At 46.0% G+C, this 72089-nt stretch overlaps 1 protein-coding gene across 1 annotated transcript; it reads left to right on the plus strand.

The window, feature by feature from the left end:
• The first annotated feature begins 3493 nt into the window (after positions 1 to 3493).
• aar2 (AAR2 splicing factor) lies at positions 3494 to 9684 on the plus strand. The gene is made up of 4 exons (XM_055652697.1): positions 3494 to 3582; positions 4620 to 5392; positions 6896 to 7125; positions 9312 to 9684. Exons 2-4 carry the CDS (start codon positions 4636 to 4638, stop codon positions 9477 to 9479), a joined length of 1155 nt encoding a protein of 384 aa, XP_055508672.1. The 5' UTR covers positions 3494 to 3582; positions 4620 to 4635; the 3' UTR covers positions 9480 to 9684.
• Positions 9685 to 72089: the final 62405 nt, after the last annotated feature.

Genomic DNA, 72089 nt, shown 5'->3' on the forward strand with positions numbered 1-72089 from the left:
CATGCTGCGAGTTTGAGTCGAGGGCAAACTCTTCTAAACTCGCAGATTAAGTCGCCGCTGTGGGACTGGCCCTTTAAGAACAACAAGCCCCTTCACAATGTGCTCGGCCAGCCCAGAATGTTCCCACAGTATTTCTAAGAGTATTAACTGAAAATGATTAATTGTTGGATTCTAATCATGTGTTGTCTTCCCACTGACTGGTTTGCACAACAAAGGTTTATCACTGTTACTCAGTACAATAAACAAAACTAAATAGACGCAAAAAGCTGGAGTAACTCAGCGGGACAGGCAGCATCTCTAGAGGACATGAAACGCCACCCATCCCTTCTCTCCAGAGATGCTGCCTGTCCCACTGTGTTACTCCAGTACTTTGTGTCTATCTTTGGTTTAAACCAGCACCTGCAGTTCCTTCCTGCATAACTAGACTAAATGCAGTGACTAATGAGGTTGCAACTGCACAGAATGAACCGATTGTCGGTCGGAGAGTGGCCGTGACATTCTTTGTTTCCTCTCATCCGCCTGGGTATTAAATCAGCTTCTGTGTGAAGCAGTCAGCTGCAAATGAGCTCAAAGTCCAATCCCATTGCATGGTCTAAACTGGTACTAACGAGCATTGGCAAGAACCTGGAAAGTTAATCTGCACTTTTAGTAACTTAAAGACTTTATGGTTACAAAATATGGGAACTGTGCAGTAAATGCCCCGTCTGGTCGATGGTGCCTCCTGGTGGTGACAGACTTGTGACTCTCGATCCATTTCTCCAACATAGAATGTCAAGAGTCGATAGTCGAGAGTGTTTTATCGTTGGGTGTCCCCGATAGAACAATGACATTGTTACTTGTTGCAGCACAACAAGAAGTGTAAACATAGTTCACTGTAAACTACGTGTATAATTACGAGAGAGGAATAAAGTTCAATGTGTGTACACACACATATATAGACCATAAATACATATAAATATAGATGTTATTCCCTTTATCCTGTGGACCGGACCGTTTGATTGTAATCATGTCTTGTTTTTCCACTTACTGAATAGCACGCTCTTTGGAGTGTGGGAGGAAACCCACGCATTCACGGGGAGAACGTGCAAACCCCACGCAGACAGCACCCGTAGTCAGGATGGAACCCGGGTCTCTGGCGCTGTGAGGCAGCAACTCTACTGCAGCGCCACCATGCCGCTGAAATATCAGCGTGTCCTTGAACTTGGAATCAGGGGAAATGCCTTTAGGGAAGAACTGCAGATGCCGGTTTAAATCGAAGGTAGACACAAAACGCTGGAGGCAGCCTCATTTCACTTGCACCTTCTCCAACCTCATCTACTGTATCCACTGTTCCAGGTGTCAACTTCTCTACATCAGCGAGACCAAGCGCAGGCTTGGCGATCACTTCGCTGAACACCTCCGCTCAGTCAGCCTTAACCAACCTGATCTCCTGGTGGCTCAGCACTTTAACTCCCCCTCCCATTCCCACACTGACCTTTCTGTCCTGGGCCTCCTCCATTGTCAGAGTGAGGCCCAGCACAAATTGGTGGAACAGCATCTCATATTTTGCTTGGGCAGCTCACAATAGACAATAGACAACAGGTGCAGGAGTAGGCCATTCGGCCCTTCAAGCCAGCACCGCCATTTAATATGATCATGGCTGATCATCCACAATCAGTACCCCGTTCCAGCCTTCTCCCCATATCCCCTGACTCCGCTATCTTTAAGAGCCCTATCTAGCTCTCTCTTGAAAGTATCCAGAGAACCGGCCTCCACCGCCCTCTGAGGCAGAGAATCCCACAGACTCACCACTCTCTGTGAGAAAAAGTGTTTCCTTGTCTCCGTTCTATCTGGTACGTAGACAATAAAACACTTGGTATTGTGTGTCTGCGGGACTGTGCGCTGGCGGTCCTCAGGGCTTGGCGCGCACGTTGCCTCCCCGTTCTCTCAGCATCACGGCATCAGCTACAAAGTGTTGGGTAACATCTCTGGAGAGAAGGAATGGGCGATGTTTTGGGTCAGAAACCTTCTTCAGATATGCAGATGCTGGTTTACAACATAAGACAGAGTGATGTAGTAATTCAGTGGGTCAGACAGTAGATGAAACGTTCTCCACAGATGCTGCCTGACCCGCTGAGTTACTCCAACACATTTTGTCTTCTTCATTGTCACGTGTACTAAGGGTCAGTGTAAAACTTTGTTTTGCAAAGGGGTAGATACAGAATGCCGAATAGAATCTTCATTCAGAAGAAGTGTCGCGACCTTTACACCCCATCAGTTATGAACATTGACTTCTCTAACTTCAGTTAGCCCTTGCTTTCCCTCTGTCTCCATCCCCTCCCCCCCTTCACCCACCAGTCATTGTCTACGACTACATTCTATCCCAGTCCCACCCGCTCCCCTGGAGAAGGGTCTCCACCCCAAACATCACACATTCCTTCTCTCCACAGAAGCTGCCCGACCCGACCCGACCCGTCCCGTCCCGACCCGACCCGTCCCGACCCGACCCGTCCCGACCCCGACCCGACCCGTCCCCACCCGTCCCGACCCGTCCCGACCCGACCCGTCCCGACCCGTCCCGACCCGTCCCGTCCCGTCCCGTCCCGACCCGACCCGTCCCCACCCGTCCCGACCCGTCCCGACCCGACCCGTCCCGACCCGACCCCGACCCGTCCCGACCCGTCCCGTCCCGTCCCGACCCGTCCCGACCCGACCCGACCCGTCCCGTCCCGACCCGACCCGACCCGTCCCGACCCGACCCGTCCCGACCCGAACCGACCCGTCCCGTCCCGACCCGACCCGTCCCGTCCCGACCCGACCCGACCCGACCCGACCCGTCCCGTCCCGACCCGTCCCGACCCGACCCGTCCCGACCCGACCCGACCCGTCCCGTCCCGACCCGTCCCGTCCCGACCCGTCCCGACCCGACCCGACCCGTCCCGACCCGACCCGACCCGACCCGACCCGTCCCGACCCGACCCCGACCCGACCCGACCCGTCCCGACCCGACCCGACCCGACCCGTCCCGTCCCGTCCCGACCCGACCCGACCCGACCCGTCCCGACCCGACCCGACCCGACCCGTCCCGACCCGACCCGACCCGACCCGACCCGACCCGTCCCGACCCGACCCGACCCGACCCGTCCCGTCCCGACCCGACCCGACCCGACCCGACCCGACCCGACCCGACCCGACCCGTCCCGTACCCCACCCCCCGTCCCGTCCCGACCCGACCCGACCCGTCCCACTGAGTGACTCCAGCTCTGTGTGTGTGTATGAATGGGGCGGATAGAACATTGAGGTGAAGGGGGGGGAGACAATGTTAGGAACAGCACAGGAACTGGCCCTTCGGCCCACAATGTGTGTGTGTGGGGGGGGGCTGGAGAGAGAGAGAGAGGAGACGGTGGACGGTGCCCGGTCAGTGCGGTCAGTCTGTGGTCAGTCTGTGGCCGGACTGCAGGCGCGGGCAAAGATGCTGTAGGATCTTTGGGCGCGGGGACCGCTTTCACCGGCGGACCGGGCGGGGCCGGATGTAGATGCGAGCGCGACGGAAGTGGGCGGTGAGAGGTCAGAGTCCCCCCGCGCGGGTCCGTGTGGAGCGGGGTGAGTGTGAGCGCGACCGGGGGGGTGGTGTAGACACACTCACACACGCGTGAGCAGGTGGGCGGGGCACGCTGGCCTGTGTCCGCGCTGTATGTAGGTGCAGGAGTAGGCCATTCGGCCCTTCGAGCCTGCACCGCCATTCAATATGATCACGGCTGATCATCCAACTCAGTATCCCGTACCTGCCTTCTCTCCATACCCTCTGATCCCCTTAGCCACAAGGGCCACATCTAACTCCCTCTTAAATATAGCCAATGAACTGGCCTCGACTACCCTCTGTGGCAGAGAGTTCCAGAGATTCACCACTCTCTGTGTGAAAAAAGTTCTTCTCATCTCGGTTTTAAAGGATTTCCCCCTTATCCTTAAGCTGTGACCCTTGTCCTGGACTTCCCCAACATCGGGAACAATCTTCCTGCATCTAGCCTGTCCAACCCCTTAAGAATTTTGTAAGTTTCTATAAGATCCCCTCTCAATCTTCTAAATTCTAGAGAGTATAAAGCAAGTCTATCCAGTCTTTCTTCATAAGAAAGTCCTGACATCCCAGGAATCAGTCTGGTGAACCTTCTCTGTACTCCCTCTATGGCAACAATGTCTTGACGCTTTTGGATAGGCACATGGATATGCAGGGAAGGGAGGGGTATCGAATACGTGCGGGCATCTAGTTGGACACGGACATTGTGGGCCAAAGGGCCTGGTCCTGTGCTGTACTGTTCTATGTTCTATGATAGAGATGGTTTTAGCATTCATCATTCATTGTGGATGTTCCATTGCAAACAACGTTTAGATACAGAATGACAAGGTCTGTGGTTGGTTCAGAGGAGGCAGGTAAATCTGACCCACATTGAATGGTGCACGAGGGGCTGAATGGCCTCCATCTGTTTCTGTTCCTGTGCCCAGCGCAGGCTGACTGGAGACTGGGGGGAGTGTGTGATGGGCACAGCGGTGGTGGGAGAGAGAGAAAGGCTGGGGTTGGTTTTACTGAGAAGCCCAGAGGTGAGGAGGTTATAAACTGAATGGTTCTCACTTTCTCTTTGTAGAAGGCAGGTCACAAACATGGCCACCGTGGAAATGGATCAAGATCTTGCCAAGAAGCTGTTCTTTGAAGGAGGAACCCTGATCATATTGGCAGTGCCTGAAGGAACTGAGTTTGGCATAGATTACAACTGCTGGCAAGTGGGCCCTAAGTTTAAAGGGGTGAAGATGATTCCGCCTGGCATCCACTTCCTGCACTGCAGCGCGGTGAATGACAGAGGGGGACATGTGACCGGTCCACGTACTGGCTGCTTCTTCCACATCAGACCCAAGGAGATCCTGGTCAAGCGATGGGACAAGAGAGAGGAGGAGATCATTCACGTTGAGGTGTCTGAGGAAGAGTTGGATCGTATCCGAGATAACCTGAGAGAGCTGGACAGTTGGCTGGGACCGTACCCGTATGAAACGCTGAAGCGCTGGGTGTCTCTCACCAACCTGGTCACCGACCCCCTGGTTCAGAGACTGCAACCTGAGAGCGGGAAGATCAGTGCCTTTAGTGAGGTGGAGCCAGAGCTCATCATGCCGCACACTAAAGACCGTGCAGAGCAGAATCTGCTGCCTTACGACACCTTATGCAAGAGCTATGAGGAAGGGTTAGCTCGGCTGCCCAAGATGAAGATCAAGCCGGGCACGGAGATCAGATTCTCAAAGATCCCCATTCGCAAATATCCAGAGGGAGCATCTCCAGCTGAAATCACCAAGTGTAACATGGACTTCAGCTACGCTCTGGACTCAGTGATAAACCAGCGCTACCCCGCAAACCCAAAGGATATACTGGGTTAGTATCTGTGTTAAAGGAACTGCAGGTGCTGGGTTAAACCCAAGATAGACACAAAAAGCTGGAGTAACTCAGCAGGTCAGGCAGCATCTCTGAATAGAAGGAATAGGTGACGTTTCGAGTCTGAAGAAGGGTCTTGACCTGAAACGTCACCCATTCCTTCTCTCCAGAGATGCTGCCTGGGTTAGTACCTGATAGAATGTATGAGCAGTTTTAAATGATGTGAAGTTGAAGAATGTTTTACTATTGCAGCTGAGTTTACAGGTACAGGATTGATGAACTGAGTAGCGTATTCTGTATTGGAGAGATATGCAAGTACAGAATTAGCTGAGTGGGGCAGAATGGCAGCATAATGTAACTATGACCTTTGATATGGTTTCTAATTCAAGGCAGTTTGCAAGGCAGAATGAATGAATAGAGGATCTTTCGATCGTTTTAGTTCCATTCATTACATGAACATAATGTTATTACATCTTGTTTACTGTGGCAATCTTGGTTTGCCTGGCAACATGTCAGTGGCCAGATTGGCCAGCACTAATACTGCACAATCTACTGGTGTTCGCTGAAGACAGACACAGAGTGCTGGAGTAACTCAGCGGGTCAGGCAGCATCTGTGGAGAACATGGATAGGTGACGTTTTGGGTCAAGACCCTTCATCAGACGCTGGTGTAGCCACTATTCACCCATGGAAGGGCAGTTGTCTTTGGAGTTAGTGCGCGTGTACGGTATGGCACATAATATCGCCACCGGTGCCACTGATTCAAAGCCTCTCCACAGCTCCGCCCGCTGCACGATTGGAAAACATTTGAATGTGGAGATTTTAAGCAATTTTCAAACCTGTTGAGCTTTAAAAATATAAATTTGATCCCAAAACTAACAAATACAGATTCTGCAACAAAACACAGTTCAAGTAACGGTTTCTGCAGACTCTGCCCTTCCTGTGGCTGTCAGTAATGATGAAAGATCTCCCTGTCTTGGGCCTCTCTCGCTGTTCTAACAAACTCCATCAATCTGGGGACAAAACGCTGAACCCTGCAATTTCTGACAACCAGCTTATCTGATCCGATTGGACAGTTTGCAGAGCAAAGCTTTTCACTGTACCTCGATAATAATTCTCAATAATAATCCTCAACCTAAACCTGGAGAAGAACCGCTGATCTGAAATGTGAAGATATTTAATTGAAGAGCTGGCAAACTCATCCCAGAGAGTTGTGAATCTGTGGAAATCTCTGCCACAGAAGGCAGTGGAGGCCAATCAACTGGATGTTTTTAAGAGAGAGTTAGATTTAGCTCTTGGGGCTAACGGAATCAAGGGATATGGGGAGAAGGCAGGAATGGGGTACTGATTGTGGATGATCAGCCATGATCATATTGAATGGCGGTGCTGGCTCGAAGGGCCGAATGGCCTCCTCCTGCACCTATTTTGTTTGTTTGTAACCTGTGTGAGTGCTAGTTGCTAACCGCGTGTGGATGTAATGACGACTGCTGTGGTTTCACCCACAGGGGAGCTGCAGTTCTCCTTTGTGTGCTTCCTGATCGGCTCGGTGTACGATGCCTTTGAGCATTGGAAGGATTTGCTTCGCCTGCTGTGCCACGCTGAGGAGGCTGTGAGAAAACGCACCGACCTCTACACTGCCCTCATCTCCGTCCTGTATCACCAACTCAACCAAATCCCTGCCGACTTCTTCGTGGATATTGTCTCCAAGGATAACTTCCTCACCACAACCTTACAGGTAGCTTTTTCACCTCGTATTTACTGAGGTCGCTAATGATTGAATCAAGCAGTGGATCACTGCAGCACCTGACGGCTTGTACAAGACGGTGCCCAGAATGTGGCAACTCCTGGCTACAGACTCAGTGTGTTCGCTCAGTCTGCCTAATGTGTAGAAGGATTGGCACTCACCTGTGTAAACAAATGTTCACTGTGGTTAGTACACGTGACGATGGAAAACTGACATGTGACTGGGCGCAGTGCGAGTCTTTGCTGCCTGCCCCATGTGTACATGTAGTGGCCACGTACAGCCCTGACAGAGTTACAATGCACCGTCTCCTCCATTAGTTCCCCCCCCCTCCACCCCACAGCCCAGCGGTTCCCCACACTGGGACCCCCACACTGGGACCCCCACACTGGGACCCCCACACTGGGACCCCCACACTGGGACCCCCACACTGGGTCCCCCACACTGCGCCCCCCACCCTGGCACCCCCCCACCCCACACTGCGACCCCCACACTGCGACCCCCACACTGGGACCCCTCCACCCCACACTGGGACCCACCCCACAGCCCAGCGGTTCCCCACACTGGGACCCCCACACTGGGTCCCCCACACTGGGACCTCCACACTGGGACTCCACACACACTGGGACCCCCACACTGGGACCCCCCCCCACACTGGGGACCCCCCACACTGGGACCCCCACACTAGGACCTCCACACTGGGACCCCACCCCACTGGACCCCACACTGGGACTGGGACCCCCCCCTCCACCCCACAGCCCAGCGGTCCCCCACACTGGGACCCCCACACTGGGACCCCCACACTGGGACCCCCTCCCCCCACACTGGGACCCCCACACTGGGACCCTCCACACTGGGACCCCCCCCTCCACCCCACCCCCCAGCGGTCCCCCACACTGGGACCCCCACACTGGGACCCCCACACTGGGGACCCCCACACTGGGACCCCCCCCCTCCACCTCCCCACAGCCCACCCCCACACTGGGACCCACACTGGGACCCTCCACACCCACAGCCCAGCCCCCCCCCCCCCCCACACTGGGACCCCCAGCACTGGGACCCCCACACACCGGGACCCCCATCGATATGATAATATTATGGAGGAATTAGCAGATCCACTGTTTTGATGGTTGAGAAAGATTCTGCAGTCTGTTGAGCAAAGTTGGTTTCACAGATAAATTCCAGTCTATTGATTTATTAGCTGCTCAAGAAATAGCGTTGATTTATCCAGAACAAATCTGACATCACAGGAATTGGTCACGGTCTTATCCATCGACTCAGCATCGATGTTTAACTGTGTGAGAAGCAACTGCAGATGCTGGTTTAAACCGAAGATAGACACAAAATGCTGGAGTAATTCAGCGGGACAGGCAGCATCTCTGGAGAGAAGGAATGGGTGACATTTGGGGTCAAGAAGGGTCTCAACCCGAAACGTCACCTATTCCTTCTCTCCAGAGACGCTTCCTGTCCCACTGAGTTACTCCAGCATTTTGTGTCAATCATTGATTTTTAACTGTCTGGCAACAGGACTGAAAAACATGGGAATCAGATGTCAGATCATCTCTACAGATCTCTAAAGCACGTGTGAGATACTTTGGTTATTTTGTATAATTCATAAACCAGACACGAAAAGGTGAGGGTGTGGAACTTGCTGGATTCAGTGCTGGAAGCAGATGTGCCCTGCACCAGATGTGGCCCGCACCAGATGTGGCCCCGCACCAGATGTGGCCCCGCACCAGATGTGCCCTGCACCAGATGTGGCCCCGCACCAGATGTGGCCCGCACCAGATGTGGCCCGCACCAGATGTGGCCCCGCACCAGATGTGCCCTGCACCAGATGTGGTCCTGCACCAGATGTGGCCCGCACCAGATGTGCGTAGTTGGGGCAGCCACTGGCTGTGGTTCTATCTCTGATAGTCTACCATGTGTACAGACAATCACAATGAGTTACATTTCGGATATTTGAGGTTGGGATAAACACATAACTCCATGAGTCAACATTATTCCTCAAATGTATGACTTGTGTAAATTAATAATTTAGGCAAAGTTAAACCATTACCATTTTCAGCAAACTAATGAGAGACTTGGAGACAATGTTAGATTGACCTTGTGGCTTTTTAAGCAGCAACAGATGGATTGTAAATGTCCTGCGACCTTCAACGTCTTGATTCTGGTTTCAGGAATTCTTCTCGTACACGTGTGGCCCCGACGTCGACAAAACTCTGCAGAAGCGCGTGGAGAAATTTAAAGATCACCTCACCAAAAAGTTCAAGTGGGATTTTGACATGGAGCCTGATGACTGTGCCCCAGTGATGGTGGAGATGCCAGACGGTGTGGTCCTGGACTGACCACTGGCTCAAGTCTGTAAACTCTTTGAATCTCACAACTTTTATATGTAACAATAGAAAAAAACACAAAAAATCCCAATGTTTTAATGATAATTGTCAAATACACTTCTGGTGAGTTTACAGATTTTGTGTATTAAGTTGTTTGTTATGTTTATTCCAACAATAGTGTCTGAACTGAAGAGATTAAACAATATCCAGAACTGTAACAAGCAAATGTTTTTCTTCAGCATCTGCCGGTTTGATTGCAGCTTTTCATTCGTGCAGAATATACATGAGAATAGAGTTACACAGGAGGAGCCAGCTCTGATTTGGAATTAGATTAGAGTGGAGTGTAGTTGGCACAGTGGTGCAGCAATGATGTCTTTGACATAGAGCTCTGTGTGCAGACCATGATCTGACTGGATGGCCAACCAATGTAGCTCCAGAGACAGACATAAAATGCTGGAGAAACTCAGTGGGACAGGCAGCATCTCTGGAGAGAGGGACTGGTTAACGTTTCTGGTTGAGACCGTTCTTCAGACTAAGAGTCGGGGGGGGGGGGGGGGGGGGGGGAGATGGGGATATATAGACAGTGATGTCGAGTGATATAGAACAAATGAATGAAAGATATGCCAAAAAGTAACGTTGAAACAGGGAACAGCCCATTGTTTGATGTGGGCGAGGTGAAAACGAGTTACAGACAATGAAACTCAACAAGACGGCTTTGAAGGTGGTGCGATGACTATGGGCGGGGGAGGGACGGAGAGAGAGGGGATGCAAGGGTTAGAGAAGTCAATGTTCTTATCACTGGGTTGCAATCTCACACCAGGTTCACTTGGGATCTTCGAAGGAAGGAACTGCAGATGCAGATAGACAAAAGCTGGAGTAACTCAGCAGGACAGGCAGCATCTCTGGAGAGAAAGAGGGGGTGACGTTTCGGGCACATTTCACTTGGAACCTGGTTAAACAAATACAAGACAGAACGCATGTAACGGACTTTGGAAACGGCGAGTGGACAAAGCATTTCACCGTTTGTCACAAGACACAATAAAGTCCAAGTTGGACCGTTACAACGAATGATCACTCACCTGTCAGTTTTGGGGAATAGATGTCACACGAGGGCAAGGCAGGAGTTCACTGTGATTGATACAGATGTCCACTGGGTACAATAGGCCACAACATTAGACCCATGTCCTTCAGATCGTGTGAAAACCCTTCCCTCTGTCCACCTTGTGCCAATGTAGAAACTGTTGCTATTTAGTTTAGAGATACAGCGCGGAAACAGGCCCTTCGGCCCACCCAGTCCGCCCCGACCAGCGATCCCCGCACACTAACGTTACCCTACACACACTAGGGATAATTTACATTTATACCAAGTCAATTAACCTACAAACCTGAATGTGGGATTTGGAGTGTGGGAGGAAACCGAAGATCTCAGAGAAAACCCACGCAGGTCACGGGGAGAGCGTGCAAACTCCGTACAGACAGCACCCGTAGTTGGGATCGAACCTGGGTCTCCGGCGCTGTGAGGCAGCAACTCTACCGCAGCGCCACCATGTGGCCGCCCTGTTAATTTATTATCTGATTTTAGGATCATTCTGCATTTGGCACAAAATACCTTTGATCATCTTTCATCCTGACAGCACAGATACAGGCCCTTCGGCCCAACTCACCCATGCCGTCTATCCAACATTGCCCCATTTGCCCAGGTTTGGCCCATATCCCTCTAAACCTTTCTCATTCACGTACCTGTCCAAGGTGAGTGGGGAAACATTATCCCTCGGATTCCTCGTCAATCTTTCCCTCTCACCTTAAACCTATATCCTCTGGTCCCCGATTCCCCTAGTCTGGGTGAAAGACTCATTCATAGTGCATGATTCAGCCTATCTATTCCCCTCATGATGTTATACACAAGGCACATTGTGGCTAGTGAATAGATAAACAGGGAACCAATGTACAGTATTTGTTCATTAATCCAGGAGTTGGCTACAGGTGATTGCAGGATGGATTTCCAATTAATTAATCATATTTATGGTAATCTTGTGGATTTTTGAATGATTCCTTGTGGACAAACAACCTTTTATTTTGCAATATATTGCACCTGCATTTCTGAGCCTTGTGTGCTGTGATTCAGTAAACTGTTTCACAAAAGGCACAAACTCCACCTGGAGGTGCAAGTGAATAATGTGTGGTCATCAAATGTGTGGTCATCAAATGTGTGGCCATCGTTACTATAAGGTCATGTGATAGTAGCAGAATTAGGCCATTCAGCCCATCAAGTCTACTCCGCCATTTAATCATGGCTGATCTATCTCTCCCTCCTAACCCCATTCTCCTGCCTTCTCCCCATAACCCCAGAATAAGGGGTAAGCCATTTAGAACGGAGACGAGGAAACACTTTTCTAACAGAGAGTTGTGAGTCTGTGGAATTCTCTGCCTCAGAGAGCGGTGGAGGCCGGTTCTCTGGATACTTTCAAGAGAGAGCTAGATAGGGCTATCAAAGATACAGCGGAGTCAGGGGATGTGGGGAGAAGGCAGGAACAGGGTACTGATTGGGGATGATCAGCCATCATCACATTGAATGGTGGTGCTGGCTCGAAGGGCCGAATGGCCTACTCCTGCACCTATTGCCTATAACCCTTGACACCCGTACTAATCAGGAATTGATGATGAAACTTCTAGTCCCAAGGGGGAAGGTAGTTTCTGGCTGTGAGTTTCTCCACTGTGCCAGTATGAGCCTGGATATGCACATCCTCTTGCAAAGCGAGATACACTGACTAAAGATAATAAATCTCCCAATCTTGCTTTTCCACTACATGCTGAGTGACATTTCTATAGGAATCTAGATTTATTTGGCTTTTTTCTGATTTCTATGAAAACCATTCAGGAATTATTTCAGCAAAAGCTTGACAGCAATTAAATTAATCTGAACATTGGATACAAGGCTGTAATGATGCTTTTGCCCAGGAGGTGGTGCCATTGTGCTTCAGATTTGTCTCCACTCTGTACTGAGATCCCGCACACACACATAGAGTGCTGGAGTAACTCAGCGGGTCAGGCAGCATCTGTGGAGAACATGGATAGGTGACGTTTCACAGAGTGCTGGAGTAACTCAGCGGGTCAGGCAGCATCTGTGGAGAACATGGATAGGTGATGTTCCAGTTTGGGACCCTTCTTCAGACTGATTGAAGTAAATTATGTGCAGGAGTAGGCCATTCAGCCCTTCGAGCCTGCACCGCCATTCAATATGATCATGGCTGATCATCCAACTCAGTATCCCGTACCTGCCTTCTCTCCATACCCTCTGATCCCCTTAACCACAAGGGCCACATCTAACTCCCTCTTAAATATAGCCAATGAACTGGCCTCGACTACCCTCTACGGCAGAGAGTTCCAGAGATTCACCACTCTTTGTGTGAAAAATTTGCCTGGTGATGTTTTTCTACCAGGGACCCAAGGATGTGTAGATATTACTGGGGCAGTCGGGGTGGATGTGGTCCACAGAGGTCAGCGTTGTATCACCTCTGAGTTTTCTATGTGTATGATTCACCCAGCCCTGTTATTGTGAGCCCAGAAGATGCTTGGTCCCTGCCAGCAGAGTCACCTTGCCCTGGTGATAGTGCTCAACTTCACATCCACACAACTCCGAGACTCCCAGCAGCTGCGAGACTCCATCAACTTCCTTCAGCAAGGTCACGACAAATATTATTTCTTGGTAAAATTGGCAAGTCTGTAGTAATAACTTTAATGAGTTCTAATGTAATATTGTCCAAACACATTAACTAAGATTAGAAAGTTGTTATTCATAGCGTTCATTACTATGAGAATATCTGCTTGATTCGTTGAAGTGGCCAAAAGAGTCTTATTTCCAAACCTAGAGTTTCCTTATTTATACTTTTATTTCCATTGATTTTTTTAAATATATCACTTCACATAAACAAGTGCACCATCAGGTAAGGCAGCTTTACCAGGATGTACAAGAAAAGAATACATATTATAATGATAATCTCTCTTAAATATAATTCCCATCCACAGTTTGAATGATGAATGAAGCCAGGACTCGGCTGAGATACTCTAGCGAGTCGGCAACACTAACGCTTGACCTACAGTTACCAAACTGACGCAGTCTGTCTGAAGATGGGTCTTGACCCGAAACATCACCCAAGGTTTTTTTTCCTTCGCTCCATAGATGCTGCTGCACCCGCTGAGTTACTCCAGCAATTTTGTGTACCATCACCCATTCCTTCTCTCCAGAGATGCTGCCTGTCCCGCTGAGTTACTCCAGCACTTTGTATCTTTCTTCAGTTTAAACCGGCATCTGCAGTTCCTTCCGACACAGACGCAGTTTGTTTATTCTCTTGAGATGATCTTCCGCAATCTGTAAGTTAACTAAAGATAGACACAACGTGTTGGAGTAACTCAGCGGGAGAATGAATGGGCGTTGTTTCGGGTCGAGACCTGTCTCAACACACTCAAAGCTGCAAAGATTACCTCCAGGATTGTGGAATAAATGCATGAATATTGGATGCACGTCCTCCTGCCTCCAGGAGGGGCTAGAGCTCATGACCAACATAGGAGCAGAATTAGGCCATTCGGCCCATCGGGTCGGTGCCGCATTTGATCCTGACTTTGGGAATTAATGTGTGTTTTTTTTTATTTTGTAGTTTCCAATCTTGTGTTGTGAGCGTGTTAGTTTCTGATCTGTAGCTGGGGTTTATACACTTGTTATAATTGAAAAAATAAAATATCCCGGAGTGAATTTTCCCCACACGTCTAAATGGACTGAAAATGTCCACTTTGGAGGGACACGCCACGTGGATTTATTTACAGCTCAGTTACTACAGTGGACAGATGATATAATTTACCCAAACTCATGTCATTTGTGAGCAGGTGATCTTTATCTATCTAGTGTCTGGTTTGGACGAGCACTGAATGACATCATTGCAGAGATGTGAGATATTGAAAGCAAGGCCGCATATTACAGGGTGAATCCCGGACAAGGAGAGGGGAATGATGGGCGGTGATTGAATAACATCGTCGTGTCTACATGCCCTTTTCACACCGATAATCTGAAAGCTACACACGCATACAATTGGCAAAGACATGAAGTGACCTCATTCATTTTTTTTCTCAAATGAGAATACTCAATGGGTTTAAATGTTTCGTCACAAAGTCTTATTCATTCCATCTGTACACAGACCCAACATTGGACTATTGCCCCCCTGGGTTGTCCTGAACTAACAGAGACTGACATCCGTCTGATTACACCGCAGCAAATGCAATGTTGACTTTTGAAAACAGTTTTCTCCCGCCTTGGTTGTCAATGTCACCAACACATTCACTCAGCTCATGAACTACAATGTAATACACTGTAACTACAATGTAACTACAATGTGATACACTGTAACTACAATGTGATACACTGTAACTACAATGTAACTACAATGTAATGCAATGTAATACACTGTAACTACAATGTAACACAATATAGCTGCAATGTGATACACTGTAACTACAATGTAATACACTAACTACAATGTAATGCAATGTAATACACTGTAACTACAATGTAACACAATATAGCTGCAATGTGATACATGATCCTCAATGTGACACAATGTGACTACATGTTCTACAACACTCTAACCTGGACAAGTTCACTCTGATGCCATGAACCACTTCACTCTAAAGAGAGTTGGGAATGTTTACACCCATTGAACCACAAGTAACTCAATATCCATTTGAATAATAGCGATGATGATTAATAATTTACAAGGTAGACAAAAATGCTGGAGAAACTCAGCGGATGAGGCAGCATCAATGAAGCGAATGACTAGGTGATGTTTTGGGTCGAGACTCTTCTTCAGACCTGAAACGTCGCCTATTCCATCGCTCCATAGATGCTGCCTCACCCGCTGAGTTTCTCCAGCATTTTTGTCTACCTTCGCTTTTTTCCAGCTTCTGCAGTTCCTTCTTAAACATTAATAATTTACAGAAGTACCTTTCGAAGTAGCAGTTTTTATAAAGGAACACATAGATATAAAATCATCCCATAACTTCGCTGGACTGGAAAATTCATGTTATAAATGCAGCAGTAATATTACACGAGCAGTAAGGTGCAGGGACAGTAAAGACATTACAATTATTTATTTTTAGGTTTTCTATTTTCTTTTTCTGCCTTTGTTAAACCAAGTGTCCCAGCGGTAGAGTTTGTTGCCAGAGGCCCGGGTTCGATCCTGACCTCGGGTGCTATCTGTGGAGTTTGTACGTTCTCCCCATGACCACGTGGCTTTTCACCGGATGCTCCGGTTTCCTCCCACGCTCCAAAGACGTGAAGGTTTATAGGTCAATGGAAGCACAGCTCATGGGTGTGTGGGTCATACTGTCTCTGTGGCCTCAGGAACCAGACATGGACTCACTGACTCCTTCCTGTTTCATCTGGAGACCTTGTTCAATCGTGTAACCTCTGTGCACTGTGTGTAACATCTGTACACTGTGTGTAACATCTGTACACTGTGTGTGACTACTGTATAGTGTGTGTGTGTAACATCTGTATACTGTAACATCTGTACACTGTGTGACTACTGTATAGTGTGTGTGTAACATCTGTATACTGTAACATCTGTACACTGTATAACCTCTGTGCACTGTGTGTAACATCTGTATACTGTGTGTAACATCTGTACACTGTGTAACATCTGTACACTGTGTGTGACTACTGTATAATGTGTGTGTGTAACATCTGTACACTAACATTTGTACACTATGGGTAACATCTGTACACTGTGTAACATCTGTACACTGGGTGTAACATCTGTACACTGTGTGTAACATTTGTACACTGTGGGTAACATCTGTACACTGTAACATCTGTACACTGTGTGTGACATCTGTGTACTCTGTGACTATTCAAGGTGTGACCTCTGTACAGTGTGTGACTACTGTATAGTGTGTGTAACATCTGTATATTGTAACATCTGTACACTGGATAACATCTGTGTACTCTGTGACTATTCAAGGTGTGACCTCTGTACAGTGTGTAGCTTCACTGGTTCTCTGAGAGGCTTGAGTGAAAATACACCACAGTTCCTGGTGAATCTTTACTTTGTATGGCTATTTAAAATTTAATATTGAAATCCCAATTGCCTGAAATTCTGCCAAATTGAATGACATTTGCTAAAATCAAAGTGCATTGCAACACTTTTAAGATTTCACTCTGCTGTGGGACTTGGTCTGGTGGGTCTTCATTTCAAAGCAGAGTTGGTGCAGGGGAACAGCAGAGAAATAAGGACGTGTGCCAGGGGAAACTGGACTGCCTGCTACTGCTCAGTGGGCAGAGGTTGGAGAACACAGACTCTACCGAGAGTGCCACCAACTCCCCTATCAATGCCCTACCTACACCCTGTAAACGTCCTATACATGCCCTATGCGTGCCCTATACATGCCCTATGCGTGCCCTACCCACACCCTATCCACGCCCACTCTATGTCCTATAAATGCCCCTCATCATCTGGTAAACCTCCATGCGGTGGCCCTTCAGCCTCCAGTGAAAACTGGAATTAGTTGGCACGCAACAAAAGTCACCCGTTAATCCCAACTCTTTGTTTCCTGTCTGCCAACCACTTCTCTATCCATGTCAGCACTCTACCCCCAATACCATGTGCCCTAATTTTGCCCACTAATCTCCTATGTGGGACCTTATCAAATGCTTTCTGAAAGTCCAGGTACACTACATCCACTGGCTCTCCCTTGTCCTTTTTCTTAGTTACATCCTCAAAGAATTCCAGAAGATTAGTCAAGCATGATTTCCCCTTCGTAAATCCATGCTGACTCGGACCGATCCTGTTACTGCTATCCAAATGTGTGGCTATTTCATCTTTTATAATTGACTCCAGCATCTTCCCCACCACCGATGTCAGGCTAACTGGTCTATAATTCAGTTTTCTCTCTCCCGCCTTTCTTAAAAAGTGGGATAACATTAGGTACCCTCCAATCCACAGGAACTGATCCTGAGTCTATAGAACATTGGAAAATTATCACCAATGCATCCACAATTTCTCGAGCCACCTCCTTAAGTACCCTGGGATGCAGAACATCAGGCCCTGGGAAATTATCAGCCTTCAGTCCCATCAGTTCACCCAACACCATTTCCTGCCTCATGTGGATTTCCTTCAGTTCCTCCGTCACCCCAGATCCTCTGGCCACTAGTATATCAGGAAGATTGTTTGTATCCTCCTTAGTGAAGACGGATCCAAAGTACCTGTTCAACTCATCTGCCATTTCCTTCCCCATAATTTCCCTTTCAGCACAGTTAAACATAGTTTAATAGGATACAAGGAATAATGTGAATAAGGTTTAAGGCAAGATAAAGTCCAGTAGAGTCTGATCAAAGATAGTGCATTGGAAACGTAGATGTCTCTAGTTCCCAGACCTCTGCCAACGTCACCTTTGGTCAAGATGCTATCCATGTTCTCCAGCGATTTTTACATTTCCAACACTCGATTCCATTTGCCACATCTCTGCCCACTGACTGTAACCCTTTGTGGACCGCGTGTATCCTCTTCACAGCTTTTATCCACGTGTATCCTCTTCACAGCTTGCCTTTCCTCTCTCTGTATCATCATCACATTTGTCAGCCACATCTTCAGGTCCTACATCCGTGTATCGACTGTAAGAAGTTGTGGCCTTGGCATCAACCCCTCTGGCCCCACGCTGGCCAATCTGAACGGACTTGTTCCTGCCTACTCTCTGTTTCCTGTTCACCAGCTCATCTCCCAACGCATCAATCTGCTCATTCCTTACATGCATTCATCTTAGATGTGGCTTCTTATCAAATACCACTGGGAATGTGAGTAATGTTATTCCAGCAGCTCCCCCTTCACACATCTTACTCCATCAATTGGCTAAATAAATACTATTCCCTTCACAAAACCATGTTGACTTTACTGATTAGTTGAACTTTCCCCAGAGCTCAGTTCTAATGTTCTTTATAATTGCTGCCAACTCTTTCCCTGTGACAGATGTTAAGCAAACAAGCTGGTAGGTTTTTCTCTCTCTCTCTCTCTCCCTCTCTCTCTCTCTCTCTCTCTCCCTCTCTCTCCCCCTCTTCCTCTTCCTCTCCCCCCCACCCTCCCCCTCTCTCCATCTGTGGTGAACATGGATAGGTGACGTTTCACAGAGTGCTGGAGTAACTCAGCGGGTCAGGCAGCATCTATGGAGAACATGGATAGGTGACGTTTCAGAGTGCTGGAGTAACTCAGCGGGTCAGGCAGCATCTGTGGAGAACATGGATAGGTGACGTTTCACAGAGTGCTGGAGTAACTCAGCGGGTCAGGCAGCATCTGTGGAGAACATGGATATTATTTGTTTGGATTATCAGATGGACTGAGGAAACCCTCATGGACAACCCAGCTTTGTGTCATCTACAAACTTAGAGATGTCACAAGGTCCCACACACCTAATTTGCAAAATTAGAGCACATGGTATTGAGGGTAGGGTATTGATATGGATAGAGAAGTGGTTGGCAGACAGGAAGCAAAGAGTAGGAGTTAACAGGTCAGAATGGCAGGCAGTGACTAGTGGGGTGCCACAAGGCTCGGTGCTGGGATCCCAGTTATTTACAATATATATTAATCATTTAGACGAGGGAATTAAATGTGACATCTCCAAGTTTGTGGATCTCACAAAGCTGGGTGGCAGTGTGAGCTGTGATGAGAATGTTATGAGGCTGCAGGGTGACTTGGATAGATTAGGTGAGTGGGCAGATGCATGGCAGATGCAGTATAATGTGGATAAATGTGAGGTTATCCACTTTAGTGGCAAGACCAGGAAGGCAGATTATTATGTGAATGGAGTCAGATTAGGAGAAGGGGAAGTGCAACGAGACCTGGGTGTGCTTGTACATCAGTCACTGAAAGTAAACATGCAGGTACAGCAGGCAGTGAACTCCCCCAGTATTGGGGGAGTCCAGAACCAGGGTCACAGGTTAAGAAATAGGAGTCGGCCATTTATGACTGAGATGAGGAAACATTTCTTCATCCAGTGAGTTGTGAATCCGTGGAATTCTCTGCCGCAGAAGGCAGTGGAGGCCGATTCACTGGATGTTTTCAAGAGAGAGTTAGATTTAGCTCTTAGGACTAAAGGAATCAAGGGATATGGGGAGAAGGCAGGTACAGGATACTGATTTTAGATGATCAGCCATGATCATATTGAATGGCGGTGCGGGCTCGAAGGGCCGAATGGCCTACTCCTGCACCTATTTTTCTATGTTTCTATGACACAGGGAGAACATGCAAACTCCACACAGACAGACCAGTGGCACAACTGGTAAAGCTGCTGCCTCACGGTGCCAGAAACCTGGGTTCGATCCTGACCTCGGGTGCTGTCTGTGTGGGGTTTGCACGTTCTCCCTGTGACCGTGTGTTTTATACCGGGTGTTGATTGTGTGTGTGAGGGGTTAGAATGGGGTGGGGGGGGGGGGGGAGGGGGGATATGGGGGGGGGGGGGGGGGGATATGGGGGGGGGAGGGGGGGGGAATATGGGGGGGGGAGGGGGAGGGGGGGATATGGGGGGGGGGGGATGGGGGGGGGGGGGGGGGGGGATATGGGGGGGGGGGGGGGAGAGTGCAACGTTGGATCCAGATGGGAACAAACTTGTTTCTCAATTCATGAGTCACAGATTATGGGAAAGATTCACAATAGGGTGAAGATTGTCCGTGGCACTGTGTGATTTATGGGTGTACAGTTCACAGCTTGACTACAATACATGCATTTCCTCACTGGAACTGTCAGATGACAGATATTTACACTTGTTTGTATTTTTCTATTGCGAAAGAAATGATTTATGATTCTCTGAATGTCATTGGGCACAAAAACTAAATTATTGTGTAAGCTGCATATTTTGTGTAGACATGGCAACACGTTTATCTCTTTTATTTGCTATCCTTAGATTATTGTATTAAATTGAAAGGATGATATTTTAAATCATAGATTTCAGTTTGTTAACTAATAAAACAGTTGTGCTCAGAGATGTCACGATTAACATTCCGGATATTCTACATTCAGGGACCTATCACTCCTCATATTCATCACATTTATCTTTACATTTTCTTTCTACTTTTTAAAAGAGAAAAATAATGGATTTACTTTTCATGAAATTTCTTCTCTCCTCCACTATATTTTTGTTCTGGGAGCAGTTGGTCACTCTGTCATCCAGGGCCATTCCCGGTAGTTCAGTTCAGTGTAGTTTATTGTCACGTGTACCGAGGTAAAGTGAAAGGCTTTTGCTGCGTGCTATCCAGTCAGCAGAAAGACAATGCATGATTACAATCGAGCCATTTACGGTGTACAGATACATGTTAAGGGGATAATGTTTAGTGCGAGGTAAAGCCAGCAATGTCCGATCAAAGATAGTCCATCAAAGAGCTCCCAGCTCCCAGCTCCCAGCTCCCAGCTCCCAGCTCCCAGCTCCACATGTGTACAAAGGAACTGCAGATGTTGGTTTAAATCAATGGTAGACACAAAATACTGGAGTAACTCAGCGGGTCAGGCAGCATCTGTGGAGAACATGGATAGGTGACGTTTCACAGAGTGCTGGAGTAACTCAGCGGGTCAGGCAGCATCTGTGGAGAACATGGATGGGTGATATTTTGGGTTTGACCATTCTTGAGACCCCTCATTCTCCGCCTGACCCACATCAGCAGCACTTTGTTGCTAAACTCCATGCAGGGTTTGAAACATTTTGTGTGTGTGAGTTTTTACAGATAGTTATTACTCTCCTCTCTCAACGGATACTGATTTAATGAAGTGCTGGCACCTTTCCAGTTGCAGCTGAATAGATTGGAATAAACTAATCTTTTTGAATGGACTTTTTTTTATTCCTGATTGATTTTTGTGATTATTTTTGTTAAAAATCACAAATGAGTTTTTGTTGGAATGTGGTGATGAGAATTGTGTGGGACAGAATAAGGTGAGAGGCAGGTACATTTAGGACATGTCAAAGACACCTGGACAGGTACATGGAAAGGAAAGGTTTGGAGGTATATGGGCCAAACGCGGGCGGGCGGGTGGGACTAGCTCAGTTAAGCAACTTGGTCGGCATGAACGAGTTGGGCCGAAGGGCCTGTTTCCGTGCCGTATGAATCCATGTGTTGGTTAAAGAATTCCACAAGCTGAACCAAATAGAAGGGTATTGTGAGAGGTGAGGGGTGAAGGGTGAGGGGTGAATGGGACTAGGGGTGGGGAGTGGGGGTGAGGGATGAAGGGTGAGGGGTGAGGGGTGAAGGGTGAGGGGTGAGGGGTGAGGGGTGAGGGGTGAAGGGTGAGGGGTGAAGGGTGAGAGGTGAAGGGTGAGGGGTGAAGGGTGAGGGGTGAGGGGTGAAGGGTGAGGGTTGAAGGGTGAAGGGTGAAGGGTGAGGGGTGAGGGGTAAGGGGGTGTGAGGGGGGGTGAGGGGTAAGGAATGAGAATTGGGGGTGAGGAGGAGTGAAGGGTCAGAGATGAGGGGTGAGGGATGGGGTGAAGGGTCAGGGGTGAGAGGTGAGTAAGTTCACTACAAGAGTTTTGTGCGGGCACTAATTTGTAAATATCATAAGATTATTTATTTTATAAAGGGCTGTGTCATGTGAATCGCATGTAGCAGTGAGCTTGCTGAGTTGTGTTAGACTCACAGCAGCAGCAGCTCTGGATTGGTGTTGAATGTGGCCTCACTGTGCCTGATGTCCAGAGGGAACAAGATGGACACGAAGTGACCAGACTGTTGGTCAGTGCCTCACTATCTCTACATCACCATCTATATCTCTCGTTTCCCTTGTCCCTAACCAGACTGAAGAAGGGTCTCGACTCGAAACATCACCCATTCCTTCTCTCCAGAGATGCTGCCCGTCCCGCTGAGTTACTCCATCTTTTTGTGTCTATCTTTGCTTGAAGACAGAGGCAGCTTTTCATATTTTTACGAGGGAATTCTATGAGGAATGCAGATCTCTTCGCCTGGGTTTGCTTGGAAGTAATTAGAGGAACACTTTGCGATATGTGTGTTCTGATCTGGGGAATAAATCTGATTTACAAGGCGGTCTGGCCAATAGTGTTAAAAATCATGTAAAGATAAAACATCTTCTTGCGGGAATGAGTTTATTCTGTGACCTTGTGAAGTGTTGAAAGTCACGATTTTCATCTAATGTTTTCAGTGAATTTGTTTCCAATCTCAGACACATTATTTGTGAAATTATATTTCTATTTCATTCATCACAATGTGAAGAATATTTCAGCTTTGTAAAAATAGGATGTATTTTGCAAGATTCTTGTTATTTGAGCTGCAGAAATGACAGGAAGAGAGGAGATGGTTTGAATATCAACCGGACATGAATTTTCTCTGGGAATTATTTGTAAAAAGCTTCACTGGCAAAATATTCTGCCTTCAGCATCCATTAGTAAACCAATCACACCTCTCTCTGTCTCTATGATTTAAAGGTACCCGCGTTACACGAGCTGTCCTCCTTCAAGAATCACTGATCATTCTATGAAGCAACAAGATTCCTGTGGCTCTGTTACCCACATGTTCAGCAACAGAGTTACCCATTCAATACTGAGCGCCATCGCATGTCCAAAGTCATTTGTAACAAACGATATTGCAACTGTACGGAGCGGTTAGTAATTTGTCATTGAAGCAGCCGCCAGAATACAAAAAGGATTTCCAGAGAATATATTCCTAACACGCTTAATGTTTCTGGTGAATATAAATGAAGATGTAAGCATATTACTCAAGTGTCTAATACATTTCATCTTGATACAAACAGCAACATAAAATGTTGGACTTCACGTTTATCAACGTATTGAAATTAAAATGCAAACCAGGTGCCTGGGTTAGCTAACCAGCAGAGAGACTAAATATGATTACAATTGAGGAAGGACATTCTTGCTATTGAGGGAGTGCAGCGTAGGTTTACAAGGTTAATTCCCGGGATGGCGGGACTGTCATATGCTGAGAGAATGGAGCAGCTGGGCTTGTACACTCTGGAGTTTAGAAGGATGAAAGGGAATCTTATCGTACCGTGTCGTACCGTGTCATGCCGTATCGTACCGTACCGTGCCGTACCGTGTCGTGCCGTACCGTACCGTGCCGTACCGTACCGTACCGTGTCGTGCCGTATCGTGCCGTGTCGTGCCGTATCGTATCGTGCCGTATCGTACCATAACCGTGTCGTGCCGTATCGTGCCGTATCGTGCCGTGCCGTGCCGTGCCGTATCGTGCCGTGCCGTACCGTGCCGTACCGTACCGTGTCGTGCCGTATCGTGCCGTGTCGTGCCGTGTCGTGCCGTATCGTATCGTGCCGTGTCGTACCGTGTCGTGCCGTACCGTGTCGTGCCGTGTCATGCTGTGTCGTGCCGTGCCGTGCCATGTCGCATCGTATCGTAGGTGGTGGAACAAGGGCAATGTAAAGAGGCAGACGTTAGCTTGTCAGTGGAAGTTTGAAATGAACAAGCAGTGACCAATAATGACCAAGCCCTAGCCCTCGCTTGTTCGTTGATCTGTTAGCCATAATATCCACTGCTCGTTGGAGCTCAACACCTCTACTCACATAAAAGTCAAAGCTCCATGTCGGAGGCAACGCTCCATGGTCCATGGGAGATACAATGTGGGGCAGCACCAAAGATCTGGCTAGATCTTCTTTAGATGACAAAGTAACAATGGCTTAAGTCTGGGTTGAGTGACAGTTTCTTCCCAGCAGTTATCAGACAGCTGAACCATCTTCTCACCAGCAAGAGAGCTGTCCTGACCTCCCATCTACCCCATTGGAGACCTTTGACCTATCTTTAATGTGGCTTTATCGGGCCTGGCCTTGCAATAAATAATATTCCCTTTATCCTGTATCTGTACAATGTGAACAGCCTGCATACAATCACATGTAGTCTTTAGTTGGGCTGGATAACACGCAACAGAAGCTTCTCACTATACCTCAGTACATGTGGCAGTAGACTAAACTAAACTGACGATATCACACACGTATGTGAATGCAATCCCTGTTGTAACCCTGTGTCACGCTGAGTTTAACCTGATTTACACTGAATTTACACTGATTCCAATCATAGATATTACTCCAGCTTTAACGCTATTGTCCACTTGATATATGTTTACAATGAGGTAACAGCTGATGCTGCATTCTCAAGGTATCAAGAACACATTCATGGTGATGGCGACATGTCATTCATCACCTTCATTGTCATTAAAGTCTGGTGTATATAGGGGATGTAATTATGATAAGTTTAATGGATTTAACAATCAATTTCCTTCCTTTCAGAAGCAACAAGACATTGTGTTTTCCAGCCAGCATTGCCAGGCCTGCCACAAGCAACAATGTTGGGACCAATGCCAGGATCCTGCCACATTGCTCTCATTTATAAACCAACCTTACAATAGAGAATCTCACCTCAGATCATTGGCGTCGATCTCTGTGAATGGTCAGAGGGTTAAAACAGGACTGGGTAGTTCTGTGCGAGACCAGAACAGGATCAAGTAAAAGATATTTCTATCTTTGTTCTGTGCAAGCACAGTTTACAGTTTGTGATTTGCTGCATTGACCCTGGCAATCGGTGACTGATGGAGCAAGAAATATTGCAATCTTTCAGTCAATCAGAACAGAATACTGTCCCTTCCCTTGGTAATATAATGTCCAGTGGATCAGCTGGAGGCGTTAGAGAGCTCGCAATCAAGTGATGGAGGATGTTCCGCAGCTCAATCACAGGCTATAAGCTTCCACATTTATCTTCACAAAGGCAGGCCATGGCAAAACACAAGGAACTAAAGAGTCACTGAGTCACAGAGACACAGAGTCACACAGTCACAGAGACACAGAGACACAGAGTCACAGAGACACAGAGACACAGAGACACAGAGACACAGTCACACAGAGACACAGAGACACAGAGACACACAGACAGTCACACAGAGACACAGAGACACAGTCACAGAGACACAGACACAGAGACACAGAGACACAGAGATACAGACACAGAGACACAGAGACACAGAGTCACTGAGACACAGAGACACAGAGACACACAGACACAGATACACAGAGACACAGAGACACAGAGACACACAGACACAGAGACACAGAGACACAGTCACAGAGACACACAGACACAGATACACAGAGACACAGAGACACAGAGACACACAGACACAGAGACACAGAGACACAGACACACAGAGACACAGACACACAGATACACAGACACACAGAGAAACACAGAGTCACCAAACAGGCCCTTCGACCCAACTTGCCCACACCGGCCAAAATGTCCCAGCTGTACAAACCTGCCTGCGTTTGGTCCATACCCCTCTAAATCTATCATAACCATGTACCTGCCTAAATGTATCTTGAACGTTGTAATCATCACAGCCTCAACTACCTCCTCCAGGAGTTTGTTCCATGCACCCACCACCCTTTGTATGAAAGAGTTGCCCCTGATGTTCCTATTAAATCTTTCCCTCCTCACCTTAAACCCATGTCCTCTGGTCCTCAATTCCCCTACTCTGGGCTTGGACTCTGTGCATCTACCCGATCTATTCCTCTGGTAATTTTGTACACTATAAGATCACCCCTCATCCTCCTGCGCTCCATGGAATAGAGACCCAGCCTGCTCAACCCTCCCCTGTAGCCCAAGCCCTCGAGACCTATCTTTAATTGGAATTTATCGGACTTTGATAATAAATCTGTGCAGTAAAGGTTGAACCTTTTATCCGCGCTCTGTGTATTCATGATTGTATTCATATATAGTTTAATCTTTGAATATTTTCACTGCACCTCTGCACGTGTCAATAATAAACGGGACTGATGTACAACGGCTGTAATGTAACACTGAAGCTAGGAAGTGTTTGTGGGATTTATACCGGGAGCAACAGAGAACAACTGGCAACCTTCCAATACCTCACCGTTAATGCTCCAAATGTACTCGCTGGTTTGAAGGTCGATGGTGGAATGTAGCGTAGACATGTGGGGATTTGCGTAGAAGCGTGCGGGCGTTCCCAGGGGGCCGCGGAGTTGGCGAGGCCGGGCCCCCGTGGGTCGGAGCCAAGGTCAATGGTGTCGACGGAGCCCGTGGTCGGGGCCCGAGTCGGTGGGGCCCACATGGGACGGAGCCCGTGGTCGGGGCCCGGGTCGGTGGGGCCCACATGGGACGGAGCCCGTGGTCGGGGCACCAGTGGGGAGAGACTCTTCACATGGGAGGCGGAATGATGCGCTCTGCCACAGAAATATCTGGATATCTGAGTAGGAAAGTTCAGCAGATGCTGTTTCAATCCAGCAATGGTCACTCCAGCACTGGTCACTCCACCACTGGTCACTCCACCACTGGTCACTCCAGCACTGGTCACTCCAGCACTGGTTCACTCCAGCACTGGTCACTCCAGCACTCCAGTCTACCCAAATGGGTGTTGGGTAGACTGATGGGACTGAAGGCTGATAAATCCCCAGGGCCTGATGGTCTGCATCCCAGGGTACTTAAGGAAGTGGCTCTAGAAATTGTGGACGCATTGGTGGTAATTTTCCAATGTTCTATAGACTCAGGATCAGTTCCTGAGGATTGGAGGGTAGCTAATGTTATCCCACTTTTTAAGAAAGGCGGGGAGAGAGAAAACAGGGAATTATAGACCAGTTAGCCTGACATCGGTGGTGGGGAAGATGCTGGAGTCAATTATAAAAGATGAAATAGCCACACATTTGGATAGCAGTAACAGGATCGGTCCGAGTCAGCATGGATTTACGAAGGGGAAATCATGCTTGACTAATCTTCTGGAATTTTTGGGGGATGTAACTAGGAAAATGGACAAGGGAGAGCCAGTGGATGTAGTGTACCTGGACTTTCAGAAAGCATTTGATAAGGTCCCACATAGGAGATTAGTGGGCAACATTAGGGCACATGGTATTGGGGGTAGAGTGCTGACATGGATAGAGAAGTGGTTGGCAGACAGGAAACAAAGAGTAGGGATTAACGGGTCCCTTTCAGAATGGCAGGCAGTGACTAGTGGGGTACCGCAAGGCTTGGTGCTGGGACCGCAGCTATTTACAATATACATTAATGATTTGGATGAAGGGATTCAAAGTAACATTAACAAATTTGCAGATGACACAAAGCTGGGTGGCAGTGTGAACTGTGAGGAGGATGCTATGAGAATGCAGGGTGACTTGGACAGGTTGGGGGAGTGGGCAGATGCATGGCGGATGAAGTTTAATGTGGATAAATGTGAGGTTATCCACTTTGGTAGCAAAAACAGGAAGACAGATTACTATCTAAATGGCGTCAAGTTGGGAAAAGGGGAAGTACAACGGGATCTGGGGGGTCCTTGTTCATCAATCTATGAAAGTAAGCATGCAGGTACAGCAGGCAGTGAAGAAAGCCATGTTGGCCTTCATAACCAGAGGAGTTGAGTACAGGAGCAAAGAGGTCCTTCTACAGTTGTACAGTGCCCTAGTGAGACCACACCTGGAGTATTGTGTGCAGTTTTGGTCCACTAATTTGAGGAAGGACATTCTTGCTATTGAGGGTGTGCAGCGTAGGTTTACAAGGTTAAATCCCGGGATGGCGGGACTGTCATATGCTGAGAGAATGGAGCAGCTGGGTTTGTACACTCTGGAATTTAGAAGGATGAGAGGATATCTTAACGATAGCGGAGTCAGGGGATATGGGGAGAAGGCAGGAACAGGGTGCTGATTGTGGATGATCAGCCATGATCACATTGAATGGCGGTGCAGGCTCGAAGGGCCGAATGGCCTCTACTCCTGCTCTATTGTCTATTGCCTATGCTTCATCGTATGTATTGATGTATTTACTGTGATCACTGCTTACAAAATCATGAGAGGAATAGATCGGGTAGATGCACAGAGTCTTTACCCAGAGTAGGGGAATCGAGGACCAGAGGACATAGGTTCAAGGTGAAGGCGAAAAGACTTAGTAGGAATTCGAGGAGTCACTTTTCCACACAGAGGGTGGTGGGTGTATGGAACAAGCTGCTAGAGGAGGTAGTTGAGGCTGGGACTATCCCATTGTTTAAGAAACAGTTGGACAGGTGCATGGATGGATAGGACAGGTTTGGAGGGATATGGACCAAGCGCAGGCAAGTGGGACTAGTGTAGGTGGGACATTGTTGGCCAGTATTGCAAACTGTATCACTCTATGAGTCTACTCTGAGCTTCATGCAAACCAGGAACGTCATTGCTCCCTGGTATCTGTGACTATAAACTACACTGAGCCTGAATCTGTACGTGACTTTGCCAGGCTTTCAGAACTTAATCGGGCCTGTTAATGTGACAGACCACATCAAGAATTGATAGCGGGACGATCAACGTTTCTTCTGTAAAACGTGTTCATTTCTCAGCGTGATTTATCTTGCTGATTGCTACAGGTTGTAAAATGGTTTATTGTGTTCCCCAAAGGCAATCAGCAGCTTCTAAAATGTGAAATTAGTGCTGGCCAATTAACCCAATGTGAATGCACGCCTGCTCTCGTCTACAATGTACAAGGTTCTGTTTCAGCTACCAACCAACCAACACTATGTCACTTGCAGTGGTCTTCAATAGAGTGGAGCTGTTAGAGTAGGTGTTGCAAGCTGAGCAGGTTCATAACATAGACACATAGACACACAGACACACAGACACAGACACACAGACACACAGACACACAGACACACAGACACAGACACAGACACACAGACACAGACACAGACACACAGACACACAGACACACAGACACAGACACACAGACACATAGACACAGACACACAGACACATAGACACAGACACACAGACACATAGACACACAGACACACACACACAGACACAGACACACAGACACAAACACAGACACACACACACACACACACAGACACACAGACACAGACACAGACACACACACACACACACAGACACAGACACAGACACAGACACACACACACACACAGACACAGACACACAGACACACAGACACAGACACACACACACACAGACACACACACACAGACACACAGACACAGACACACAGACACACAGACACAGACACATGGACACATGGACATCCAGCCAACCCCAGATGAACACTTTGATATCAATCTCCAATTACAGAACACCGAAAGTGGCAACATCTAATTTGAGACACTAACTTGCTGTGCTGGAAATGTAATTGATTAGAATCTTGCGTTTGGACATTTAATTAGAATGTTAAATTCTGGTGCAAATTGGGTCTTTCTAGCCCATCACAGAGTCAGAGTTTGGTCTGTATTATGGCCAGCCACACAATGGATCAGCCAGGCTGGGGCACGCATTGTACTAAAGTGCGCAGCGCCTTGAATGTTTGAAACCTACATCGTAATAAATGTGCTTCAAGTTTACAAAGATGCATTTGTGCTAGCCTTGGTTATTGAATGAATGAATGAATGACTGAATGAATGAATACGATTATTGGCATATTCACATACAAGGATTTTTTCTCCAAAGAAAATGATTAATTCCAGAGAAAATTATTATTTTTTAATCTGCACATGTAGTTAGAATAAAGAGCCTTTGCTCTGCTTTAAATATAAAAACACCTCCTGGTTACTATTTTGGGGAAGGTTTATTCTGTGAAGTGTTATTAAATGTGCTGCAAGATGATGAAATCACATTTTTATACGTAGCAAAAGCAATTTTCACTGTTCAGATGTGTTGTTTGAGCCCAACTATAATATTTTGCAAATTGTAAAGATTCCTGAAGAGGCAATATGTGGTTGACAAAGGCCATCCTCTAGTTAATCACAGCAATGAGTTCATTCTGATCATGTCAAAGGAATCCAACTTTTGCATAGTTAACTTTAATCATTTCATTATCATTCCACTCCGTACAATTTAAAATCGACTTTCTTCTGATTTTATCATCGCAAATGATATTTCAGGGATGTGCCAAACGTTGAAACACCTTTTGCCATTTTGTACGCGAGCTGAACTAATTCCACCCAAAACGGCAACTTACGCATTAAAATATTGTGATTTCAAAATCTTTATCAATTGTTTTAAATTCATCCTTGGCCATGTTTCCGTCACAGAGCAGGTTGAGAACCGGCCTCAGAACTGGCACAGTGGGGCTGCCTAGAGATGTGTGTGTGTGTGTGTGTGTGTGTGTGTGTGTGTGTGTGTGTGTGTGTGTGTGTGTGTGTGTGTGTGTGTGTGTGTGTGTGTGTGTGTGTGTGTGTGTGTGTGTGTGTGTGTGTGTGTGTGTGTGTGTGTGTGTGTGTGTGTGTGTGTGTGTGTGTGTGTGTGTGTGTGTGTGTGTGTGTGTGTGTGTGTGTGTGTGTGTGTCTGTGTGTGTGTGTGTGTGTGTGTGTGTGTGTGTGTGTGTGTGTGTGAGTGTGTGTGTGTGTGTGTGTGTGTGTGTCTGTGTATGTGGGTGTGTGTGTTTGTGTGTGTGTCTGTGTGTGTGTGAGTGTGTGTGTGTGTGTCTGTGTGTCTGTGTCTGTCTTATGTAGAAGACCACCCTCCCATTTATGTAGCGAACAGGCACACTAAAGGTCATTATTCCCCGATCAGTTTTATTGCCCTCGGTTTAATGACCTATGCTGTGGGACCATAATATATCTATTTATTGTGTCTCCTAACATCCTTGACATCCCTTCACCATGTTGGCAGATTTTCCCATCATGTTTCCCTTGTCTGTTTGCTCCTGGGTTTAACGTATGACAAAGCGCTCATCGTCCTTATAATTCTCACAATCTCCCACAGAGTGGTATCTGCCTCACCTGATCCTGTTTCCTGAGCTCCCTTTATACACACACACCTAGTTTCAGGCTGAACGGGGGTTAACAAGTTCCCACCATCTCACCACTAACCTGCTGGACTGATCATTAAGAGGCTTTTAATAATGGATAAACTTGTGAATACATTTCAGAATTGGTTACTATGGAGATCACGAGAAGTTGAATGTGACAAATTGCCAGAAGTCTACCAAAACTATTAATTAATAGCCTAATTTCTCCTCGATTCAGAAGAGATTGATCAGATAAAGTACCATGTCAGATTTGCAGCCACCCATAATCGGGGTGTACTACTGGGCTCAGTACTAGAAGTCTTTGTCCGCATTAATAATGGGACAAATATTCATCCCTCTTGCACCATATCTACACAGAGTCACAGACCTCCACAACACAGAAACAGGCCCTTCGCCCAACTCGTCCATACTGACCACCAAGCTCCCAGACCGAGGTAGTCCCATTTGCCCACTACTGACCAATGTCTCTCGCAGCCTTTCCTATCCACCTATCTGTCCAAGTGTCCATTAATAGTCATCAGTGTACCTGCATCAGTCACCAGCTCCGGCAGCTTATTCCACAAAGCCACCACCTTCTGGGTGGAAAGGTTGCCCCTTGGGTTCCATCAAATCTTTGTGTAGATGATGGGGTGTAGATGATGTAGATGGGCTGCAGAACCTGAGGTGTAGGGTTATCCATGTTCCTCTATATTTTACACCTCAGCTTCCCAAGCTCCAGAGGAAAGCACCCTGCCTATCCAAAACACTCCAAGACCAGTCTGAAGAAGGGTCTCGACCCGAAATGTCACCCGTTCATTCTCTCCAGAGAAGCTGCCTCACCCTCTGAGCTACTCCAGCATTTTGTGCCTATCCAAGACTCTCCTTGTAACTCAAACCCACCAGACTCAGTAACATTCTCATCAATCTTTTTCATTTTAATGACATCCCTCCTATAGAATGTTGACCAGAAACCATTCACTGTAGTCCAGATGTTGACAGTGGTCCACTGTAGTCCAGATGTTGACAGTGGTCCAGATGTTGACAGTGGTCCAGATGTTGACCAGAACCATCCACTCCAGTCCAGATGTGGCCTGATCCCTGTCTCCACTGCCAGAGGAGGCCAAATGCTAATTGGAGGGACAGCACCTCATATTTCGCTTAGGCAGCTTACAACCCAGTGGTATGAACATTGACCTCTCTAACTCAAGAAACCCTTGCACCCCCACCCCTCCCCCCGCCCTGTCTCCATCCCTCCACCACCCAAGTTGTATTAGTTTCAAAGTCGTCTTGTTGAGTCTCATTGTCAGTAACTAATTTTCACCTCGCCCACAGCTAACAATGGGCTGTTTCCTTTGTCAACGTTATTTTTTTGCATCTTTCATTCATTTGTTCCATATCTCTCCACATCACCGTCTATATTTCTCGTTTCTCTTTCCCCTGACTCTCAGTCTGAAGAAGGGTCTCCACCCGAAACGTCACCTATTCCTTTTCTCCAGAGATGTGGCCTGTCCCACTGAGTTACTCCAGCTTGTTGTGTCTATCCTCCAAATGTCTTACACAGCTGGAACACGACGTCCCAATCGAAGACTCGAAGATGGCATTGTAAAACTAATCTCTGTTCAATATATTACAACATCCCTGCTTCTATGTCTCCCATGTAACCATCTGAACATCTTAGGTAGATAAAAATGCTGGAGAAACTCAGCAGGTGAGGCAGGCAGCATCTATGGAGCGAAGGAAATAGGTGATGTTATTTTTCTGCTTCTATTTGTCCGCCCATCGAGCTTGGAGAAAAACCAAGATTCCCTGACGATGAGGTTATGTCCTTGTCACGGATGAAAGAAAGACCTTGAGAACAAACCCCATCTTGTTGCTAACAATAATCTGTTTTAATGTTTGTGCTCAGCGTGATTGTCCAATTAAAGGCGTCTATGAATAGGTCACAAATCCTGCCAGGCTCACCAGGATCTTTAACCAATCAAAAAGCAATGTAGAAGCATCTATTTGATGACTGTACAGTTGCCATGACAACTGTCTATTTCCATGCTGCATTTGCTGAGAGAAAACATTTAAAAATATAAATAAATCGCAAAATAACTGCAGGCGTTTGGAACCGTGGAAGAAACGCAAGCTCCAGCTCCGGGGTTGTGGAGAGGAAGGTTCCACTCTGGGACACCCCGTAAACTAGTGGTGGAGACTTGATATACACTCCATCACATTGCATTCATAAAGTTATATGGTTGGGCTTGAGTTTGTGATATATACAGCAGATTCACTTTGCAAAACAATCTAACTTGCCTGTAAATAGTCACAGAATGCTGGAGTAACTCAGCGGGTCAGGCAGCATCTGTGGAGAACATGGATAGGTGACGTTTCACAGAGTGCTGGAGTAACTCAGCGGGTCAGGCAGCATCTGTGGAGAACATGGATAGGTGACGTTTCACAGAGTGCTGGAGTAACTCAGTGGGTCAGGCAGCATCTGTGGAGAAGGAATGATGATGTTTTGGGTCAGACTTGTCTGATACTGGCATCATCTCTTGTTGATGGTGAAATGGGGGGGAACCATTGCCGTCGTATTTGAGCTGTGAAAATTACTTTGTTTAAATGTATTTGATATAAATGTTTGCTCTTTGAAATGTTTTTTTACGTGGCTGGGTTGTTGTTGAACGATCGCTGTGTGATGTTGAACAGTAAGAAGAACTGTTTCATCAGGCCAGCTCTGCGTATTGGCGTTAACACAAGGCGATTCTAGGAGTCTTTGGACAAAGATCTGCTGATTTTTTCAGTTGCTCCTTCATATATTTTTTAAGTTTTAGAACAAAAACTAAAATGTTAAAAGTACCTCCGAGTCTGGAGGGAGGATCATTTTGATGTCCACATGGACTTTAGTAAGACATTTGAAAGCTAGGCTGATCCAGAAGATCCCGATGCACGGGATTCACAGTGACTTGGTCGTACAGATTTACTGATAGAAGACAGAGGGTTGTAGTCAAGGACAATATTAGGACTGGACGTCTGTGACCAGTGGAGGTCCGCAGGGATCTGTGCTGGGACCTCTGCTGCTTGTGAGGATGTAACTGTAGACGGGTTGCAGATTACACCAACATTGCTGGGATCAAAGTATACAACGGGATATAGATCAGCTCCAGAAATGGGCAGAGAAATGGCAGATGGAGTTTAATCTGGGCAAATGTGAGGTGTTGCACTTAGGGAGATCAAATATAATAGGGAAACTGTGCTATTAATGGTGTTACCCTCAACAACATTGGTGTACAAAGGGATGTTGGGGTCTAAGTCCATAACTCCCTGAAAGTGGCAACATAAGTAGATAGAATGCTAAAGGCAGCGAACCGCATGCTTGCCTTCATAGGTCGATGGATGTGTATAAAAGTCAGGAAGTCATAATGCAGCTTTATAGGACTTTGGTCGGGCTGCCTGTGGAACATTGGGCCCCCACTACAGGACATGGAGACTTTGCAAAGGGTGGCCCATATCGTTCTAAACCTTTCCTATCCATGTACCTGTCCAAATGTCTTTTAAACATTGTTCTAGTCCCTGCCTCAATTACCTCAGCTCCTTCTATACACCCACCACCCTCTGCATGGTAAAGTTGCCCCTCAGGGTCTCATGAAATCTTTTCTATCTGATTTTAAACCTATTCTCTCCAGTTGTTGATTTCTCTAACCCTATTCTCCCCCCCACCATTTTGTACATCTCTATAAGACCCCCGCCCCCCCCAGCCTCCCCCCCCCCTGCCCCCACACCCAGCCCCCCCACCCCCCCCCCCCCCCCCCCCCCCCCCCCCCCCCACCCCCCCACCCCCCCCCCCCCCCACCCCACGCGCTGCCTCCCCCCCCCCCCCCCCCCCCCCCCCCCCCCCCCCCCCCAGTCACCCCCCCCCCCCCCCCCCCCCCCCTCCCCACCACCCCACTCCCAGCCCCACCCCCCCAACCCCCCCCCCCCCCCCCCCCCCCCCCCCCCTCCTCCGCTCCCAGCCCCATGAGTTCCAAGGAATAAAGCTCAAGCCTTCTCAAACTCTCCCTGTACTTCAGACCTTCCGGTCCTGGCAACGTCCTCAACCCTCCCCTGGTGTATGTTCTAGTACATGGGCTTGATGTATGTTATAGTACATGGGCTTGTTGTATGTTATAGTACATGGGCTTGGTGTATGTTATAGTACATGGGCTTGGTGTATGTTATAGTACATGGGCTTGGTGTATGTTATAGTACATGGGCTTGTTGTATGTTATAGTACATGGGCTTGTTGTATGTTATAGTACATGGGCTTGTGTATGTTATAGTACATGGGCTTGGTGTATGTTATAGTACATGGGCTTGGTGTATGTTATAGTACATGGGCTAGTTGTATGTTATAGTACATGGGCTAGTTGTATGTTATAGTACATGGGCTAGTTGTATGTTATAGTACATGGGCAGTTGTTAGTTGTATGTTATAGTACATGGGCTAGTTGTATGTTATAGTACATGGGCTTGGTGTATGTTATAGTACATGGGCTTGGTGTATGTTATAGTACATGGGCTAGTTGTATGTTATAGTACATGGGCTTGGTGTATGTTATAGTACATGGGCTTGGTGTATGTTTTGTTTGAACACTGACCTAAATACGCTGAGGAAACGTGACATTACAACTGACAATTTTGGCAATTTTCTCGTCTATGGTATCTATAAAAAAGGTTTGAGATCTCAGCAGGTGGGTTCAATCTGTGAGAGTGACTTCAGACATCTCTAACAGGGTCAGGACAATTTTGAGAAAGCATGTAATTTAGTATATTTTCCAGCATAGACTACAATAATTTCCAGTTTGCAAATCCAATAGCAATTAAACTTTGTCCTGCATTTACTTAAATAAATTGCAAGTTGAAAGATTGTGTAGTTAGATTGGTGATAAGTGCTTCTGTTTGAACAATGTCTTTATGGGAGTTCAAGGGGGGGATTATTCCAGGAGCTATTGAATGGCTAACAAGTTTTCTTTTGAAATTACGCAGGATTAACAGAACATAAACAGATCATTTGGATTGTACACCCAGCCCCCAGGTTAACAGTTTTTGTACATTTGATTATTAAATCTAGGGCATAGAAAAGGTCAGGAAATTAGTATCACAAAGGAAATTCAGTATTCACCAGGACATTGATGAGGCCCTAGAACTGTACAGCACGGAACGTCCCTTTGGCCCATCTAGTCCATTCCGAGCAAGTTGGTGTTCAGGGCCGGTCCCATTTGCCTGTACATCATTGCCCTATAAATCATTCCTGTGCTGCCTACACCTGTCCAAATGTCTTTTAATAACCGACAGGTGGGCAAGACAAACCGAATTATGCACAGCCTTCCTTCATTGTGGTACATCTTAAATATAGTGGGGTCAGGGGATATTTGGAGAAGGCAGGAACGGGGTACTGATTGAGGATGATCAGCCATGATCACATTGAATGGCGGTGCTGGCCCAAAGGGCTGAATGGCCTACTCTGCACCTATTGTCTATTGTCTATTTTAAGCCTTTCCTTTGTTTCTCATCTATATTTAACTTCTGTTCACCTGTCCTGGAGCCACGGTTTATCATTGAGCCAAATAGCTTTTCTTCTTCTTGCGTATGGCGTGCACAGCCTAAAGTTGTAGGACTACTTGTTCTATTTGATCTTATTTGATTGTGCACGCCGGGTTGATTGCATTCGTTGAAACAGGGCGGACCACGTGAAGGTTGCAATCTGCAACCCCAAAGTAGCTTTAGATCTTTCCCAAAGTCGCCATCCTATCTGGAACAGATCCACTGTGTTTCTGCTGTGTGTAACAACCTCTTTGCCTTGTTTCACTACATATAACATTTACACACTCGTGGCACTTGCAATCTGAAACACTTCTCCACCTAGATACACCCAGTGGATCACATCACAAATCTGGGCAAGAAACAAAGAATGTTTCCGATGAAGAGCTTCCAGTTGCATGGAGGTAGAAGTAAATGATTTGTTGCAATGAGAGGGGCAGATGCAGAGAAGTTCAAAGGAAGATCTGGGATGGGGAGGAGATCAGGAGAATGATATGAACAGAGGAATATTGAGATGGTCTTTGAAAGAACAGCAAAAGGCCGATGGGCCAAATGGCAGCCTTGGTACCATCTGATTATCTCCTGTTGTGGTATCATGGAAGAAATACTCTTCAATGAGTTCTACCATCTATTCACACACGTAGTCAGGGAAATGCCACAGCTTTCTCAATTATCCAGGAGTGTCAATTGTAGAGTTGGTTTTGTTGACTGGATTAGGGTTAGGGTTCGGTATGGACAGCATCACATGTATGTACAGCATCACATGTATGTACAGCATCACATGTATGTACAGCATCACATGTATGTACAGCATCACATGTATGTTCAGCATCATATGTATGTACAACATCACATGTATGTACATCATCTCATGTATGTACATCATCACATGTATGTACATCACGTGTATGTACATCATCACATGTATATGTACAGAATCACATGTATGTACAGCATCACATGTATGTTCAGCATCATATGTATGTACAACATCACATGTATGTACATCATCATATGTATGTACAGCATCATATGTATGTACAACATTACATGTATGTACAACATCACATGTATGTACAGCACCATATGTATGTACAACATTACATGTATGTACAGCATCACATGTATGTACAGCATCACATATATGTACAACATCACATGTATGTACATCATCGCATGTATATGTACAGAATCACATGTATGTACAACATCACATGTATGTACAGCATCACATGTATGTACAGCATCACCAGCCACCAGAGTTTATTATGTTCTCTGATGACACTGTGCCTGACAAGATTCTGTGTTCTATAAATTATACAAAATGATATGCACAATATTACACAGCAATTGACATAGATTAGTCTGATTTACAGTGTAGTTATATCTCTTAATTCATTGCAATTGGAGTATTTTTGTGTGATTCGGAATATGCAGCAGGTATATGACATTACTTAGCTAATCAATGTTATGCTAATCCAAAGCTCTCCACATCTGCAGAGCTCCAGCTGTGGATCACACAGTTCATCATTGTGTGGGAGAATGTAATGTCGATCGCAGTGTGCAGTTACTCCCAGAAACACCGTGTTACACGAGGTATTGCCGCGTGTCGTGTGGACCTTGTGGAATTGATTGCATTTTGTGCAGCATTTGTTTGTGTTTAGATATCACTTAGAGAGACCTCAGTGTTTATTCCAGTGAGTTGTTGGGAGGTTAGGTGTAGTAGAAGTGATTTGGGATGCTGCCTCCAACATGCCAGCTTCTACATACTTGCTGGCTGGATGGGCCGAATGGCCTACTCCTGCACCTATTGTCTATCTCACTGTACAATCCCCATCAGTGAGATCAGTGCCACTCATACACATTGTGCATGCTCTAATCATAATATTGGTTGGTTTATCTATTTATTCTCATTATCATTGTAACATGTCATCCAGGCAGAACAAGAGAAAATCAAAGTGTGCAGAATATGATGTTACAGCTACAAAGAAAGGTCATAAGTTCATAAGAGATAGGAGCAGAATTTGGCCATTCGGCCCATCAAGTCTACTCCACCATTCAATTGTGGTTGATCTTTCTCTCCCTCCTAACCCCATTCTCTGGAGTGCTGGAGTAACTCAGCGGGACAGGCAGCATCTCTGGAGAGAAGGAATGGGTGACGTTTTGGGTCGAGACCCTTCTTCAGACAAAGGTATAAGGAACGAGTTGCCAGATGAGGTAGTTGAGGCTGGGACTATCACAATGTTTAAGAAACAATTAGACAGGTACATGGATAGGACAGGTTTAGAGGGGTATGGACCAAAAGCAGGCAGGTGGGACTAATGTAGATGGAACATGTTGGATGGACGGTGTGGGCAAGTTGGGCTGAAGGGCCTGTTTCCATGCTGTATGACTCTATAACTGATCTATAGGGCATATGGATATGACTTTGAACTTTAATACTGCTCCAGCTTGTGTTGGGTATTGGTTGGGGGCAGTCAGGTTAATGTTAAATCATGTTTCCCCTACACAGTTATCACCAGAACAGTGAAATAACAATTGTGAAGGAAGTCATTTGATAGAAATATCAATCACACAGAACTACTTTCAGAAGCAAACACACAATGACAGGGACCTCTGCTGCCCTGAATCAATGTTATTTGTGCCGCCAATATTCATATGTGAGGTAAGACCACGTAACTGATGGATATATTACAGCGACAAAGTCCATTTTGAAGGTAGACAAATGTGCTGCATAAATTCAGCGGGTGCAGCATCTACAGCAAAGGAAATAGGCAACGTTTCTGGCCGAAACCCTTCTGCACCCGCTGAGTTTCTCCAGCGCTTTTGTCTACCTTCAATTTTCCAGCATCTGCAGTTCCTTCTTAAACAACGAGTCCATTCTGAAGATCAGTTTTCCGTTTGGATTTATGTGCTTCAGGTTTGACCCAGAAGAATATTACTGATTGTATAAAAGTGAATTGTTCATCCAAAATTGGTCGCATGAACCATTTCACTAATGGAAAGAAAGAATTATTTTCTTTAAGACTTGGGGGAAATTAGAAATTAGTGAATGACATTCCATCAAAGTGAAACGTTCTTGCCCTGGAAGTATTTCGACACGAGGAGGAACCATCTTGGGGAACGGCTGCTAACCAGCAGCTGTCCGTTTAACTAGCTTTTTTAAATGTTTTTAGTTGTGTCTCGTCCGTTTGGCGAAATGGACTTTTAAATGTGGGTGGTAGGGGGCAATTTTGTTTCTAGGTCCCTACCTGGTCGGTGAGGCAGCTTTTTCTCCGGGCTGTCCCGTCGACCCCCGTCCTCGTGGCCTACCAGCGGGCTTGGAGCGCCGTTTCCTGGCGGGGATCGCCCAGCACCTCGGCCTCGGTGGCGGCACAGCGCTGGAGCGCTATCGTGGAGCGGAGCGGGCGATGCCTTGCTTGGGTCGCCGCGCTGGATCGACGCGCTGGAGCTCCGGTGAGCTGTGACCGCCGAGATCAACACCTCTGGGCTGCGGGTCTGTGGAGCGTAGCGGGCAGCGCCGACTCTAACATCGGGAGCCTGGGTGCTCCAAACCGGCGCGACCTTGTCGGCTTCTGAAGCGGCGGTCCCCAGTTAGGAAGCGGCCGTTCCAGGTGGCCCAGCCGCTGAGAGGACTCTCCCGACGCCGGGGCAACAGCACCCGGTGAGAACGGCCAGGAACACCAGGCCTCCGTAGAGGCAACTGCAGTGGCCTCAATAGGCCTGACGTTGGGTGAACTTGGGGTTGGGGACTGGACATTGTGCCTTCACCCACAGTGGTGTCCATTGTGGGGGGATGATTTTTTGTCTGCACGTAATCCTGTTAGTCTGTGTCCAAGATGGCTGCCGTGAAGGGAGAGTGGACGCTGGCGCGCTTTAGCTGCCGTTGCTCTCTCTTCACATTGTGTTTTTGATTTTTTGTTTTTGGACTGAATTCTGTTTTTAATTTGTGTTTCTGTGATGTTTTTATTATTTATTTTATTCTGATTATATGTTTTTTATTCCTGTTAATCTTTGTAAGGTGTCCTTGAGATGTCTGAAAGGCGCCCAAAAATAAATGTGTTATTATTATTATTATTGATGCTGGGATGTTGAATCCAGGACAAGGTACATTTTCCTTGATCTCCATTCCCTTTGCCCTATTTTCACACCTTATATTTCCCCATTAGCCAGCAATGGCTGCCTCGCCAACAGCCTTACTTCTTTGTTGGTTTTTTTAGTATGTGTTAAATGTATGTTGTAGTGTTATTTAGTGTTTTATGCGCGGGATGCTAGAGGCTGGGGAATTTTATTTTGGATCTCTTACCTCGACGGAGATGTAATATTTTGTCCGTATCGTATCTCTGTCCGTACTGTGGCCTAACATTGAGGAGTTGGCGGCCTCTTGCTGGAGACCGACTGTGGGAGCTCCAACCGCAGGAAACTGCAGGACTTAACATCCTGGAGCTCGCGGTCCCTGGATAGAGACCAACTTCGGGAGCTCCACACTGCGGGAACTTCGATCCCCCCGATGGATGGTTCGACTCCCCCGACCACAGAAGAATAAAGAGAGAAGAAGATGAGACTTTATTGCCTTCCATCACAGTGGGGAATGTGGGGAATCTGCTGTGGTGGATGTTTATGTTAATTTTTATGTAGTTGTGTGTCTTGTTTTTTTGTTGTTTTTCAACAATATTACTGCATCTTAATTGGTTCATCTGACAATAAAAATCCTTTGAACCGTTGAACCTTATCTATGTATCTCCCTCTTCCCTGAAGAGTCCCAACCTGAAACATCACCTATCCATGTTCTCCACAGATGCTGCCTGACCCGCTGAGTTACTCCAGCACTCTGTGAAACGTCACCTATCCATGTTCTCCACAGATGCTGCCTGACCCGCTGAGTTACTCCAGCACTCTGTGAAACGTCACCTATCCATGTTCTCCACAGATGCTGCCTGACCTGCTGAGTTACTCCAGCACTCTGTGAAACGTCACCTATCCATGTTCTCCACAGATGCTGCCTGACCTGCTGAGTTACTCCAGCACTCTGTGAAACGTCACCTATCCATGTTCTCCACAGATGCTGCCTGACCCACTGAGTTACTCCAGCACTCTGTGCCTCTCTTCGGTTTAAACCAGCAGTTCCTTCCTAATCAAAATATTTCAAATTCTTGTTGAAAAGCCTTGAGGTTCCAATGTTTAGCTTGTCAGAAATTGACTCAGTGGTAAACTTTAGCTAACTTTTTCTTTCAATCTTGACTCTGCTATTGTTGGTCTTACAAGGCCAACACTTTTATACATATGTTTGTCTTTAATCCTTCCCTTTAGTTATAAGCGATATTGCAGATAAATATTTTCAATTCTAAATCTCATCTGTACAAATTTACAAATTGAATAGCTCAGATTATGACTCAATTAATTCCAATTCTCTTGGTAAAAGCTTTTTCAAAGATGAAGATCTTCAGTATTCTTTGCTTTTAGTGTAGGAGCAGTCCTTTATCTAAAATGCATTGTACTTCAGACACCGAGATTTTTCACAGGATGCTATCATTCAAAGAACTTGGACTGCTGCCTGCCTGCCTGCCTGCCTGCCCTGCCTGCCTGCCACCCTGCCTGCCTGCCTGCCTGCCTGATGGAAAGTAAGACCTGTTTTGTGCTGGGGTTGAAGTTGAATGAATGGGATTAGGCATTTACAATTTCAGCATCTCAAGTTCCCAATCAGCTTTGGAGCATCAGAATTGTTTTGACACTGATTGTATTTTCAACCTGATCACACTCTGAGTTCTTGTGATAGTTTAGTATTTTTACCCAAACGTCAATCAAGTAGACAATGCAAGAATTGAATGTTAATTAAAATAGTTCTTAGTGTATGTGTAGAGAGGATGTTGGCAAATGCGATGTAAGGAAATGGAGATCTAGTTCTGGATGTGAAGATTCTCTATCCACAGTGTTCCCACTGCCGCCCACTGCAGGTATGCCACAGCTTTCAACTTTCATTACACAAATTAGCTCTCCCCATTTCTTCAAGCAATGCGATTGGAATCAGTGCTGGGACCGCAGCTATTTACAATATACATTCATGATTTAGATGAAGGGATTCAAAGTAACATTAGCAAATTTGCAGATGACACAAAGCTGGGTGGCAGTGTGAACTTTGAGGGGGATGCTATGAGAATGCAGGGTGACTTGGACAGGTTGGGGGAGTGGGCAGATGCATGGCAGATGAAGTTTAATGTGGATAAATGTGAGGTAAGCCATCAAGGGGGTCCTTGTTCATCAGTCACTGAAAGTAAGCATGCAGGTACAGCAGGCAGTGAAGAAAACGAATGGCGTGTTGGCCTTCATAACAAGAGGAGTTGAGTATAGGAGCAAAGAGGTCCTTCTGCAGTTGTACAGGGCCCTAGTGAGACCACACCTGGAGTAATGTGTGCAGTTTTGGTCTCAAAATTTGAGGAAGGGCATTCTTGCTATTGAGGGAGTGCAGTGTAGGTTCACAAGGTTAAATCCCGGGATGGCGGGACTGTCATATGTTGATAGAATGGAGCAACTGGGCTTGTACACTCTGGAATTTAGAAGGATAAGAGGGGATCTATTGAAACGTATGATTATTAAGGGTTTGGACACGCTAGAGGCAGGAAACATGTTCCCGATGTTGGGGGAGTCCAGGACCAGGGGCCACAGTTTAAGAATAAGAGGTAAGCCATTTAGAACGGAGATGAGGAAAAACGATGAGTGAGAATCACATCCCTGGATGATCTAGAAGTTACGGAAATGATTCTCTTGATTTGTTACATCTTGGGAACATTGATCTTCATGCTGCCTGCAGGAGCTTGGTGTGCCAGTGTGTACACGTCAATGATAAGATGTGTCTCCAGTACTGACTGTGACAGGTGGGGACTGCCCCCACTCCACCTTGTCTCACCTGTCCCACACGAGAGACATTTGGCAGCATTTGCCCCGTCCCTGCCGACCCAACATCTCATGTCATCTAGAATATCCAGAAACTATTTCCAATGTTAGAAAACTAACACTGAGCAATCACTAAAACACAACTGCACAATAATCAGAATTATCGGGTTAATTATGTCAGATTTATAAATCTCAGGGATTTAGGGATTTTGTAAACGGGTTCTCCTGAGATCCAAGGAGTTCCCATCGCCAGCTGATGGGCAAACTGTGGTCTAACCTTGTTCCAAAGTTGGCACTTCATGCAGCATTGTAATCTCACCCAATCTAACAAGTTCTCGTGATTCCTGCCAGAGACTGAGAATTATGGTGGCAGGCGGGAGATTTCTCTTTTAGTTTTGAGATTGAATAAAAACCTGTATCACACAGAGAGCAGTAGGTAGATGGAATGAGCTGCCAGAGGAGGCCGTTGAGGCAAGTGCTATAACAACATTTCAACAACATTAGGACAGGCACATAGATAGGAAAGGTTTGGAGGGATGTGGGCCAAATGTGGGCAGGTGGGATATGTTGGCCAATGTCAACATGTTTGACTAAAGGGCCTGTTTCCATGCTGTGTGACTTTGACATGAAGTAACTACTATCATTCTTCAATGGGAAAGTCACAAACCTGACTCTGAAACCGAAGCACCGAGGCGGAGTTGATGTGTTTTTGCGATATCTGGGGACTCGCGTTTTGCCTGAAACTAGGTCGCGCGGATCGGATATTAAACAAATGACCTGTTAGTTTCACACAGTGACTTGAATTTTACTGGGTTCCTGGGTAAACTCGCCAATAATGGGTTAAATTGTTAATAAATCTGTTTGCCAGATCACTGTTCATGCTTATATAAGCATCCTTGTACATCAGAAATACCTCTGGGAAAGTCACATTGGAATCTGGGGCAATTTCCATTTTATTACAAAGTTTGAATTGTCAATATGTTATTAAGGAGTTGTGTGGAGCAGACATTTTTATTTCACTTCATCAAGAGTATTATGAGGTCTATTTCCTTTCCTTGCATCTCTACCCAGTAAGGTTATGAATCAAGTACCTTGCTAAAATATTAGAATTATCTGCTGATTTTATGTAGATCAGTCTTAAAACAGAGAAGCAATCTAACCTGCTTAATACAAGAATAAAACATCTTGTTGTGATAGGCATTCTCCCAAATCATACATCTGTTTTTTTCTAAATATACATGTATAATGATTCATATGCAAACAGGAATACATTTTCTCTGGGTGCAATGGAACAGGAATGTGTTGACTTACATTGAATGCTCTCTTGTTAACTATCGGCTAATTTCTGATCTTCACAGATTTCCATTAAGAAATGTTGTGCAACTTGTTACAACTAACGTGATCTCGGCAGGACTGCTGGATACAGTGGACACAGTTACTGTTTGGCAATGAGTAAGTTGTGTAGAAGTAGGGTGGGGTTGAGGGTGGCTGAAAGCTACACTACAGGAAGGCATCTCCCTCTCTAATAATCCAGTCTGAACTTTCAAGGAAAATAATTTTCACTTCTCCACAAAAAGGAGAGTCAAAGAATAATTCTCTGTTTTTTATCCGTTGCCCTTCTCCAAACAGGAGGTGGACTTCACACATGGACCAGAACGTTGGGATCTGGTCTGCAAGTGCCTTCCCAGGGCTTGAATATTTCATCAGAGATTTCCTGGACACCCAGACCTGCAGGATGCTGCAATGATGTTGCTGGATCTTCACATCATGTATGTATCATGTATGTTGGTTAGTATCATGTATGTTGGTTAGTATCATGTATGTTGGTTGGTATCATGTATGTTGGTCATGTAGTATCATGTATGTTGGTTGGTATCATGTATGTTGGTTGGTATCATGTATGTGGGTTAGTATCACGTATGTTGGTTTATATCATGTATGTTGGTTTGTATCATGTATGTTGGTTGGTATCATGTATGTTGGTTTATATCATACATGTTGGTTGGTATCATGTATGTTGGTTTATATTATGTATGTTGGTTGGTACCATGTATGTTGGTTTATATCATGTATGTTGGTTGGTATCATGTATGTATGTTGGTATCATGTATGATGGTTTATATCATGTATGTATGTTGGTATCATGCATGTTGGTTGGTATCATGTATGTTGGTTTATATCATGTATGTATGTTGGTATCATGTATGTTGGTTTATATCATGTATGTATGTTGGTATCATGCATGTTGGTTGGTATCATGTATTTACAGTATATATTAATGATTTGGACGAGGGAATTGAATGCAACATCTCCAAGTTTGCGGATGACACAAAGCTGGGGGGCAGTGTTAGCTGTGAGGAGGATGCTAAGAGGCTGCAAGGTGACTTGGATAGGCTGGGTGAGTGGGCAAATGCATGGCAGATGCAGTATAATGTGGATAAATGTGAGGTTATACACTTTGGTGGCAAAAACAGGAAAGTAGACTATTATCTGAACGGTGGCCGATTAGGAAAAGGGGAGATGCAACGAGACCTGGGTGTCATGGTACACCAGTCATTAAAAGTAGGCATGCAGGTGCAGCAGGCAGCGAAGAAAGCGAATGGTATGTTAGCATTCATAGCAAAAGGATTTGAGTATAGGAGCAGGGAGGTTCTACTGCGGTTGTACAGGGTCTTGGTGAGACCACACCTGGAGTATTGTGTACAGTTTTGGTCTCCTAATCTGAGGAAAGACATTCTTGTCATAAAGGGAGTGCAGAGAAGGCTCACCAGACTGATTCCTGGGATGGCAGGACTTTCATATGAAGAAAGACTGCATAGACTCGGCTTGTACACGCTAGAATCTAGAAGATTGAGGGGGGATCTTATAGAAACGTACAAAATTCTTTAGGGGTTGGACAGGCTAGATGCAGGAAGATTGTTCCCGATGTTGGGGAAGTCCAGGACAAGGGGGTCACAGTTTAAGGATAAGGGGGAAATCCTTTAGGACCGAGATGAGGAAAACATTTTTCACACAGAGAGTGGTGAATCTCTGGAACTCTCTGCCACAGAAGGTAGTTGAGGCCAGTTCATTGGTTATATTTAAGAGGGAGTTAGATGTAGCCCTTGTGGCTAAAGGGATCAGAGGGTATGGAGAGAAGGCAGGTACAGGATACTGAGTTGGATGATCAGCCATGATCATATTGAATGGCGGTGCAGGCTCGAAGGGCTGAATGGCCTCTACTCCTGCACCTATTTTCTATGTTTCTATGTTGGTTGGTATCATGTATGTTGGTTGGTATCATGTATGTTGGTTGGTGTCATGTATGTTGGTTGGTATCGTGTATGTTGGTTGGTATCGTGTATGTTGGTTGGTGTCATGTATGTTGGTTGGTGTCATGTATGTTGGTTGGTATTGTGTCAACAAGTTGCTGCAGATAGCTGATGGAATTTCAAGAACTGGTGGAAAATCCCTTGGCCTGATGCCATGCCTTGCAGGGACCGACCTTCTGTGTGTCGAAGTAACACTTTTGATGGAATATTAGGCTTCAGAAAAGGATTAAAAGCAAAGCTGGTAAATTGGCAACTAGTTACAGTCATCTATTGATAAATAGATATTCTGTCTATTTCTAAACAGATGTTAACTAGCAGAACTCGAGCTGTAACACGGTTGCTGGGTCCGGACAAAGGCAATGTTAGACCACAGAGATAGACAAAATTCTGGCATAACTCAGCGGGACAGGCAGCATCTGTGGAGAGAAGGAATGGGTGACATTTCAGGTCGAGACCCTCCTTTTGACTTACAAGCACGTTGGGGGAGAGAGGCAGATTTTGAAGGAAACATGGGTGACAAAGATAAATAGACTGGCCACTACAAAACAGTTTTGATTCTCACATCATCAAAGCTGCTGAATAAATTGGGCCAGCTGGCAAGTGACATTTTCCAGCTGTGATCTTGCCCCAATTAATATTTGCTGTTGCCGTTCTGTTCCTTTGTAGTTTGAGCAGACAACCCAAACTTGTCGCATGCAGTGTTGTATTGCAGCACCTGTAGTAATGGCAGCATCTGTCACCTTTGTTGATTATGCAGCAACTGGATTTAAAATAGCAACGTTCAAGTTCCAAGACAAGAACATTTTGCCTCACATGATACATCTGTAGGAAGTGGTGGCAGACATGGAATCCCCAAAACATGCAATGGCAGAAAGTAAGATGCAGCTTTTAAAATCGCATCTTCCAGAGAGATTCCTCAGTTTTTGTCACCAAGTTATATTGATATTTTAAATGCAGCTTGTGTGCCTGTGGCGCCAATTTAGAAGTCCAAGTAAACTCTCAGAGGAGTTGTAAAGATCAACGGCAATTCCTGTTGCCTGGATTTCAAACACCAGTATTCTCCAACAAGTCAGTTCAAGTGGAGTTAATTGCCATTCGCAGATGTGCAGTGAGGTTGAGAATGAATCCGTCAGCTAGATACACCTGCCACAGGTCAACACCACACCTGCAACAGCTCAACTAGACACACCTGCAACAGCTCAACTAGACACACCTGCAACAGCTCAACTAGACACACCTGCCACAGGTCAGCACTACAGCTCAACTAGACACACCTGCCACAGCTCAACTAGACACGCCTGCAACAGGTCAGCTAGATACGCCTGCAACAGGTCAGCTAGATACACCTGCCACAGCTCAACTAGACACACCTGCAACAGCTCAACTAGACACACCTGCCACAGCTCAACTAGACACACCTGCAACAGCTCAACTAGACATACCTGCCACAGGTCAGCTGCACACACCTGCAACAGATCAACTAGACACACCTGCAACAGCTCAACTAGACACGCCTGCAACAGCTCAACTAGATACACCTGCAACAGCTCAACTAGACACACCTGCAACAGGTCAGCTAGATACACCTGCAACAGCTCAACTAGATACACCTGCAACAGGTCAACTAGATACACCTGCAACAGCTCAACTAGACACACCTGCAACAGGTCAGCTAGATACACCTGCAACAGCTCAACTAGACACGCCTGCCACAGGTCAGCTGCACACACCTGCCGCAGGTCAGCATCACACCTGCTATAACCACAGGGCAGTGCATGGTCACAACAGGCTGCCGAGACCTTTCCAAGGTTGCTGGGACCCTCGTGTCACTCATTCCTGCAGAGTTCCACCGTGCTTCCGACTGGCAAAGGAAGGAAAGTCAGGAATGGACAACAGAAGAATCTTCATCAGCGATCGGTGCCAGCGAAGGCTGGAGATGAGAAAACAAACCAAAACAGAATGGCAGCAAATCATTCTGTTCTAGATTTTGTTCTGCTACTATTATGGTTGTTTGGTGTGACGGGGAATGCCAGCGGTTACCACACAAGACTTCATTGGAAACCTGCCTTCATGAATTGCCACAGTTCTGCTGCCGAGATCAACTCCCACAAGATCTACGCCGGGCAATGATCTTCTTATCGAGTCCACACACAAGGTTAGAAGTTGTTCAGCCAGAGCTGAACACACGTCTCGGCATCTGAGGAAAGACATTCTTGCCATAGAGGGAGTACAGAGAAGGTTCACCAGACGGATTCCTGGGATGTCAGGACTTTCATATGAAGAAAGACTGGATAGACTCGGCTTGTACTCGCTAGAATTTAGAAGATTGAGGGGGGATCTTATAGAAACTTACAAAATTCTTAAAGGGTTGGACAGGCTAGATGCAGGAAGATTGTTCCCGATGTTGGGGAAGTCCAGGACTAGGGGTCACAGCTTAAGGATAAGGGGGAAATCCTTTAGGACCGAGATGAGAAAAACTTTTTTCACACAGAGAGTGGTGAATCTGTGGAATTCTCTGCCACAGAAGGTAGTTGAGGCCTGTTCATTGGCTATATTTAAGAGGGAGTTAGATGTTGCCCTTGTGGCTAAATGGGATCAGGGGGTATGGAGAGAAGGCAGGGATGGGATACTGAGTTGGATGATCAGCCATGATCATATTGAATGGCGGTGCAGGCTCGAAGGACCGAATGGCCTACTCCTGCACCTATTGTCTATGTTTTTATTTGCACAATGGTGTCTGTCTTGTTGCTTCTTGTGCGTGGTGGTGGAAACAGGGCCGCGATCGATGTGAATGCTCGTTCCATAACCCTCTGGGCAATGATGAAGATGTGGGAACATCTAGGTGCTGGGATGAAACAACTGATACAAATCATCTTTGTTGTCTACAGAAGCAAGGATGTAAACAACGCCATGGACTGATGGAAGAGTGAGGGCGATCTCATTGGAACCTACCGTATAATGAAAGGCCTAGATAGAGTGGATGTTTCCAGTAATGGGCAAGTCTAAAACAAGAGCCTCAGGATAAAAAGACATACTTTTAGAATGGAGATGAGGAGGAATTTCTTCAGCCGGAGGGTGGTGAATCTGTGGAATTCATTGCCATCAACAATTGTGGAGGCCAAGACATTGGGTATTTTTAAAGTGGCGATTGATAAGTTGTTGATTAATAAGGGTTTGCGGGGAGAAAACAGGAGAAAGGAGTTGAGATAGAAAGGTAGATCGAATCGTAGAGCAGACTCGATGGGCCGAATGGTCTAACTCTGTTCCTGTGTCTTATGGCCTTTCGATGGCTGAGTAATTTCCCATTCACTGATATTTGTTCTATTTATCCGACAGCTTTAGAATATTGAAAATCCAAATAAACATTAAAGTGGGCAGAAATGTGGAAGAGAAATGGCATCAAACACATGGGAACTTATGTTCGTGCAACTTATGCTGAAGAATAAGTCAAAACCTTCCTGTGAAATGAAACGCTGTTGCAAATAAACATGACAATCGCACTTTGCAATGATTCATGAGGAATCACCAGCCCCAGAGGTGGTGGCCATGAAAGTGTAAGATCTATAGAGACCGACACATGACACAAAGTGCTGGAGTAACTCAGTGGGACAGGCAGCATCTCTGGAGAGAAGGAATGGGTGACGTTTCGGGTGGAGACCCTTCTTCAGACTCACGGCCTTGGTCTCCACAGATTCACTCCCCTCCCGCTGAAGAAATCCCTTCTCATCTCCATGGTAAAAGGATATAACAGGTGTCTGCACACATTCTGTGAACTTCTCATCCGGATAAGACACGGACATTTGACAAGGAGAAAGAGTTCTCAGGCCCAACAATAGCCGATGATTGACTAGGTCTTGTCCAAGGTGATCAGTTCCTTGGAGAAGACCCAGTCAATGAATTTCAGTGTTAAATATGAACCAAAGTACAGGTTATTCAAATATCTTTTTAATAATTAACATAAGTGTTAAGATTTGAAATGGATATAATTAACATGTTATAAGACTGAAAACAGTTATTAATTTGGCGCTATACCCGTCTAGTAGCCTTTATGTTCTCGTTCCACAGTAGAAACACAGCCACCAAATTACCTTGCTTATGTAAAATATTAAATGGAATGTCACATTTTAAGATTATTATCATGTTAATTTACTACAATGGATATTTTTAAGGCAGAGATAAATAGATTCTTGATTAGTACGGGTGTCAGGGGTTATGGGGAGAAGGCAGGAGAATGGGGTTAGGAGGGAAAGATAGATCAGCCATGATTGAATGGCAGAGTAGACTTGATGGGCCGAATGGCCTAATTCTACTCCTATCACTTATGACCTGAAGACATAACTTCTAGTGGATGGATCTCAGATCAGGTACTGACCAATCAGGCCAAACTGTCTGAGATCCACAGTGGACATCACAATTATAAGTGTGAGCCACCGTCTACAACAGACAATAGACAATAGATGCAGGAGTAAAGGCCATTCGGCCCTTCGAGCCAGCACCACCATTCAATGTGATCATCACCAAGTACCCTTGATACAATCACCCTCAATACTGAATCTTTTTACACACAGAGACTGGTTGGAAGATTCTAATATTCCAGACCTGACAACATTTTTATTATCAGAAAGATGACAAAAAGTAAATGGCAAGGTTGAAGTGTTGAGAGAAGCTGGAACTGGGGAGATTCTGAAGTCGAGGATGGTTCATTAACAACTGAGACTAGGAGAGAGACCTTGATGGAAGGTTGCAGAACCTTGTGAGAGTCTGCCCCCCAACACTCGCTCAGTGAGGATATTCAACCCCAGACTTTGTCAAAATGGTCCGAGCAGCAACATGAACGTCAAAGGATCAACCATGGTCTCAGCAAACAGGGACCTTTGAAGATGAAGGGGCAATGTATTTACACAGAGGGTGGTGGGTGCCTGGAACGTGCTGCCTGGGGTGGTGGTGGAGGCAGATATCGTTCTTGTAAACCTCCTCTGGACCCTCTCCAGAGCCAGCACACCCTTCCTCAGATATGGTGCCCAAAATTGCTCACAACTTTACAGAGGGAACCTTCAGGTGGTGGTGCCAGATACCTTGGAAGCCTTTATAGAGGGCACAGGTTTTAGGGGGACTGGTCAAGTGACTGACGAGAATCTGCGACAGGTTTTATGCGTGGCTCAGACTGTGGCCATGGTGCCCTGCTGATCATTAGTGGTCATTGACAAACAAACAACTCACCTGCCATCCTGGCAGTGACAGGTAGTGACGATGGAGACCATTAACAATAACTGGTGTTTGCCTGAAGATTTATATTAAATATGCAGTTCTACCATCTCACGTTACATAACAGCTCACAGTATCGAGTGCGGAAGTGAGAGGAGGAGGAGGTATGAGGGGAATTATTGATGCTGCTGAATCCTTATTTAAACTGGATCCAACCAGTATTGTGCTTAAAAATCTGAAACACTGCCAAACGAAATAAGGTTCAGAAAAATCAATGTATCTGAAATATGCCGGGAATTACAATGTTTATAACTGTCGAGTGATTCTGTATCCTTGGGTCCAGTGTTGGTGTCAATGGATAGATTGAGAAAGAATGGATCGACTGGGCTTGTATTCACTGGAATTTAGAAGGATGAGAGGGGATCTTATAGAAACATATCACATTCTCAAGGGATTGGCCAGGCTAGATGCAGGAAAAATGTTCCCAATGTTGGGGGAGTCCAGAACCAGGGGTCTCAGTTTAAGAATAAGGGGTAGGACTGAGATGAGGAATTACGTATTTACCCAGAGAGTTGTGAATCTGTGGAATTTCTTTGCCACGGAAGGCAGTGGAGGCCGATCCACTGGATGTTTTCAGGAGAGAGTTAGATTTAGCTTTCAGGGCTAACGGAATCAAGGGATATGGGAAGAAGGCAGGAACGGGGAACTGATTTTGGATGATCAGCCATGATCATATTGAATGACGGTGCTGGCTCTAAGGGCCAAATGGCCTACTCCTGCACCTATTGTCTATTTTTCTATGAGAAAAGCCAAACAGAACCAGATTTCTGGGAATCTGGGAAATCAAGGAGGTGCCGGCTGCGAGCATCAAGATTCATCATTGTCCAGAGACTCGTCCAGAGACGTTGTACTCAGAGAGTGGTAGCTGTGTGGAATGAGCTTCCAGTGGAAGTGGTGGCGGCATGTTCGTTGGTATCATTTAAAAATAAATTGGATAGGCATATGGATGAGAAGAGAATGGAGGGTTATGGTATGAGTGCAGGCAGGTGGGACTAAGGGAAAAAAAGTTGTTCGGCACGGACTTGTAGGGCTGAGATGGCCTGTTTCCGTGCTGTAATTGTTATATGTTATATGTTATGAAAAGAAAAACACCTCTGTGATGTTTTTATTTTAATTAAAAAATGCAACTCCCTTTTTCTCACCAACGCAAGGTGACAACATGTTCTGAATCAGGTGTGAATCCTGTTCTTTTCATTTCTTGAAAGAAGTAGATGACTATTAACGCAAAGTGTTTAGATAATTGGGAACTTTAGTATTTATTATTAAAATTTTCACACGTGAAATTTCTGAAACTCCAATTGTAATGAGCTCTGTAGAAACAAGGAACTGCAGATTCTGGTTTGCACAAAAAGACACACAGTGCTGGAGTAACTCAGTGGGCCAGGCAGCATCTCCAGAGAGCAATCTGTCTGAAGGAAGGTCCCGACCCGAAACGTCACCTATCCATGTTCTCCACAGATGCTGTCTAGCTTTCTTGAAAGTATCCAGAGAACCGGCCTCCACCGCCCTCTGAGGCAGAGAATTCCACAGACTCACCACTGTGTGGTGACTGGTGCAATGTTTCCAAATGGGACAAGCTCGAAATGTCAACTTGGGCAGCATGGACATGTTGCGGTGAAGGGCCTGTCTTCATGCTATATTGTTCTATGATGCTGTTTCAGACCATACTATTCCATGTTGAACACCGCACAAAATTGCTGTCGTGGTTTTGGGTTTTATTGCAGCTGTGCTACTCAGGAATTCCCAATCAATCCGAGTTCCCAATCAAGAGATCTCAATCAATTCTTAATCAATTCTCAATCAATTCTCAATCAGAGATCTGTACTCAGAAAGGACAGGAAGTGGCGTTTGAGCAGAGAACTCTGAATCACTTTCCTCTGTAGTAACATTACTATTCATTTATAAGACAGAGAAGACGTTGGAAATAAATGATCAGAGGCCTTGCTGCTGAACACATGGTTTTTGAAATGGGAAAGAATGATTTCAGTGTAAAACCAGCCAGATCCGTGATGTTGTAAATCAGTCCAAGCAAGATACAGACGTTGATGAATTCAACCCTGCAAATTCAAACAAAAGCACTTTGCAGCAGATGAACACAACCTTTTGGTGCTACATAATTTCACAACATATTTTATTATAGATACATTTATGCAGCACCATTAATCAAACTTGAATATGCAGCAAAGTGTTGAAATAGGGTTTTTTATATAAAACCTCAGCTCCTCTTAATCAGAGCTGAAGTCAGTCAGTGAAATGTTTCGATTTAATCTCCACTGCCAAACAAATAACAACCTCTTTTTAAAGTTAGATGTTGGTTAGGTTATGTACTATTCCCAATCTTTTTTTAAATTGCATTTTCTATTCAGTAAAAAGTAGGATGACTGCAAACAGCTTCTGAAGTTAATTATTGAGAAAACGGGTTGATAAAATGTATTTATTTTATGCAATCTCCTTCATATAGATCTCTCTATTTCACCAGGTATATCTATTGTTCCCAATTCCCCAGACTCTCATTCTGAAGAAGGGTCTCGACCCGAAACGTCATCCATTCCTTCTCTCCAGTGATGCTGCCTGACCGCTGAGTTACTCCAGCACTCTGTGAAACGTCACCTATCCATGTTCTCCACAGATGCTGCCTGACCCGCTGAGTTACTCCAGCACTCTGTAAAACGTCACCTATCCATGTTCTCCACAGATGCTGCCTGACCCGCTGAGTTACTCCAGCACTCTTTGAAACGTCACCTATCCATGTTCTCCACAGATGCTGCCTGACCCGCTGAGTTACTCCAGCACTCTGTGAAACGTCACCTATCCATGTTCTCCACAGATGCTGCCTGACCCCTTGAGTTACTCCAGCACTCTGTGAAACGTCACCTATCCTCCACAGATGCTGCCTGACCCACTGAGTTACTCCAGCACTCTGTGAAACGTCACCTATCCATATTCTCCAGAGATGCTGCCTGACCTGCTGAGTTACTCCTGAATTCTGTCGACCCCTTGAATTTGCTGGATCTCCTAAACATTCCAATGTTACATTTTTTTATTTTTTAATCTTTCTGCCCCCTTGAAGTTAAATGTCTCTGGGCTAGAAATGGGAGTTGATTGTGGAGCAACTGGGACTCCTAGATCCAATCGTATATCCAATTTAAGGAGAAAGAAATGGAGCCACAATAAAGAATGAAGTGAGGTAGTCGAGACAGGTAGAGGAAGAGAATCTGCAGCTGTAAAGATAGGTTGGTTTCTGAAAGAGACGGGTTTACAAAAATCTGGTCAAACAATAACCAAAGAGAAGTTTCCAGGAATAGACATGACTCTCACCTTCTCTCCTCAATTAGAGAGAAGGGTTTGAATGGCAGTAATGCGTGTATCTTCATCATTAAATAAGATCCATATCTTTCTGCAGCAAGTTTAATATGGAGTTATAACCTCATATTTTGCTTGGGTAGCTTACACCACAGAGGTATGAACATTGACTTCTCTCACTTCAAGTAACCCTAGCTTTCCCTCTCTCCCCTTCCCAGTTCTCCCACCGGTCTCGCAAGTGAAAAAATGAAAGGTGAACTAGTCCATGTGATGGGCGCACAGTGAGGTCAAGAGTTCAGTGGAACTGCGGGTAGTGCAGCTATCCCGCAGCTCTGGAGTCCCAGGTTCGATTCCGATCTCTGGTGCTGTCTGCGTGGAGTTTGTCTGTTCTCTCTGAGATCTTGTGGGTTTCCACCACTGCCCTTCCACATACAAAATACACGCTAGTTGTCTGGTTATTTGGCTGCTGTAATTATTCCAAGTGTGAGTGGCTGAGGAAACTAGAAATCATGTGCAAGAGAATGTCACAGGCAATGAGTGGGAAAATGGTTTTACCCTGGGGGCTAGTAGAGATGTGATGGGTCGAATGGCCCCATCATATTTCTCTAGATTTTGTAGAGAAATGTCTGAAATTTGATCTTGAACTTGAGAGAGAGGTGGATGAAGGTGTGGATGTGGGAGGCTACAACCAAATGCAGGGCTTGAGGTAGTGTGGTCGTTTGCAAGGCTCTGACGAGAGGGACCTGGCCACAGACCTCCCGCTGACCCCACCGACATAGAGTCCACTCCACCATCACCCCGTGAACTTCCAACTTCAATATCAATCCATTTGTGTGAATCTTCTCAACCACCAAGTTCCACAAACGAACAATTTCTAGCAAAGAGTTTTCTCCTGAATTCCCTCTCGATTTGTGCATTTATTGGAACCCGAATATGTTTACCATGGCACATTTCCAATATATTTACATTTTTATTCACTCTATAAATTCCATACACTTTGGTATTAAATGATTGCATGCAAAACAAGATGCAATAACCTTGGAACAATTGTCAGTCTCGTTCCAAACTCTTGCATTAATAACCAACGCAGATACCATTTTTTTGAGGCTGCTGAACAAACTGAAATGAAACGCTAACCACATATTTTTTTTACAATATACCTCTCTCCAGTTTCACCAAAAAGGGTGATTATTTTTTTCCTCCCCCCACCTTAACATTTAAAGAAGTGTATAAATAAATATTGTCTTTGCTTGTTCAGCATTCTATTTGAATAGATGTGCTGCAATTTAAGTTGCCATATGGAGCATTTATTTTTGCAATGGCTTCAAGCGCATGGTTACTACACTGTAAAACAGGGTTCGGCCCCCGGGCCAAATGCGGCCCGCAACACAAAATTATCCGGCCCGCCGAGCGCCCGCCTCGAGCAGCAGCAGCGCCCCAGGCAGCGCCCGAGCTCTGGCCGAACCGCATCCTGCGCAAAACCGCCAGCACGGCCACGCACCTTCTGTGAACGCGTTTAAGAAAGAACTGCAGATGCTGGAAAAATGGAAGGTAGACAAAATTGCTGGAGAAACTCTGCGGGTGAGACATGCAAGGGTTGCACGAGGCTGCCTCACCCGCTGAGTTTCTCCAGCATCTTTGTCTACCTGTGTACACGTGATAGATGTGGTCCACCATCTGCTCACAGACATGCGTCCTGGCCCCTATGTAGAACAAGGTTGCCCACCCTTGATGTAAAAGATTCAGACTGATGGCCACACATTGGTGATAAAGGAACTTTTATTTTGCAGTAAATATCTGACGTGACCAAGCGCTGGCCTGGTCAACACAGCAGCTATTTATGAAATAGAAGAATTGTCATGACACTGCATAATTCAGCTGAAGATAGACACAAAAATGCTGGAGTAACTCAGCGGGACAGGCAGCATCTCTGGAGAGAAGGAATGGGTGATATTTCAGGTCAAGATTCTTCTTCTGAATTCAGCTCAGACTGAAGAAGGGTCTCAACCCAAAACGTCAAGCATTCCTTCTCTCCAGAGATGCTGCCTGTCCCGCTGAGTTACTCCAGCATTTTGTGTCTATCTTTGTTTTAAACCAGCACCTGCAGTTCCTTCCTACACATTATGCAGCTAAACTTGAAATAGGTTCAACTTGTTGTTATCTCCGTGTAACCCGGAGAGTTCTCTGCTGAAGAGATGTAGTGAAAGTGCTGGCCCCACCTGCGGAAAGTGCTGGCCCCACCTGGGGAAAGTGCTGGTCCCACCTGGGGAAAGTGCAGGCCCCACCTGGGGAAAGTGCTGGTCCCACCTGGGGAACGTGCAGGCCCCACCTGGGGAATGTGCTGGCCCCACCTGGAGTATGTTGGCCCCACCTGGGGAAAGTGCTGGCCCCACCTGGGGAAAGTGCTGGTCCCCCTGGGGAAAGTGCAGGGCTGGCCCCACCTGGGGTATGTTGGCCCCACCTGGGGTAGTGTTGGCCCCACCTGGGGAAATTGCTGGGCCCCACCTGGGGAAAGTGCAGGCCCCACCTGGGGGGAAAGTGCTGGCCCCACCTGGGGAAAGTGCTGGTCCCACCTGGGGAAAGTGTTGGCCCCACCTGGGGAAAGTGCTGGTCCCACCTGGGGAAAGTGCTGGCCCCACCTGGGGAAAGTGTTGGCCCCACCTGGGGAAAGTGCTGGCCCCACCTGGGGAAAGTGTTGGCCCCACCTGGGGAAAGTGTTGGCCCCACCTGGGGAAAGTGTTGGCCCCACCTGGGGAAAGTGTTGGCCCCACCTGGGGAAAGTGTTGGCCCCACCTGGGGAAAGTGCTGGTCCCACCTGGGGAAAGTGTTGGCCCCACCTGGGGAAAGTGTTGGCCCCACCTGGGGAAAGTGTTGGCCCCACCTGGGGAAAGTGCTGGCCCCACCTGGGGAAAGTGCTGGTCCCACCTGGGGTATGTTGGCCTTGGGGACAACCCCATGTTGTAGACCACTGGATTCAGTGGTTCCTGAGGGAACGTCGGCAGGCAATGCACACGGGTACGACTTGGCACGTTGTAACTGATAAAAAATAATCAAACTCAAAATATCATGTTTAGTGTTTTTACAATATTAAATAGTCGTAGAGTCAAACAGCATGAAATGGGTCCTTCGGCCCAACTTGCCCACACCGACCAACATGTCCCATCTACACTAGTCCCACCTTCCTGGTTTTGGCCCGTACCCATCTAATCCATCTAAATGTTTGGACTAAATCTCCAATTTGGTCCAATGGAAGACTTGAGAATGTGAGCGTATGTTGGACTGTACACAGTCATGGCCGCATTAGATTCACACTCTTTTTACCCAGAAGGTGATAACTCCATTCCATCTGCCGGCCTCCAGGCTGGAACTTGGAGGCTTCCAACATGGACCTTTGTGGGTGAGTTCACAGGCATAGGGTTTCAGAAACTGACAAATCGAGAGGAGTTACTGTGACTCCTCTCCGCCCGAGTTCTTTCATTGCTGCAAGACAAGATGCATCATTCTAGGTTGGCCCGAGAGATTGCAGGTAAAGTAAAGAAGGTCTTCACTCTGGTTCCCAACAACTACATTCCATGGGCATGTCACCACCAGGCACTCACTGAGTAGAAGCTGACCATGGAATCCACAAGTTGCTCCTTAAAGCAAACAGAACCTGGAGCCTTTTGAAGAATAAACTTCTCTTGACCAAAGTCAGCATCATACAAGTACCAAGTGGAGTGTCGCCTGGTTGAAGGCCTTGGGTGGATTCCATTAGCAGCAAACTAAGTCCTGGGCATCAACAGTGCCTCTTTGTGGGAATTCTCTTTAAACATAGCGATGAATCCATGGCACAAATAAGGAGCCTTGAAATCATGTTCATAAGTGATAGGAGCAGAATTAGGCCATTCGGCCCATCAAGTCTACTCTGCCATTCAATCATGGACTTTAGGAGGGCACATCATCCGAGGACGTACACTCCATTGAGGATAAATGGGGATTCTGTGGATAGGGTGAACTGTTTTAAATATCTGGGAGTCCACATCTCCGAGGATATGACATGGGCATCACACGCCTCAGCACTCGTGAGTAAGGCAAGGCAGCGCCTTTACCACCTCAGGCAATTGAGGAAATTCAGAGTGTCTCCGAGGATCCTCCAGTGCTTCTACGCAGCGGTGGTGGAAAGCATCTTGTCCGGGAACATTACCATCTGGTTCGGGAATTGCTCTGCCAAGGACAAGAAGGCTCTGCAGAGAGTAGTGCGTTCGGCCGAACGCACTATGGGAACTTCACTCGCCCCCCTGCAGGAACTATACATCAGGAGGTGCAACTCCAGAGCCAACAATATCATGGAGAGACCCCTTCCACCCCTGCAACGGACTGTTCCAGCTGCTACGGTCAGGCAAACGCCTCCGTTGCCATGCGGTGAGAACGGAGAGGTTGAGAAGGAGTTTCTTCCCAGAGGCAATTCGGGCTGTAAACGCCTATCTCACCAGGGACTAACTCTACAGAACGTTTTTCCTTCCATTATTTATTATGTAAAAGAATATGTGTGTTATGATTGTGTTTATAGTTTGTTTTGTTGTTTGTCTTTTGCACAAAAGTCTGCGAGCATTGTCACTTTCATTTCACTGCACATCTCGTATGTGTATGTGACAAATAAACTTGACTTGATGAATGAATGAATGAAAATGTTATTGTCGCCACAGTGACATTCTTTGCTGGTAAACCTTGCCAAGGTCTGCAATAGCTGTCCATGAACAGTGTTTACAAAGTTACAAACCCCCCTTCCACCCCGCGCCAGTTCCCCCATTATTCCCTCTCCCTCACAGTGGTCCCCCTGTGCAGATTCCTCCTTCGTTCATTCTCTCGGCAGCAGCGTCCCCACTTCACATGTCCGTCATGTCCTAGGCTGATGTATCTCTCCATCTTAACCCCATTCTCCTGCCTTCTCCCCCATAACCTCTGGCACCTGTACTCTTCAAATGGCGATGAGTCCAGTGCAGAGACAGGCTGGGCCAAACCCAGCTGAAGGGACTTCTCAGAAATCATAAAGCCCGACTTGGGGCAAATACCAAAAGCAGCAACGATCTGGCACATCACCAAGTGCTGGAGGAATTCAGGGGTCAGGCAGCACCTGCGGAGTTGAATAGACAGGTGATATTTCAGGCCAGGACCCTTATTCATACTGAACTTGCATGGTTGGCCTCTACCGAGACTGTTCCACTGTAAACATGGTGGGGAATTCTCTCGTTCAGTTAACGTTGTATGGGTAAAAATTAGTGTTGCACAAATAGGCGTGCACCTGACATCACAAGTGTCCGCATGTCAGCGTGATTAGTGGTAGACGTGATAGAAATGGGCTCCAGTGTTTGATCCGTTCAAATTTAAAATTGGGTTTTGTGGTTCCAAATAAATGTGCTAACTGATCCAACTTCTCGACTTTTGTTCTTTAGTTACAGAATGTTCTGATTATTTATAGCCCTGCACTGTGATATCCAAAAAAAGGATCTATCTGTCTTTGTGTAATCATTTTGTTTCTTCATGTTCTGGAAGTTTCCTTCCACTAACACTCAGATCCCTTCCCCAACCCCACTAACAATATAACACACAGCTAACATTCTCACTAACAATATCAAAGCTGATGATGGTTCCCTTTTGAGTAAATCTTTGTCTGAGGCCTGGCCTTGTGGAGGTGTCGAACATTATCAAGTCTGGATAGGACTGTGACCATGAGTGTGAGAACCATGCGCAGTGTTGTAGAACTAAGGGACCTGGCAAGACAAGTCCATAGTTAGCTGAAAGTGGCATTGCAGGTACATTGGATGGTGATGAAGCTATTGGGTACATTGGGCTTGGTGTTGGTGAGAGAGGACAGATTGGGACAGAAGACTGAGGGGAAACCGTTTCATTCAGGGGTTACATGGAACAAACTGCCCGAGGAAGTAGTTGAGGCAGGTACAATAACCACATTTAAGGGACATTTGGACAGGTACATGGACGGGAAAGGTTCCAAGGGATATGGGCCAAATGTGGGATGAGCTTGGAAGGGGCACCTTGGTTGGCACGGACACGGTGCACCTTCAACTCAGCAACTCAGACAGAACAGATTGTGTGATTATGACATTGGAAAATAGACAATAGGTGCAGGAGGAGGCCATTCAGCCCTTTGAGCCAGCACCGCCATTCAATGTAATCATGGCTGATCATCCCCAATCAGTATGTTATTGAAAAGGCCAGAAGTCAACTTGAAATAAGACTAATTTCACATCTCTGCATATCAGAAAGCCTTTAGCTGGGATTAGATTTAGACTCTCCCCTCTGCCAAATGCCTTGACTTTTCTCATTGAAATGTGGACGCATTGATTGTGATTATAGTGTGGAGGGACATCTGGTGCTTGTTTTAGATAAATCCATATTTGGATTAGGAAAAAATAATATTAAATTGGAACAAAAGGCTGTTCAAATGTTTAGTTATTAAACTGTTCTCCATTCAAAAGGCAAAAGGGAGAAACGATGAACAAAATAAGACAGATGTTATTTGGTCAGGTCCAATGGTGAAGCTTCCATCACCACAACATCGACTGATTGCTGTCATTACAGTTCTTAAACAACAGATCAGACACACCTCTGATAATATTTCATGCCTCATAAATCTACCAGCATCATTTGGGAGGATAAATAAATTAATGGATGTGGGCTAATCATGAATATGAGGTACTTTGATTTCCAGAATGAAATAGAGTAAGGTGCTCTATTGGTGACTTCAAAGCTGATCGGGCCTTGAGATTAACACTAAATTATCTGGTTTAAGTGGAACCAGGCTCAGCAAAGGATGATATGGACTTCAAAAAGTTTGTGTGGTAGCTGAGTAAACCAGAATTAAATTAGTTTGTGGAACTTTAGAGAGGAAATGTTTTGGGTTTTTAGAATGTGAAACAAAATGTATGTAAGAATCCAGGCTGGCCCTGGGTGTTGGAGAAACAGATATGGCATTGTAATTGAAAGACAAGGAGGGATGAGATAAAACAGGAGTGGACGTATTTTCCCTGTGACCGATGACCTACCAACAAATCATAGGAAGATGAGGCCCTGAGATGTAATCTGTGAGTATATTGTCATTAATCCATGAGCAATACTGTTTCATTATTGAGGCATTAAGGCAGACGAACATTCAGTCTTTTTGAGTTGATTTTAAATGTCCGTTTCCAAGGCACAAAGTGATGGAATAATCTCCCAGGTGCTAATGAATTAATCTGCAGCAACACGAGAATAAATCAACAATATTGGCAAGCCGTCCATCAGCTGAAATAGCCTCTTCATTGCCGACTGACATTCTGTGACTGCCTTGTGTTGTATCTGCAAGATGCATTGTGACATGGTGTCGAAACACTTTGGCAACACCTAGCGCCCGCGGCCCAGTGGCGCAACGGTAGAGTTGCCGCCTTACAGCGCTTGCAGCGCCGGAGACCCGGGTTCCATCCCGACTACGGGTGCTGTCTGTACGGAGTTTGTACCTTCTCCCCGTAACCGCATGGGCTTTCTCCGAATTTCCTCCCACACTCCAAATATGTACCGGTTAGTAGGTTAAATTAGGTTGGTATAAATGTAAATTGTCCCTAGTGTGTGTCGGGTGGTGTTAGTGTGCGGGGATCGCTGGTCGGCGCGGACTCGGTGCTGTTTCCGCGCTGTATCTCTAAACTAAACTAAAGTAAACATCTTTAAAATCCTTGATGACTGTCACCGAGAGACCAATGGCAAGCGGTGAACAGGAAGACCATCGCAACCTTCATACCAATAAATCATACACCCCCACACATTATGGTCGTATCTTCACCACTAGAGCTGCTCCTATCTCTATTTCTATTCCTGAGACCAAATCAATGATTGGTTTCCATATATTTAGCTTTTAAAGGTTTTTTTTTACAGCTGCATATGGAAATAAGGGCACATTGTTTTTTTACCATCTGATTTTGGTGACAATTCTGTGTTTCTGTATAACCATTAATTTGTTCATGTCTACAGTTCCCACATTTTGTTCAGAGCTAGTTCTTTATCTCAGGGGTTTGTGGAGTCTGGAACTCACCATCACCATTTTTAGTCTTTAGTTTCTGACCATGCAGTATTACATTGGTCAGCAGGTATCACTGATCTGACCATGCAGTATTACATTGGTCAGCAGGTATCACTGATTGATTTTCTATTCATTACAGTTGTTCTTTATTACTAATGAAACTCATTTCTGTTTCACGAGAATCAGCTCTTTCAGGTCTTGTTATTAGATCCACAATTTTTGTTCATCTTTCTCAGCCGACAAAGTTCACATCAGCAATAATTCTAACACTTCCAAGTATATTGTTCCATTAAAGTTATTCAGGAATTCTGGCATGGACGATATTGAATAAAATGTGGAGGGGAAATACCACCTTCATCCACTGCTGTTGGAAATGAGCCAACAATCATTTCACCCACAGACACTGACTGCTCTTTCTGAATTCTTATGTAAGCATTGAATTACCTTCATAATTCCCTCATTATGGATGTTGCTCCTCATTATCAGATGCAGCGTATCATGTTATAGCTCTTCTACAAGATGTAAATAGATGCAGCCAGTCCTTTGTTGTTTGAGCCTTTGTACATCAAAGTCTTGGTTATTGTTCATCTGCCCCCATTAATTACTCTATAATATTACATTATATATATATCTATAATGTACTTCCGGTGGCGCTGGTGCCAGCAGCCTCCACCTACAGCCCGGTATCTTTTTGTTTTTTTGTTTATTTAGTTATGTTAAAGTGTGTTTTTTTTGTGTTTTTTGGTGTTTTTATGTGGGGGAAGAGGGCACGGTGCAGGGGATAAGCCGCTTCCTGTGAGGGGGACTAATTCGAGTCGCGTCCTCGCCCCCCCCCCCCCCCCCCCCCACCTACCTACCTGGATTCCACTGCCTGTTGGATCGAAGCTCCAGCAGCGGCGGGACAGCGCTGAAACATGGCGATGCCTTACCGGGGGTCGCCCTGGACGGAGTGCTGGACCACTGCACCAACTGCTGCTTTGCGGAGCTCCCAACGCGGGCGGCGCTGATGGACAGCGCGGGATCCTGTGACTCTGCCCGGCTCGACCTGCGGACTCAGGAGCTGCAGACTCCGGCAGCGGGAGGCGGCTGATCAGAAGGTTGGGCCGCTGAGGAGGAGGATGCTCACCGTCGGGGTTCGGCGTCGGCGTTCCACCAGCCCGGCGTGAGGGCCTGAACATCGGGCCACCCGGGGCGGCGACTGCGGGTGCTTGGAAGGCCCCGAACACGGATGAACACGGAGGGGAGGCTGGCTGGACTATGGTGCCTTCCTCACCTTGGTGCCATTTATGTTATGCTGTGTCGTGGACTTTCTGTGTTTGTGCTTTTTTTTAATTTTTAAATTTTTAATTCAATTGCAATTTTATGTTTTAATATGTTGTATTATTTATTTATTATTTATTTTTATTATTTTTTTGTGATTTTTTTATGATACTGCCTGTAAGGGAAATTCATTTCGTTGTCTCAAATTGAGACAATGACAATAAATTTGAATACAATACAATACAATACAATACAATCTAATCCCTCTCTTCATTTTCCAGAAGTTCCTCGGCTTGCTTGTGAAACAGACAGAAAATGCCGGAAACATTTGACAGTGTCTCAGGGCGTCATTGTGCAGTGAGGTTCCTGACATGAAACGTTAACAGTTTTCCCATCTCTACCCCCCTCATGATTTGCTGAGTGTTCCCAACATTATCTGCTTAGATTTCAGATTTCCATCATCAGGAGTTATAGTCATAGAGTGATACAGCATGGAAACAGGTCCTTCAGCCCAACTTGCACACACCGGCCAACATGTCCCAGCTATACTAGTCATAGAGTGATACAGCATGGAAACAGGCCCTTCAGCCCAACTTGCACACACCGGCCAACATGTCCCATCTGCACTAGTCCCACCTGCCCGCGTTTGGCCCATATCCTTCCCAAGTTGAGTTTGTTTTTGTTTTCTGCCGATGCTGTATGTTCTGACTTCACTCAGTTGAGGTTGTTTGTAGAGTATAGGAACTGTTATAGGTATTACAAGTAACTGCAATAATGTGACCAAGCTTTGGTAAATGCCTGACACAGAGTTGAACTTTGCTACATGGTTTGTTGGTGCCAGCGAGTTTTACACCAACATTCTAAAGGCCTGGTCTCCTCTCACAGAGTGACACACACACACACACACACACACACACACACACACACACACACACACACACACACACACACACACACACACACACACACACACACACACACACACACACACACACACACACACACACACACACACACACACACACACACACACACACACACACACACACACACACACACACACACGGGCTTCAGGGTGGGTGAGAGTTACTGGTCTTTCCCCTGTAAACCAAGAAAGAACATGGAGGATAATCTTGCAGATTCCAGGAATTAAATGCATACTCTTGCTTCGATAGTTTACTAATTTGTTGACAACCTTGTTTTGAATGAGGCGGCACTTTTACCCTGTTATATTATAAATCCCATGTAGTCAGTTAGCAATAACACATCACATTTCCAGTAATGCTAACAACAATAGTTTCATGATGGCAGTAAATGTTGTTGTGAGATCTGGGCACTTTAGTTCATGTTTCTCTTGAGGAAATAGCTGTAGTAATGAAGACTCAATGACTCAGCATCCCAGCAAAATCCTCCCCATTCCCTGAACAGAAGGGTCCAAATGTTCCCTCATGAGGCCCACCTGCTGGATGGAACATTGGAACATGAATCACATGAATGTTGTTCATATCCACATTGCCTTTTGTTGAGTTACTTTCCTCAAGAGAGATGCTCAGATACTTGTCTACAATTCATCATCAATTGCAACCAATATCCAGGGCAATGGATCAGATCAATGTTTATTTTAATTTTCTGTACTGTTTCTTTTGATTACTACCCTCATCATATATTATAACCTGCCTCCCACCCTCCCACATCCAGGTTTCAGCATTCAGGAGATAGCTGGACAGGTACATGGATAGAGATGGTTTAAGGGATATGGGCCAGGCAGAGTTGGTTGTGTAACCTGCACTGCCAGGCCGTGAGGAGCCGTGTCAGCTGAAGGGAGAGTGGATTGTGTCACCCCCCCCTGTGCCATGTGTTACACGGGAACAGAGGAGCTGCATCCAGTTCATCTGCATCCAGGGGCCTGCTGGACAGGCTAGATGCAAGATTGTTCCCGAGTTTCCTAAAGGGGTGCAGCTTAAGCAATAAGGGTTCTTAAAACTGAGATGTTTTTTCACACAAGAGTGGTGCATCTCTGGAACTCAAACAGATAGTTGAGGCCACAGAGTTCATTGCTATATTTAAGAGGGAGTTAGATGTGGCCCTTGTGGCTAAGGGGATCAGGGGGTATGGAGAGAAGGCAGGTACGGGATACTGAGTTGGATGATCAGCCATGATCATATTGAATGGCGGTGCAGGCTCGCAGGGCCGAATGGCCTAGCCTGCACCTAATTTCTATGTTTCATGCATCAGCCTGCTCAATACATGCGACATATACCAGTTCCTAAACTGATGCAGCAGCAATGTTCTTGCTGTTGTTTGGTCAAAATGCATTTGACAAATTATATTAACCATTGCATTTATTCCAGGTGTTTGTGTGTTAACCAGAAACTATGTCTGAAGGATCATTGATGGTGATTGCAGGCATTAAATAGCATTTATGAATATTCCACGTGCACAGGTTCATCTGTGTATTTTTAAAGATCCATGCATGCTGTGATCTAATTAACAGATTGCCAAAATAACCTGAATTCCAGATCATAGTTTGTGTGTCTTCCGGAAGGAATGTTAAATGTCGCTACCTGTTCAAGTGATCTGGTCAAGTGATCTGGTCAAGTGAGCTGGTCAAGTGATCTGGTCAATGAACAGTTTCTGAGCTGATTCTCATGCAAGGATTTAATGGCAAGTGTTCAGGAGTTCACTACACTCTCCCTTGCTGATGTAGGTGACCTCACAAACAGCCTTGTTGTTGACAACTGTCTGTGTGCCTTGCTCCAGTCCCTGCTGCCAACCCTGAACAACATAGCCTGTGGAATGAAGTAGTTCAGACCTGCAGCTTGCAAGGCAGAAACGTTTCTGTGTCGGAAGGAACTGCAGATGCTGGTTTAAACCGAAGATAGACACAAAATAGAAACATGGAAACATAGAAAACAGGTGCAGGTGTAGGCCACTCGGCTCTTCGAGTCAGCACCGCCTTTCAATATGATCATGGCTGATCATCCAAAACCAGTACCCCTTTCCTGCTTTCTCCGCCATATCCCTTGATTCTGTTAGCCCTAAGAGCTAAATCTAACTCTCTCTTGAATACATTTAGTGAATCAGCCTCCACTGCCTTCCGTGGCAGAGAATTCCACAGATTCACAACTCTCTGTGTGAAGAGGTTTTTTCTCATCTCAATCCTATATAGTCGACCCTTTATTCTTAAACTGTGTGACCCCTGGTTCTGGACTCCCCCAACATCGGGAACATTTTTCCTGCATCTACCCTGTCCAATCCTCTAAGATTCCCTCTCATCCTTCTAAATTCCTGCGAATAAAAGCCCAGTCGACCGATTATTTCATCATACGTCAGTCCCGCCATCCTGAAAAGCTGGAGTAACTCAGCGGGACAGGCAGTATCTCTGGAGAGAAGAAATGGGTGACGTTTCAGGTCGAGACCCTTCTTCAGTCTGAAGTTAGGAGAACGTTTCTGTGTCAATGCATTAATTTCTTCCAATGATTTGTCCACGGGTCAAACCTATTTCAGAACCGTGAAAGCGAAGATTCTAGATAATTAATTCCATCTCTGGCAACACGATCTGACTCATCATTCCTTAATTACTGATTGTCATTTAAATTTATGCACCATGAATATCCATCGTGTTTAGTTTAGTTTAGAGATGCAGCGCGGAAACAGGCCCTTCGGCCCACCGAGTCTGTGCCGGCCAGCATTCACCCCGTACACTAGCACTAGGGCATTCACGGTGGCGCAGCGGTAGAGTTGCTGCCTTACAGCGAATGCATCGCTGTACAGTTTTTACATTTACCAAGCCAATTTACCTACAAACATGTACATCTCTGGAGTGTTCGAGGAAACCGGAGCACCCGGAGAAAACCCACGTGGTCACGGGGAGAACATACAAACTCCAAACAGACAGCACCCTCAGTCAGGATCGAACCCTTGTCTCCACCACCATGCCTCGCACTCTAGTGAACCTTCAGTTACAGTGATCGACACTAATCTGTGTGGGTTATTGCAGAGCCCGGAATGTTCTCTGACACATTATTGTATTTGTTACACAACGACAGCCTGACAACAATGTTGTTTACAATATCCATTTCACAAATGACAAAGACCAAATCCACCAAGAGTCTGAAGAAGGATCTCCACCCGAAACGTCACCCATTCCTTCTCTCCACAGATGCTCCCTGTCCCACTGAGTTACTCCAGCATTTTGTGTCTGTCACCGAAGCCATTGACTTGCTGATTTATTCTGGGCTGAAATAATCGACTGATTTGATTAGAGTCACAGAGCGACACAGTGTGGAAACAGGCAATAGATAATAGACAATAGGTGCAGGAGCCGGCCATTCGCCCCTTCAAGCCAGCACCGCCATTCAATGTGATCATGGCTGATCATCCCCAATCAGTACCCCGTTCCTGCCTTCTCCCCATATCCCCAGACTCCGCTATCTTTAAGAGCCCCTATCTAGCTCTCTCTTGAAAGTATCTGGAGAACCTGCCTCCACCGCCCTGCGAGAAAAAGTGTTTCTTCGTCTCCGTTCTAGATGGATTACCCCTTATTCTTAATCTGTGGCCCCTGGTTCTGGACTCCCCCAACATCGGGAATGTGTTTCCTGCCTCTAGACCAGTGGTTCCCAACATGGGGTTGGGAAATTCCCCACACGGGGGCAATTGAGTGCGACTGAGGAGGTCTGGGTCCAAATTTTCAATTTTTATTTTTCTCTCTTTATTACCTGTGAATACTCTTTTATTATCATATTTATCATTATTATTATTTTAATACAACCTAATGTTTTTTTCTTTTTTTTTTACAATTTTTTAGTAATTTCTTGCTCAGAACTTTAACTATCTTTTGTTTATTTCATTTTTCATTTTCATGGAGATGCCATGTTCTTTTGAAGCTTGTTCAAACCAAGGTATTGGCGTTTTAAGCTTCTTCAGCTGAAACAGAATTCACTTTTTAAATGATAAGAATTATATATCACATCATGGTGGGGGGGGCCATCAGGATTTTAGAGGTGATTAGGTGGGGCATGGCCAAGGTTGGGAACCACTGCTCTAGTGTGTTCAAACCCTTAATAATCTTAAGGGGTCTGAAGAAGGGTTTCGGCCCGAAACGTCACCTATTTCCTTCGCTCCATAGAAGCTGCTGCACCCGCTGAGTTTCTCCAGCATTTTTATGTACCTTAATAATCTTATATGTTTTAATAAGATATCCTCTCATCCTTCTAAACTCCAGAGTGTACAAGCCCAGCCGCTCCATTCTTTCAGCATATGACAGTCCCACCATCCCGGGAATTAACCATGTAAACCTACGCTGCACTCCCTCAATAGGAAGAATGCCCTTCCTCAAATTAGGGGACCAAATACTCCAGGTGTGGTCTCACTAGGGCTCTGTGCAACTGCAGAAGGACCTCTTTGCTCATATACTCGACTCCTCTTGTTATAAAGGCCAACATGTCATTCGCTTTCTTCATTGCCTGCTGTACCTGCATGATTACTTTCATAGACTGATGAACAAGGACCCCCAGATCCCGTTGTACTTCCCCTTCTCCCAACTTGACACCATTTAGATAGTAATCTGCCTTCCTGTTTTTTATACCAAAGTGGATAACCTCACATTTATCCACATTAAACTTCATCTGCCATGCATCTGCCCACTGCCCCAACCTGTCCAAGTCACCCTGCATTCTCATAGCATCCTCCTCACAGTTCACATTGCCACCCAGCTTTGTGTCTTCTGCAAATTTGCTAATGTTACTTTGAATCCCTTCATCCAAATCATTGATGTATCTTGTAAATAGCTGCGGTCCCAGCACCGAGCCTTGCTGTACCCCACTAGTCACTGCCTGCCATTCTGAAAGGGACCCGTTAATCCCTACTCTTTGTTTCCTGTCTGCCAACCAATTTTCTATACATGTCAGCACTCTAACCCCAATACCATGTGCCCTAATTTTGCCCACTAATCTCCTATGTGGGACCTTATCAAAGGCTTTCTGAAAGTTCAGGTACACTACATCCACTGGCTCTCCCTTGTCCATTTTCCGAGTTACGGTCCTAAAAAAATTCCAGAAGATTAGTCAAGCATGATTTCCCCTTTGTAAATCCATGCTGACCCGGACCGATCCTGTTACTGCTATCCAAAATGTGTGGCAACTTCATCTTTTATAATTGACTCCAGCATCTTCCCCACCACCGATGTCAGGCTAACTGGTCTAGTCTATAATTTCCAGTTTTCTCTCTCCCGCCTTTCTTAAAAAGTGGGATAACATTAGCTACCCTCCAATCCACAGGAACTGATCCTAAGTCTGTAGAACATTGGAAAATTACCACCAATGCATCCACGATTTCTAGAGCCCCTTCCTTAATTACCCTGGGATGCAGACCATCAGGTCCTGGGGATTTATCAGCCTTCAGTCCCATCAGTCTATCCAACACCATTTCCTGCCTAATGTGGATTTCCTTCAGTTCCTCCGTCACCCCAGATCCTCTGGCCACTACATAGATACAGATAGATACATAGAAATTAGGTGCAGGAGTAGGCCATTCGGCCCTTCGAGCCTGCACCGCCATTCAATATGATCATGGCTGATCATCCAACTCAGTATCCCGTACCTGCCTTCTCTCCATACCCCCTGATCCCTTTAGCCACAAGGGCCACATCTAACTCCCTCTTAAATATAGCCAATGACTGTGTGGCCTCAACTACCTTCTGTGGCAGAGAGTTCCACAGATTCACCACTCTCTGTGCGAAAAATGTTTTTATCGTCTCGGTCTTAAACGATTTCCCCCTTATCCTTAAACTGTGACCCCTTGTCCTGGACTTCCCCAACATCGGGAACAATCTTCCTGCATCTAGCCTGTCCAACCCCTCAAGAATTTTGTAAGTTTCTATAAGATCCCCTCCTCAATCTCCTAAATTCTAGCGTGCACAAGCTGAACTATATCAGGAAGATTGTTTGTGTCCTCCTTAGTGAAGACGGATCCAAAGTACCTGTTCAACTCATCTGCCATTTCCTTGTTCCCCATAACAAATTCACCTTTTTCGGTCTTCAAGGGTCCAACTTTGGTCTTAACTAATATTTTCCTCTTCACATACCTAAATAAACTTTTACTATCCTCCGTTATATTCTTGGCTAGCTTACCTTCGCACCTCATCTTTTCTCCCCATATTGTCTTTTTGGCTATTTTCTGTTGGTCTTTAAACATTACCCAATCCTCTTGCTTCCCGCTCAT

This window comes from Leucoraja erinacea, chromosome 21 (assembly GCF_028641065.1).
Source record: "Leucoraja erinacea ecotype New England chromosome 21, Leri_hhj_1, whole genome shotgun sequence".
Classification (NCBI taxonomy): domain Eukaryota; kingdom Metazoa; phylum Chordata; class Chondrichthyes; order Rajiformes; family Rajidae; genus Leucoraja; species Leucoraja erinaceus.

What these genes read in the sequence shown, in the direction of transcription:
- aar2 (XM_055652697.1), top strand. Translation starts at nt 4,636, where the DNA reads ATGGCCACCGTGGAAATGGATCAAGATCTTGCCAAGAAGCTGTTCTTT. An exon ending in AAACCCAAAGGATATACTGG is followed by an intron (nt 5,393 to 6,895) that starts GTTAGTATCTGT and finishes TTTCACCCACAG; the next exon opens with GGGAGCTGCAGTTCTCCTTT. An exon ending in TCCTCACCACAACCTTACAG is followed by an intron (nt 7,126 to 9,311) that starts GTAGCTTTTTCA and finishes TTCTGGTTTCAG; the next exon opens with GAATTCTTCTCGTACACGTG.